Genomic DNA, 68011 nt, shown 5'->3' on the forward strand with positions numbered 1-68011 from the left:
AAGATGGTTTAGGTCCTACCTGTCCGATCGCTACCATTTTGTTTACTTAAATGGGGAGTCATCTCATTTATCATCAGTAAAATATGGAGTGCCACAAGGATCCGTCCTAGGTCCCCTTCTATTTTTCAATATACATGTTGCCCCTTGGTAATATTATTAGAAAATACGGAATTAGCTTCCACTGTTATGCTGATGATACTCAGCTATATATCTCAATGAGACCAGATGAAACTTCCCAATTATCTAAGCTAACAGAGTGTGTTAAAAATGTAAAAGATTGGATGACAAATAATTTTCTTATTTACGGAGATACTAATTATTGGACCAAAAAACACTACACAGAATCTTGTAGATTACAATCTGCAACTAGACAGATGTACTGTTACTTCCTCTACAGTCAGAAATCTGGGTGTTATATTAGACAGCAATTTGTCTTTTGAAAATCATATTTCCAATGTTACAAAAAACTGCATTCTTCCATCTTAGAAACATTGCCAAGCTACGAAACATGTTATCTGTTTCTGATGCAGAAAAGCTAGTTCATGCATTCATGACCTCTAGACTGGACAATTGTAATCCACTTCTAGGTGGTTGTCCTGCTTTGTCAATAAACAAGCTACAGGTAGTCCAAAATGCAGCAGCTAGAGTCCTTACGAGGTCAAGAAAATATGATCATATTACCCCAATTTTACAGTCTCTGCACTGGCTACCTATAAAGTTCCGTATCAGATACAAATTATCATTACTTACCTATAAGGCCCTAAATGGTTTAGCTCCTGCGTACCTAACTAGCCTTCTACCACGCTACAACCCATCACGCACCCTAAGGTCACAAAACGCTGGACTTTTGGTAGTTCCTAGGATAGCAAAGTCCACTAAAGGAGGTAGAACTTTCTCACATTTGGCTCCCAAACTCTGGAATAGCCTTCCTGATAATGTTCGGGGTTCAGACACACTCTCTCTGTTTAAATCTAGATTTAAAACACATCTCTTTCGCCAAGCATTCGAATAATGTATCTTTTAAATTGTGAGTGTAGTTGCATCTGATCAAAGGTGCATTTTTTATAGCATTTTATATTAAGCTAATGATGTCTGTATTTTGTTTCTATGTTTCGCCACGGGTTTTACATCCTGTGGTAACTAGGATTTACACAAGCTCCAGTCTGGATCCAGAACACCTGAGAAGAGATGATGCTGACCCTCAGAGGACCTCAGATGATGCTAACCCTGAATCAACAAACAGAACTAACAATTATTGCTAAATGTGTGACTGAATCATATAATAACTTAATTAATAATATTGATAGTTCACCGTCTAGCTGACTACGTCTTGTATTATTATTATTAATTTTATTTTTTCTAAAATCCTGTCAAATGTGCACAAACTACTAGCTACTACTAAATATTGTAGAAACATAATTTTCTGTAAAGTTGCTTTGTAACGATTTGTTTTGTAAAAATCGCTATACAAATAAACTTGAATTGAATTGAATTGAATTTAATTTAATTGAATGGAATTTGACTTGATGCACAGGACAGATTTGGTGTGATTACAAACAGTACCATATTCATATTGAAATGCATCTGGAAATGTAACTCACAATACTTGACCCCAATATGAATAAGTTCTACACCACATATTAACTGTTGTCTTTAAATTTATATTTAAATCAAGCAAAATTAGGCTAGTGACTCTAACATAAAAAGTCAGTTAATAACAATCTATCACAATAGTATACTGCAGCAGCTAATAAATGTTAACATTTAAAACATAAATCTAGAGAGTCTAGAGTCTCCTAAACATTATAACTTTTTATTTATTTCAGAAGTACAGTAAACTGACAAAGCAGTGTACTTACTGAGAAATCTTACAGTAATGTCTCGATAGGTCAAATAATTCTTCACTGTGGCTTGGATGTGTAACCTAAACTTAATAATACAAACAAGAGCTCTCACTGTGCTATATTTATGATTTGTCCATATATGAACATGCTGTTTATAACTTTGAGAGTCATTATATGACCATGAAATAAGATCCGTATGTGCAGTGATCACTGAGGTTTAATTGCCCAAGAAAAGCCTGCCAGATATATGTATATATTTATTTCTTTATTTTTTCATTTGAACGACTGTTACAGTCCATCTTTGGTAATTAAAGAGGAAATAATATAGATGCAAATGTCAAAAATAAATAGTTATTAATATGACAGTTGCCCAGAACAGAAGTCGTATATTACCAGTTTTCAAAAGTTAAAACTTTTAGTCATCAAATTGTGCCAGTCTTGCTTTCACCTCTAAAATTAAATAGTAATGACAGTTGACTGCTTCTTTGGATCTGAACCAAGTTGCTCCTCTTTGCCAAGATTGAAATAAGATACAACATTGAAATAAGACCTCAGTGACATCAAATTAAAGATTGTAAACAAACACATACACTCAGCATGAACGCCTACATTAAAAAGAAGAGACACAACATAAAACATGGACTGTTAAACTTTTATATCCTATAAGTGTAGTATCCAAATGTCTATGATTAATATGTTATTGCTTTAAAATTAAAACATATCAACATCATGAATTTAAGTATAGAAAGGCTGTTCAGTTGATCTAAACCATGAGAATAATTAAAATATCACATGTCCAACAAACCAATGAAACAAAAGAAGGACAACGTGTTGCTATTTTACACTAGGACTGAAATGCATCATCATAAACCATGTAGAATAACATTACCAAATCCAGCTGAACAGTTCAGCTGAGTCTTCAGTAAAGATACTATATAAATGACAACCTCTGATTGCAGCACAGTTGCCCATCAAAACTGGTGAGTCACTATCTATCTATCTATCTATCTATCTATCTATTTACCATAATTACATATATATAATATATATATATATATATTATATATATATATATATATATTATATTATATATATATATATATGTAATTGTTATTTTTCAGAATCCCGAACTTGACAGCTGCAATTTCCATCTGAGATTAATACAAGGTAAAGAACTTCCCACTGATGGTGACAATATGATATGTTTGGATGTTTCACAGGTTGGAATGTATTATTAGAGTTAAAGTTAGACAATGACAATCAAAAGTGAATCTAATGAAGTATATCAGCATGGTGATGTCAGTTGTACTCCACAGTAAAGTACAATCATGGGAGATGGTGAAATGGAGTGTTTCGGCCCGGCGGCCATTTACCTCCGGAAGCCAGAAAGAGAGCGACTCGAGGCTCAGACCGCCCCCTTTGATGCCAAAACAGCATTCTTCGTGACAGATGCTGCTGAGATGTACTTGAAAAGTACTCTTATTAGTATAGAGGGTGGCAAAGCTACCGTCAAAACTGACTGTGGAAAAGTAAGTATCATAGATTTAAAAAAAAATATTTTATATGTGACTGTGCTCGAGTCTTCAGAGGTTAAAGTTTGTCACTTTAATAGTGTAGAAATATGTGTACAAAAGTCTAAACAATGTTCATTACAGACTGTCACAGTAAAAGAAGATGAAATCTTCCCAATGAATCCTCCCAAGTTTGACAAAATGGAGGACATGGCCATGATGACCCACCTCAATGAGCCTTCTGTGCTGTTTAACCTCAAAGAGCGTTACGCAGCATGGATGATCTATGTAAGTTAATCATAATTTATTCCTGGAATAGGGCAGCAACATTGTAAAACTGGACGATCTCCATTTCAGACCTACTCTGGTTTGTTCTGTGCCACTGTCAATCCATACAAATGGCTCCCAGTGTACGACGCAGTTGTTGTGTCTGGATACAGAGGCAAAAAGAGGATTGAAGCCCCACCTCACATCTTCTCCATCTCTGACAACGCCTACCAGTTCATGCTACTGGTGAGTGGACTCCAGCAGTCTCGACAAATAACAGTTAAAAAGACAATGAAAAATACTTTTGATAAAAACTAAGCATGAAGTATTAGTATTAATTCATGGTCTATACATTTCTGTTTTGACAGAGTTCATAGAAAAGCTAAATTTACTCCAAATTCTTCATAACAACCATTATTTGTCTTCTATATGTACTTATATGATTAAAAACTGAAATGTTAACTTTGGATATAACCTATTATATATAATAATAAAAAGGAAAAAAAATAAATAAAAGATTCATAGCTTCAAATTAATACAGAGTGCTACCTATTTTATATACCCTGTTAATATTTCATGGTTTAATTTCAGATCGTGAGAACCAGTCTGTCCTGATTACGTGAGTAAATATTCTTCTTCTGACACAACCTGAAGCTTTCAATTATAATTGTAAATCAGTAAAAGATTTATGACTAAATGATGATATCATATAAATCTCCAGTGGAGAATCTGGAGCAGGAAAGACTGTGAACACAAAACGTGTCATTCAGTACTTTGCAACTGTTGCGATGGCTGGTCCAAAGAAGACAGACTCTGGCCCTGGAAAAATGCAGGTTAGTGAGTATCTATTCTAGACAGTGTTATTGAGGACAGTGTTTGTGATTCACCTCATGACTGCCCACTGTGCTACAATTACGTCTAGGGATCACTGGAGGACCAGATCATTGCAGCCAACCCTCTGCTGGAGGCTTATGGTAACGCCAAGACTATAAGGAACGACAACTCCTCTCGTTTTGTAAGTTGCACCTATGAATCATCATTAATAACATCATAAATTTTCAATCACAAACAGTTGAGCTTTTATCAATGATTTCAATCTAGGGTAAATTCATCAGGATTCACTTTTCGGGCACTGGTAAACTGGCAAAGCAGATATTGAAACTTGTGAGTCAACACTGTTTTTAGCCAAATATTTTATTTGGAGTCTAAGATGTGGGTTGCTCAATTGAAAACAATGTCTTTTTTTTTTTTTTTCTTGGAAAGATCTGCTAGAGAAGTCAAGGGTAACATTCCAGCTGTCTGCTGAAAGGAGTTACCACATCTTCTACCAGCTCATGACTGGACACAAGCCAGAGCTGCTCGGTGAGAAATCTACAGGATTGTGTGTTTTAGTTATTTCTATGTTTGAGAGCACTGGAAACATACTGCACTTCAATTCTTTACAGAGGCCCTGCTCATCACCACCAACCCTTACGACTATCCGATGATCAGCCAGGGTGAAATCACTGTCAAGAGCATCGATGATGTGGAGGAGTTCATTGCCACAGATGTATGTGGACAGCTGCAATATTATTATTAGTAGTAGTATTTTAGATTTTTGCAAATTTATGAGCAAACAAACATCAGAAAAACACCAGCTTGAACTGAATACTGCATGAAACGGTATAAAATACACCAATAAACAAATGATTTATTTTGTCTGTGTAAAAACAGACTGCCATTGACATTCTGGGCTTCAATGCTGATGAGAAGATCAGCATCTACAAGCTGACAGGTGCGGTGATGCATCATGGGGCCATGAAGTTCAAACAGAAGCAGAGAGAGGAGCAGGCAGAACCTGATGGCAATGAGGGTAAGATCAATTTTGAGCACAAATTAACATATAAACGGTCACTTAAATAGCAACAATAATGCATAAAACTCTGCTTCCCTAGCGGCTGATAAAATCGCCTACCTCATGGGCATCAACTCCGCTGACATGCTGAAAGCTCTGTGTTACCCCAGAGTGAAGGTCGGGAATGAGATGGTGACCAAAGGCCAGACCGTACCACAGGTGATGACTTCATCAACACATTTTACTTGTGGATATAGTGAGACATGTCTCAGACATAGTCATCATGAGAAGTAAGGGTACTAATATAATCTACAATGACCTTTGAATTTGTCAGGTGAACAATGCAGTCTCTGCACTCTGCAAGTCTGTCTATGAGAAAATGTTCTTGTGGATGGTCGTCCGTATCAATGAGATGTTGAACACGACGAATCCTAGAGAGTACTACATCGGTGTGCTGGACATCGCTGGATTTGAGATCTTTGATGTGAGTATCAGTCATTAATGTCTCTGAAAGAATCAAGACATAAGATAACAGTCAGTTGCAATAATTGCTTCTGTTGAATTATCAGTTCAACAGCTTGGAGCAGCTTTGCATTAACTTCACAAATGAGAAACTGCAACAGTTCTTCAACCACACCATGTTTGTTCTGGAGCAAGAGGAGTACAAGAAAGAAGGCATTGAATGGGCATTCATTGACTTTGGTATGGACTTGGCTACCTGCATTGAGCTCATTGAGAAGGTAAGAGGATATTCAGTAAATAAAATAACTATTCTCACTGTGCCTGTACTTGAGTGTGAATATTTCTTCAACAGCCAATGGGCATCTTCTCCATCCTTGAAGAAGAGTGCATGTTCCCAAAGGCTACAGACTCAAGCTTCAAAAACAAGCTGCATGACCAGCATTTGGGAAAATGTTCAGCTTTCGAGAAGCCCAAGCCTGGGAAAGGCAAAGCAGAGGCCCACTTCTCTCTGGTGCACTACGCCGGCACTGTGGACTACAACATTACTGGCTGGTTGGAGAAGAACAAGGATCCACTGAACGACTCTGTCGTGCCAACTTTACCAAAAGTCAGCACTCAAAGTGCTGGCCTTGCTGTATGTCGCTGTGCCAGAAGGTACAAACAACTTTGTTTCCAAATTTTTGTGTTTAAATTATATACAAGCCACCTTCTTTCAAAAAACTAAACAAGGAATGAGGTCATCAGAGTGCAACAAACTATGTGATCACAGATTTTGGAGTTTTAAAAACATGAAGTTTGTCTATGCAAGAGAATAGTTAGATTCAACAAGACGCAAATAGAGATTATTGAAGGGCTTACTGAACAGCAACACAATATTAACAAAAAAAACTCCTGTCATTGATATACAGCAGAGGGAGGTGCAAAGAAAGGAGGCAAGAAGAAGGGTGGTTCCTTCCAGACGGTGTCTGCAGTTTTTAGGGTAAACAGATTCTCTCTCTTTTTGAAGTTTGTGAATTTTTCACCATTGCGATTAGATTAATCACAAACTTTCCACAGGAGAACTTGGGTAAACTGATGTCTAACCTGAGGAGCACTCACCCTCACTTTGTGCGCTGCTTGATTCCTAATGAAACCAAGACTCCAGGTAACCTTGATCCTTGAAGACTCAAATAGATCACGGTTTTGAAAAAAATGTCTGGAACCTTAACGAAATTTGCATTCAGGTCTGATGGAGAACTTCCTGGTTATCCACCAGCTCAGGTGTAATGGTGTGCTGGAGGGCATCAGAATCTGCACGAAGGGTTTCCCCAGCAGAATCCACTACGGTGACTTCAAGCAGAGGTAATGACATCTTTTTTCAACTTCTTACTTAGAGATGATGTATTAACTAATCTTCACTTCATTACATATTCACAAGAACACTACTTTCCCCTAAATGTCCTCTAGATACAAAGTATTAAATGCTGCTGTCATCCCTGAGGACAGTTCATTGACAACAAAAAGGCTACAGAGAAACTCTTGGGCTCTATTGATATTGACCACAACCAATACAAATTTGGACACACCAAGGTGAGCTGTTCAGCAAAAACACCATGTGGACAAAACTATTTCAACTCTTTCCTTCTCATTTTTTACTCTGCTACAACACAATGATATTGTAGAGAATTCTGAAGCTTTTTGACTAGGAGTTTGAACGACACTGTCATGCCTCCTCAAACTGCTACATCAAAAAAGAAAGAACAGATACTCTCAAATGTCATTCTATTTTATAGTATTGAACTATATATAAGTTTATCAGCAACCACTGTAATTACTGGAACAGCCAATCTCATTATCATTAGGGCCATATCCCAGGCCACATCAATGCTGAAAATAACTTATTGGCTTCTTCAACACTACAGCACTAATTTATTACAAATGTTCTTGTAGGTGTTCTTTAAAGCTGGTCTGTTGGGTACTCTTGAGGAGATGAGAGATGAAAAACTATCAAGTCTGGTTACCATGACTCAGGCTTTGGCCCGAGGATATGTAATGAGGAAGGAGTATGTCAAAATGACGGAGAGGAGGTACTTACAATAATGTCTGGAACACAACTGTTTAGTTGCACAGTGTGATAAAGGCTGGTTTACTGATTACAATTTTCACAGGGAGGCAATTTATTCCATCCAATACAACATCCGCTCATTCATGAATGTAAAACATTGGCCATGGATGAAGGTGTACTTCAAGATCAAGCCTCTTCTGAAGAGTGCAGAGAGTGAAAAAGAAATGGCATCAATGAAGGAGAACTTTGATAAAATGAAAGAAGATTTAACAAAGGCATTAGCTAAAAAGAAGGAGCTTGAGGAGAAAATGGTGTCACTTGTTCAGGAGAAAAACGATCTTCTACTGCAAGTAACTTCTGTGAGTATTTCACCTACATTTATGAACATAAGTAGGGATGCACCGATATGAACATTTTGGCCGATACCCTAACAGATAATTTTAAATATGAAAGCCAAGAACTGATATGTTGGCCGATAAATCTCAATCCACCTTTCAAAGAATTTATGAGAGCTTGATTACCAAAAAGTCTCACCATTAAAAGGTATTAATATAGCATATATATATGCAGCCATGGACAGTAGTGTAGCAGAGTGTGTTGAAAGACGTTAATCATGTAAAGACTATAGCCAGAGATATTGTCAAAATCATTAAATATTATCATTATTAAGAGTACTTGGCATTTCCAATTAATGTAGGCCTGTTATTTTCTGTCTAGTAATATTATGTTACTTTTATTATCAAATTAATATTAGAATGAATTTGCTTCACAAAAATTTCATAGTGGATCACCTGCATAACTGACACGCTGTGACGCTGTGATAAAAGAAAATGGCTATAAGCATAGGCTACTCTTCACTGAAAATGTTTTAATAATGTCTTTTAAAACAGGTTTATTATAGCCTACAACAAGTCATAGCCCTACAGCTTGAATAAAATTTTACACCTCAGTAATACTTTATTAATGAAGCAAAAGAGCAGCTTTATTTCATGCACCGACTTTCAAAAACAACCTGTTCAACAAAAAATAAGTTTCTTTTCATTGTTTTCACTCTGTTCGGGCCCCAAGAGAAACATTTAAGAAATAAATTAAAACAGATACCATATATTAGAATATTTGTCTCTCTTCATTTCTGAGAGAATACGCACTGTTAATACGTTGTCAGATGCCGAAAGTGCAGACAGTTTTTACTTTAACTATCATGTTGAAAGACGTTCACCAGCATAAATTTGACTTGCACATAGTTTGCACGTTGCTTGTATGATATCCTGTGGCTCGCCTTCATGGTTTAAAACAGAAGTAGCCTATTTCCAATACTGCAATACACCTGCGCTACAGCTCGAATAGTCAGATGTGTCGTGGACACACTCTGAACGTCCTGAAACACGGCAAATAAACCCAAATAATTCACAACTTTCTTTATTACGGTAATATTCTCTTTATATTATTGTGTTTATGAGATTCCCAGTTATAGTTATTAATGTTGTACATTACTGTTCAAGCTGCGTGTGCTGAAGCTGAGGAGCTGAATGAACACCAGTAAACTGAAGTGCTGCTTCTTATTAAACACATGGAACGCATCAAATATTCAGATATTTCTACAACATAAATATCATATTACAACATATTTACAAAATATGCAATGCACACGTGACTTGAATAAGTTCTGTTCTAATCAGAATGTGTATTCTGTTATGCTCTTAAATATGGAAACCTAACCGAAAGAATATAACGTATTATAATATTTTTCTCATTATAATGCACATATATATATATATATATATATATATATATATATATATATATATATATATATAAAATCTCATTCATAGTTATTAATGTTGTAAACTGATGTTCGAGCTGCGTGCACTGAGCTAAAGATTATCACCAGCAAATTGAAGCGCTCTATCAAACCTCTATAGATTATAGCTTAAACAAATGCATTCTATATGAGAAAAATCTGATTTATATGCATAAAATAAACACAATACTACAACGTACAATTGAACAGAAGACTGTTAATTCACAAGCGAACTTAACTGTGCTAGTCACGTGTGTATCCGTTGTGAATGTGCTCTTCCCTTAAACAATGCACTAAAATCCAGGCGGACAAAGATTCTGTTACATTATTTTACAGTAGCTAATGATCTCAATATAATATTATAGACTTGCCATGCACATACTGCAGTTCACTGTATTTTCCATTTCGAAGTGATTCAAATAATATTTCAAGCCATTAAAAACCATCATGGTGAACAGTGCACATCTGGAGTGTCTCTGCAGGAAATAATGCATTATTTATCAGCTCTAAGATAATGGTCAAATTCTCTTACCGGTCCGATAAAAATAACAGAAAAATTCAAATTTATCAGCCAATACCGATATGGTGGCTGATATATTGTGAATCCCTAAGCATGAGTCATTAACTATATCCATTCCAATGAACAGGAATCTGAAAACCTCAATGATGCTGAGGAGAGATGTGAAGGGCTCATCAAAAGCAAGATCCAACTTGAGGGCAAACTCAAAGAGACAACAGAGAGACTAGAAGATGAGGAGGAAATCAATGCTGAACTGACTGCCAAGAAGAGGAAACTGGAGGATGAATGCTCTGAGCTGAAAAAAGACATTGATGACCTGGAGCTCACCTTGGCAAAAGTGGAGAAGGAGAAACATGCAACAGAGAATAAAGTCAGTATATATATATACATTCTACAATATGCTCAACCAATCGTAGTTTTCCTACTTGGAACCAAACTCTTCATATAAACTGCCGGTTATGATTCAGGCTCTTGGTAATGAAACCAGTAATTAATGTTTCTATTTAGGTCAAAAACCTGACAGAGGAGATGGCCTCTCAAGACGAGAGCATTGCCAAGCTGACCAAAGAGAAGAAAGCCCTCCAAGAGGCACACCAGCAGACTCTTGATGACCTTCAGGCAGAGGAAGACAAAGTCAACACTCTGACTAAAGCTAAGACAAAGCTTGAGCAGCAAGTGGACGATGTAAGATGTTTGGCATAGGAATAAGACCATGAATCAATGAGAACTAAAATTTATTGCTCTATACCAGATGTTAATGTTTCAGTTTCTGTAACAATAGCTTGAGGGCTCATTGGAGCAAGAGAAGAAACTTCGTATGGACCTTGAGAGAGTCAAGAGGAAGCTTGAGGGTGATCTGAAACTGGCCCAGGAGTCCATAATGGACCTGGAGAATGAAAAACAGCAATCAGATGAGAAGATCAAAAAGTGAGTGGCCATCAGATTTTGAACTTTACACAACTACACAAAATGAGTATTTGGCACATTTTACAAAACACTACTTTCAAAACAGGAAGGATTTTGAGATAAGTCAGTTTCTCAGCAAGATTGAGGATGAACAGTCTTTGGGAGCACAGCTTCAGAAGAAGATCAAAGAACTTCAGGTAACACTAGCTCTAATCTTTCTGATGTGAAATGGTGAAGTTAAATGCATAGCTGGAAAAATCCATATACAAATATCAATAAAGAAGCCATTTTTTATTTAGGCCCGTATCGAGGAGCTAGAAGAGGAAATTGAGGCAGAGCGATCTGCTCGTGCCAAAGTGGAGAAGCAGAGAGCCGATCTTTCTAGGGAACTTGAAGAGATCAGCGAGAGGCTTGAGGAAGCTGGTGGTGCCACTGCTGCTCAGATTGAGATGAACAAGAAGCGTGAAGCCGAATTCCAGAAGATGCGTCGTGATCTGGAAGAGTCTACCTTGCAGCATGAAGCTACAGCTGCAGCTCTCCGAAAGAAGCAGGCAGACAGTGTAGCTGAACTCGGAGAACAGATCGACAACCTCCAGCGGGTCAAGCAGAAGCTGGAGAAGGAGAAGAGTGAATACAAGATGGAGATTGATGATTTGTCAAGCAACATGGAGGCTGTGGCTAAAGCAAAGGTAATGTCACTAGATGATCATTAATAAGTAAAAAATCTTCTTTACAAACATATTCATATAATCTTTAATCTCTTTAGGGTAATTTAGAGAAGATGTGCCGCACCCTTGAAGACCAGCTGAGTGAAATCAAGGCCAAAAATGATGAAAATAGTCGCCAGTTGAATGACATGAATGCACAACGAGCAAGACTTCAGACTGAAAATGGTAAGAGAGTAAGCTACACTTAAAAACTCTTAAAACAAAATTGAGTTAAAATATTCTGTTATTATATTTAATGCTAATATCTAACTTGTTTCTAAGGTGAATTTAGCCGTCAGCTGGAAGAGAAAGAAGCACTTGTTTCACAGTTAACTAGAGGAAAACAGGCTTTTACTCAGCAAATTGAAGATCTCAAAAGACATGTTGAGGAAGAAGTCAAGGTAGAGTTGCAAATATTAGTGTTTTGATAATCAAATTATTTTTTATGTTTTTCTTTTTTAAATCCAAGCCATCGTGTAGATAGTAAAGTGTTTAATATCCCAAAATGTGCCGCCCTATAGGCCAAGAATGCTCTGGCCCATGCAGTTCAGTCTGCCCGCCATGACTGTGATTTGCTCAGAGAGCAGTACGAGGAGGAGCAGGAGGCCAAAGCTGAACTCCAGCGGGGAATGTCTAAGGCCAACAGTGAGGTGGCCCAGTGGAGAGCCAAATATGAGACTGATGCCATCCAACGCACTGAAGAGCTTGAGGAATCCAAGTAAATACAGCAAAGAAAAGTCTTGAGTACCCTACATTTAATTTCACAAATATTAGTAAGGTTTCATCATTTAATACCACTTTCTTTAGGAAAAAGCTGGCACAGCGTCTCCAGGATGCTGAAGAATCCATTGAGGCGGTGAACTCCAAGTGTGCCTCTCTGGAAAAGACCAAACAGAGGCTGCAGAGTGAAGTAGAGGACCTGATGATTGATGGGGAGAGGGCAAATGCACTGGCTGCCAACCTTGACAAGAAGCAGAGAAACTTTGATAAGGTAAGAAAGAATCTTCAAATCTAAACCTTGAACTATGGACTTGGCTAATTAACAATGATTACCTTTTTCCCCAGGTCCTAGCAGAGTGGAAACAGAAGTATGAGGAAAGCCAGGCTGAACTAGAAGCTGCTCAGAAAGAAGCTCGTTCTCTCAGCACTGAGCTTTTCAAAATGAAGAACTCCTATGAAGAAGCTCTTGACCACCTCGAGACCCTGAAGAGGGAGAACAAGAATCTGCAACGTAAATGCCACTTTTATTTTTACAGCAAGGATTTTAAAAAACAGAGATGTCTACAAAAACAGAAAATGATGTACAATTGATTTTTAAATACTTTCAGAGGAGATTTCTGACCTCTCTGAGCAGCTTGGAGAGACTGGAAAGAGCATTCATGAGATAGAGAAAGCCAAGAAGACAGTGGAGTCCGAGAAAGCAGAGATCCAGACTGCACTAGAAGAAGCTGAGGTGCCATTCCTTTGCTACAACACTAACATCACACCAGTGCTTTGAACAATAATAAAACATTGTATTTATAGTGGTTCAAAACCTTAAATGAATGTAATTATTTCCTTCTTAAACAATCACAAATATACCTGCCATAACTCCGGAGCCATATAGTATGATTTTACAAGTTTAAACAGTAAGTAAATTATTTCCTTTTTGCTTGCAGGGCACCCTGGAGCATGAAGAGTCCAAGATTCTCCGTGTGCAGCTGGAGCTGAACCAGGTGAAGAGCGAGATTGACAGGAAGCTGGCTGAGAAGGATGAGGAGATGGAACAGATCAAGAGGAACAGCCAAAGAGTGATTGATTCCATGCAGAGCACTCTGGATTCTGAGGTCAGGAGCAGAAATGATGCCCTGAGAGTCAAAAAGAAGATGGAGGGAGATCTGAATGAGATGGAGGTCCAGCTGAGTCATGCCAACCGCCAGGCTGCTGAGGCCCAGAAACAGCTCAGGAACGTCCAAGGACAACTCAAGGTATTTCTCTGTAGAATGAGGAGTTTAAGTGCTTGATCATAGGAATATGACACATGAATTAACTGAAGAATGACATGCAACTAACAAAGAAAGAACATTTCCACAGGATGCCCAACTGCACCTTGATGAAGCTGTCAGAGGACAGGAGGACATGAAGGAGCAGGTGGCCATGGTGGAGCGCAGGAATGGCCTGATGCAAGCAGAGATTGAGGAGCTGAGAGCTGGCCTGGAGCAAACAGAGAGAGGACGCAAAGTGGCTGAGCAGGAGCTGGTGGATGCCAGCGAGCGTGTGGGACTGCTGCACTCACAAGTACAAAAAGATTATTAAATACTAAGAGCAAATTCAGATCACATGACAAATTACTAGTTAAATATACACTAAACTACCTGCTTAAATCCTGCAGAATACGAGTCTTATTAACAGCAAGAAGAAGCTTGAGACTGATCTGGTCCAGGTTCAAGGTGAGGTGGACGATGCAGTCCAGGAGGCCAGAAATGCAGAGGAGAAGGCCAAGAAGGCCATCACTGATGTGCGTGTTTGCATGATGTTACTCTATGCTAATTTAAACAGTTATTTGACTTTGTTTAGTTGCATGTGGTAGCAAAGAGAACATTCATGGAAGCTAATTATATCTATATTAGTTAGCTCGTTTTAATTGACCTATATTTCAGGCTGCCATGATGGCTGAGGAGCTGAAGAAGGAGCAGGACACAAGTTCTCACCTGGAGAGGATGAAGAAGAACATGGAGGTGACTGTCAAAGACCTGCAGCACCGTCTTGATGAGGCTGAGAGTCTGGCCATGAAGGGTGGAAAGAAGCAGCTCCAGAAACTGGAGTCCAGGGTAAATCACTGGCTAAATACAGTCTTAGCTTGTACTCATTCTAGGAACGGGTGTCTTCTAATGAGCCAGAGTGTGATTATACAATGATTATGGAGTCAGATGACACTGATGGAGGAATTTGCAGCTATACTCACAAAGTATTAATAATGTTTATCAACAAGGTGAAAACCAGACCTGTTATTGATCTATATTATTCAATACTCAAATTAACTAAAAACTGCTACTTTTCAAGTAGTAATATATGTTTTTTGTATAAAATATGATAGTAATGCAGACACAGTTAGTAGCTGTCCAATGCTCCAGTGCATTTAGCAACCACACTACATACATGTGTATCACACCAGAGCCTAACTGAACCATGCTCTGGCTCACCTCTTCAAGTGAGGTACAGAGTGATCACACTAGTCAAAAGAAATTAACTTTGGGGGTGCTCGGGAATGGTTCAGATTGCCTAGTGTGAGTAAACCTTAGATGAACTGGCCATTGCAGAGATTTCACAGTTATAACAATAACTATGTACTGAAGGTGCATGAGTTGGAGGCTGAAGTTGAAGCTGAACAGAGACGTGGTGCAGACGCTGTGAAAGGAGTGCGCAAATATGAAAGGAGAGTGAAGGAGCTCACCTACCAGGTAAAACTACCCACAAATTAGATATCTAACACCTTTCATGATTGTATACATTGTTTAAACAAGACCATGAACAAATTTACACCCAAAGACTGAGGAAGACAAGAAGAATGTGGCTCGGCTGCAGGATCTGGTAGACAAGCTACAGCTGAAAGTGAAGGCCTACAAACGCCAAGCTGAAGAAGCTGTAAGTCTAATGTCACATGTCTTGAGTGTGTAGCTTTGACATTATCTATTCAATACACTCAGTGACAGGAGTGCAATGCTCTGAAAGGATTGGATATCTTGTGTAATCCTAACAGGAGGAACAGGCCAACACTCACCTGTCCAGGTACAGGAAGGTGCAGAATGAGCTGGAGGAGTCTCATGAGCGCGCTGACATCGCCGAGTCCCAGGTCAACAAGCTGAGAACCAAGAGCCGTGAAGCTGGAAAGGTAAAAACAGATGATGATTATACAGAGAAAAGTTACTTTTTATACATAAAATATATGAAATGTTTTAAACTAAATGTTTTCAATTAAATTTTTTATTTATCCATTTTTTGCTTTTTTTTAAGACTAAAGTTGAAGAATGAAGACAAGAAACTGCACATACAAGCAAGCATATGACTGACTTGTGCTGAGTTCTTCTGTGTCCATTAAATGGCAGAGTTTGACTTTGTTCTTCATTATTTTTCCACTTTCAAACTTCATTACATAAACTGTTTTAAAAGACAACTCATGAGGCATGATATGACAAAGAACATGAATGCAGAGTACTGAAACTGGGATAGTGACATAAAGAACCCAAAAATGAAAAGGGGGAAAAAAACTAAACCGAAAACAGCCTGAACTTCAAAACAAAAATGTGAACTTATCCTTGTATGAGACTTTGAATGAAAGTGTCTGCTAAGTGCATAAGTATAAATGTGTTGGGATTACCCAAAAGTCACTGGCAAATAAAAACACAAAATACTCAAGGAGACCAAAGAAAATGGGTATATTAATGTACTGTAAAAAAGGCATTACATGAAACCATGACAACAAAGGAAATACCAAAATACAAAGGGAAGGGGAAACATGAACATAAAAAAGCCAGCCATATCACCCTGTAGCCCAAGACTGGTTTCCCACTGAAGCTAAGCAAGATTGAGCTGGTCAGTACCTGGAAGGGAGACCTGGGAAAAATAGGTTGCTGCTGGAAGAGGAGTTAGTGAGGCCAACAGGGGGTGCTCACCCTGTGGGTCCTAGCACCTCAGTATAGTGACGGGGACACTATACCATTAAAAGCACCTTTCTTTGGATGAGATGTTAAACCAAGGCCTTGACTCTCTGTGGTCATTAAAAATCCCATAGCACTTTTCATAAACAGTAGGGGTGTAACCCCGGTGTCCGGGTCAAATTTTCTCCATTGGCCCTTGTCAGTCTTGGTCTCCTAATTATCCCATCTCTCTTCTCCACCTGTAGCTGGTGTGTGCCGAGCGCACTGGCGCCAATGTACTGTGGCTGCCGTCGCATCATCCAGGTGGATGCTGCACACTGGTGGTGTTTGAGGAGAAGACCCCCTCACATGACTGTAAAGCTGTCACGCTGTCAGTCTCTGTTTTCCTGGGTGTCCCCTAGTGAGCTCACTTCTCCTTAGGCACTTCACCATAGGCACTTTAATTCCGCTAGTCTGGTCATGTCTTCACAGTAATTGCACTCCAATTAAATTGCACAGGTGCTGACAATCCTTTGTCATTAGTCTCCCTATATAGAGCTGTCTTTCTCTGTTGTCTGTATGGAGTAAGGATGGTAAGGACCCTATGTGTGAATTGTGCTCGTCTCCCGAGTCTTCCCTTTACCTTCTTGCTTGCTCCGAGTTCCCGTTCCTTCAGGTTTCCTCTTTCATTTTTGGTTTTATTTGTCACTCATGACTGTTTATTTTGTATGTTACCTTTTTGTTACAATAAACCATACTTGCATTTGGATCCTGCCCTCACCTTGTGTTTTTCCCAAAACCCACCGTCACAGAAGGACTCCATCCACCAAGGGTCCAGCGGTATGTCTGCTGCCACTTTTTCCTCAGCCAGCAAGCGGGAGAAAAGTGGCTTTGAGGGCTCTCGCCTAGTGGTGTTCCGGAGGACGGTGCCCGATGCTGTCCCCGAGGTGGTGCCCGATGCAGTTCCCGAGGCCAAGGCGGTGCCCAAGTCCGTTCCTGAGGCAGTGCCCGAAGCAGAGGTGTCTCACGTCTCCACAGGCAGTCTTAAGTCAAGTCAGGTGCCCATTGACTGTTCAGAGTTGAGTCAGTTCCCGGTTGACCCTCCGGAGTCGAGTCAGGTGTTCGTGGACCCTCCAGAGTCAGGGTTAGTCACCGTCAACCTTCCAGAGCTAGGGCTAGTCACCGATGACCTTCCTGAATCAGGGCTAGTCACCGATAACCTTCCAGAGTCAGGGCTAGTCACAGATGGCCTTCCAGAGTCAGGGCTAGTAACCGATGGCCTTCCAGAGTCAGGGCTTGTCACTATTGACCTTTCAGAGTCGAGTCAGGTTCCCATGAACTCTCCAGAGACAAGGCTAGTCACCGGTGATCTTCAAGGACTGAGTCAAGTCACCAGTGATCTTCGTCCTCCCATTGGGCCGGCCACAAGAATGTGGTGGTCTTCCGCTCCGCCCTGGGGGACTCTGGCCTTGACTACGAGGATGTGGTGGTCTTCCGCTCCGCCCTGGGGGGGTTTCCGCCTTGACCACATGGGTGTGATGGCCCTCTGTTCCGCCCGGGTGGGCATCACCTAATGTCCTCCATGTACCCATATTTTTGTTTTCATTTGTTTTTCTTATCTCCTTCTTTGGACCTGGCCCTCCGTCCCTCCCCTTCATCCTCCGCCGGTCCACCACCCTCCTGGACTCCTTGTTTTGTGTTACACTTTCCTGCCTCTGCCTTTCCATTCCATCTGGTTGTTCCGTCTCTGTTTTTTCCATTTTACCTGGTTGTCCTGTATTTTGTCTTTCCATTCTACCTGGTTGTTTGTCCCTGTCTGTCCATGCTTCTGCTTCTCCTGTCCCTGTATTCTGACCCTCCTTCCCTCCCCCTAGTCCGCCGCCGCTTCACCTCCCTCCTACCTCTTTTTCCTGTTGGGTTTTCTGGGGTTTTCAGGTGGAGCATCTGGGAGCTGCTCAGTAGGGGAGGGGGCACAAAAGCACTTTGGGTGCACAGCTATACACAGTAAAGCACTACATAAATGCTGCATTCATTCATAACAAAAGTTAAAAATAAGTTTTCTTTCAAAATGATTCATTCCAAAGCATACCAAAATGTATGAACATTACATGCAGAGCCATTGAGAAAGTTACAACAAGTTTTGATCTTCCTGCCAAGTGGTTCACGAAGCTCTCAATAGTTACAAACAACTCTGTGCTGGCTATATGTTTGAATGGGTTTAATCGGGACAGACAGCAGTTTAACTATATTTGCAGCAATTTCTCGTACTTATGTGCATTGATAACTAGACTGACTTCACTTTACAAAACTATTTTATTCTTTGGAGTTATAAAAATACAGCAATGCAAAGTTCTCATAGCCCTTTGCAGCTATGTGACCAAACTTAGCCATGTGTCAACACCTTACCTGTAACTTTTAATCAATTAAATAATTTTACTGTATATTCATTCAGTTCTATTTAGTTATTGTTTCGAAAAGATTTTCGCAACTAAATGATACGTGCACCCATGAATGACCAAATAACATATAACATTCTCTAATTGGTTTATCATTTATATTATTATGTAGCATTTAGGGTAAAAATGGACAAAAATGTTTTTAAATTCAAGTGCAAAGAGAAAAATAATATTCATATGTGATGCCATGGTTCAACCACTAGATGCCCATATGTCCATTTAATAAATATAGTCTACATGTATTTAACACTAGTCTAGTTGCTCAAAAGAGTTTGCCAGGTCATAATTGCTTATTTATTTTTTAAGGTTTGTGCATAGACAATAATAAACACTTGATTTTACTTTCATTTTTTTATATATATTAAATTAACAAGGTTTACTTACTTACTTCTCAATTAATTACTTACTTCTCAGTGTTATTTTATAATATTCACATTACTATACAATGTAATATAATTCTACAAAAGGCAAGCATGCCCCCCCCCCCCAGGAAAAGGTTTAAAATAATGTTTGGAAAAAAAAACACAAAGCAACTAATTGCATTCAGCTCTGTATTGTATTCATTGAAACTTAGTCAACCTCCTATAGGGAGAGAAAGATTGCAGAATGGCTAAAAACAAAAAAATATGACAACTAGTATCTTGTTATGGTGTTTCTCATATCATCTAACTGCAATCATAATATAACTGTCTGTTATCTAATGATAAACGTTAATTAAAACATGCATCATAAAGTGCCGCTACTGGACAGATTTCCTAACTGACTGAGTGTGTCTACCTCCCGAACACTGTTAGGTAGTTTATTCCAGAGTTTGGGAGCTAAATGGAGTTAATTGGTATTAACTAAAGTTTGGGGCTGGGGCACGCCCAAAAATCACCTGACTTCTAAGAAAATCCATATATACCGGGCCACGTCACACCGCACTGCTAGTCTCGTTCTCTCGACGGACAGGTGTACTTGCCTGGTCTGAACGGCTCGCTGTTTGATTCAATGTCACTGACGACACTCAACGATCACCTCTCATCATTCCGATCACAGTCTCTTTCAGAAACGGTGGCATTCGATCGCCCACATTCTGGGTCTCGAGCGCCCACTCACAGGCTCATCTCAGGCGGATTCTGAGCCCAACCTCCTTGCTCTCAGTCAGTGAGATCCGCGGGCCGAGTTCGCCATCATTTGGGTGGTGAATGCAGAAACTGAATTCTCGCTCCCGTCTCGCCGCTCTTTCACGCTTCCTCAGCGCTCTCATTGCATTTCTTCTAGAATCCAGAGCCGAGGACAACTAAATCACGGGTCACCTTCAACACGCACTTAAATCCAAGGTACCCAATTCAATCGTGCAGATAACAAACAGTTATTTCAACTATATTTAGTTTCAATAAAACTTCTGTCATGACAAACTTTGAGCCCTTCAGCACTTCCGGCAACTCCACTCTCCATTACCATAGACAGTAAAAGAAATGGACACAGCGACCCCATTGGAACTCAATTGAAACAAGTGAAGCCCATTTTTAGCGTTTTTTAGCACTTCCGTTTCTGACGCGCAGACTCAAACGAAGCTTGACGATGTCAGCAACCTGTCTGACAGATGTAAATCTTCTAAGTGGCTGTGCGTGCAAACTGCCATCGTTAATCTTGCAGAGACGGCGAGCTTGAGCGGGGAGTTCTTTGTCGTGAGTGAGCAGGAGTAAGTATTCTGATTAATTATTTTGTATAGTATTTTAAAATGTAACGCCAGTACGCCATATTAAGTTAATTGCCTGTGAGCTTCTCCTCCTGTCTCTACGGTAATGCGACAGAGAGACGAGTGGTTATGACGCAATCGTTAGCCTATTTTTTACAAAAACTGTTTATATGGGGCCATAATGTAACATAGAAGGTAATGGAGCCCTTTATACATTGTCGTGTATCTTTAGAAATAAATAATGGACAAACGAAGTCTTTAAACGCCTCAGATGTAAAGTTATTTGCTGTCAAAGTGACGCCAAAATGAATGGGAGTCAATGGGAATGCTAATGCAAGTGAAGTTCTGCTAAAAGATGGCAGCCCCCACCCGACTTCAACTTCCGGTCAAGTTCCTTGCCCCCTGTCCATTACACGTGACGGTCATGGGAATTCTCTTCCACAGCATCAAACCACAGCGCCCACTAGCGGCAGGCAAGACGTAATTCCACCTGCACTCATTCAACCTGATCTCTCTTCTCTATGCTCACATTTCGTTCACAAAACTCTACTCACAAACATCCTTTCATCCCAACATCCATTCCTATACCCTTCCTTTCAGCTGATTACAGCAATACGGCTCACAGCCCAAAGACACGCAGGCTGGTCAAATTGAACAGTCTAAATTGTTCCCCCCTTGACTTGTATGTATTAAAGACTTGTGCACAGATTGATTTTATGTATTAACTGATTTTTGCCATGACATATAGCCTCATATGCTGGTATGGCTTATAAGTAAATAGACACAATTAGCAATACGGCTCCATGTTTTCTAATAATTCTCTACAGCTACTTCTAAATTCCAGATGCCCATTCACTGTCCCTCACACCTTTCAAAACTAAAGGAGTGACACATCTTGTGTATTCTTTAGTGTTTGCTCATGCAGACCAGACGGTTTCCCTTCAACCTCCAATTCTATTTAAATCTTCTTTTCATTCTCTACCTCCCAACCTCCCTCCCTCCCCGCATCTTGTAACACACCCCACTCACATACATCCTTTCATCCTGACATCCTTTTTTCCACCCTAAATTCAGCTGTTTACAGGAATATGGCTCTGCGTTTCTAATTATCTCTAACAAATCCGACATCCACCATTCTGCTCAAATAGCATTATTAAATCCGCAGCTATCACTACCACCACCATGGTGGTACCTCAGGTGGATGACCACATAGCTAACAACAGCACCACCATTACAGTGCCCAGCGGTCGAGCCTGCAGTTAACAACAGCACCACCAGCAGCGCCTCAGGTGAAACGATCATTCAGCTACAACAGCACCACCACCAGTGCCTCAGGTGAAATGATCACACAGCTACAACAGCACCGCCAGCAGCGCCTCAGTCAAAATGATCATGCAGCTACAACAGCACCGCCACCAGCGCCTCAGGTGAAACGATCATACAGCTATGAAAGCACCGCCACCAGCGCCTCAGGCAAAACGATCACACAGCTACAACAGCACCGCCAGCAGCGCCTCAGGTGAAATGATCATAGAGCTACAACAGCACAGCCATCAGCACCTCAGGAGAAATGATCATGCAGCTACAACAGCAGCCCACCAGCGCTTCAGGAGAAATGATCATACATCTACGACAGCACCGCCATCAACGCTTCAGGCGAATCAATTATACAGCTACAACAGCACCGCCAGTAGCGCCTCAGGTGAAACTATCATACAGCTACAACAGCACCGCCACCAGCGCTTCAGGCGAAACAATCATAAAGCTACAACAGCATCGCCACCAGCGCCTCAGGTGAAACGATCATACAGCTATTACAGCACCGCTAGCAGCGCCTCAGGTGAAACTATCATACAGCTACAACAGCACCGCCAGCAGCGCCTCAGGGGAAACGATCATACAGCTACAACAGCACCACCACCAGCGCCTCAGGTGAAACTATCATACAGCAACAGCAGCACCACCACAGCAGAGCCTCAGGCGAACAATCATACAGCTATTACAGCACCGCTAGCAGCGCCTCAGGTGAAACTATCATACAGCTACAACAGCACCACCACCAGCGCCTCAGGTGAAACTATCATACAGCAACAGCAGCACCCCCACAGCAGAGCCTCAGGCGAACAATCATGCAGTTAACAACCACCAAGGCAGCACCTCAGCGGAAGAGCCCGCAGCCAACCACACCATCACGGTGGTGCCTCATGCGGACATCCCGCAGATAACAACAGCACTGTTATCTTATTCAGGCTAGATCAGTCAGTGTGAACGCGCAGTCCTAAGTGCATGTCTAAGACTGCTGACTGTTTCAATAGCAACCGGGAAGCTTCTATTGGCAGCTGCAGTGACGCGCTGACTTACTGTTCGGTTCTTTCATTCAGAAGGTGGGGCTTCCTGCGATTAAGTGACGTATTGAGCATTGCATGTTCTATAGTGTTTGCTTACAAAGACCCTTCAACCTTCAATTCTATTCCCAAACCTCTTTCTGTTCTCCCCCTCTCTCCCTACTTCTTGCAACACACCCCACTTAAAAACATCCTTTCATCCTAACATCCCTCCTTCCACCCTTCCTCTCTCCCTACCTTCCCTACCTCCTCCCCCCTCCTATATCCTGTCATCCCAACATCCCTTCTTCCACCCTTCCTCTCTCCCTACCTTCTCCTACCTCCTCCCCCTCCTATATCCTCTCATCCCAACATCCCTTTTTCCACCCTTCCTCTCTCCCTACCTTCCCTTACCTCCTCCCCCTCCTATATCCTCTCATCCCAACATCCCTTCTTCCACCCTTCCTCTCTCCCTACCTTCCCCTACCTCCTCCCCCTCCTATATCCTCTCATCCTCAACCCCTCCTGCTCTCATAACACCAGCAGACTGACTTGCAAAGCACCTCCGCAGTCCTATCAAGAACCTGACATGGTCGACTGATCACTAGCAGAAGAGACTGAATCAAATCAACTTATCTTCTCTCAATGACACTCTCATTCCAACCATTAACTATTCTGAACAGCATCCAGAGTTCAGTTCCTACAATCCACAGTCGATCAGTCGCCACAGCATTATGAAACGTATCCCATAGTCATAACAGCCATCCTAGGGGTTTGAATAGCCCGCATCTGCTCAGACTATGCAGTAGAAATTGAAACCATAAAAAAGGGATGACTATGTTTGGTAGTTATGCAATTCATGCATAGGCCACTAATCTACTCAACAACAATTCCTCCTCCAAGCAATCCTATACCATGACTCCTTAATCTCGTAAACCGGCTCTTCGTCTCGTTTCCCATTTCAGAAGTTATACTTCGTTCTGAAATAAATGCATCTCTCGCCAGTCGCACCACAGACCAAACACCAAATAGGCTTTCCAAGAAGCTATTCTTAATTGTATGATCTCCACGATACCACTCCACCTGGAACTGTCTCAAAGCTTCCTTTCCCATCAACTGACCCACTGTCCATCTACAACTTAACATCTTACAGTCATTCCTTCTTCAGATCCCCACATACCTTTAATCCTATTCCTTCAAATAACCACTGTCTGTGATCGCCAGCTTCTCTCATTCTCACACTTTCTTACTTCTAAAGGCTTACGAAAACAAGAACCTGCGTTAACACCTGAACTAATCAGTCTCTGCGTCCTCACTGTATGATCGGGCATTACGAGCTCACACTTGACTCAGCTCTTCCCATCTTTGGGGGTCCTCATTGTCTGGCCTAAATATACGCTAGAGACGGTACCCCCACCCTGAGTCTCTCTGAGCCCTCAATTCAAGACGCCCTCATCAACCTGACCTTAATCCCATTCCCTCGACCGCTTCATCCTCTTTGTACTCTTCCCTAGTTCCTTAGTTTGTTTGTGGCGTGGTCCTAGCTTTTGAAATGGAGTTAATTGGTATTAACTAAAGTTTGGGGCTGGGGCACAACCAAACAATCACCTGACTTCTAAGAACATCCATATATACCGGGCCACGTCACACTGCACTGCTAGTCTCGTTCTCTCAAACCCACCCTTCCCTCCCTTCTCATCCATTTAGTCAACCTTCTCCCACATTTTATCTCTATCAGGTTGTATCAGGGGTGTCCTCATTGTCTGGCCTAAATATATGCTAGAGATGGTACCCTCACCCTGAGTTTCTCTGAGCCCTCAATTCAAGACGCCCTGATCAACCTGACCTTCATCCCATTCCCTCGACCCCTTCATCCTTTTTCTACTCTTCCCCAGTTCCTTAGTTTGTTTGTGGCATGGTCCTAGCTTGTGAAATATTAAAATGATATTCTAGGTATTATCAAATTGCCTGAGTTTTGATAACACTGGGAAGTAAGTAATTAACCTATACTAATTATATATATATATATATATATATATATATAAATGAAACTAAAATCAAGTGTTTAATGTTGTCTATGCACAAACCTAAAAAAAAAATAACATTTAACATTTAATCATTTAACAGACGCTTTTATCCAAAGCAACTTACAAATGAGAACAATAGAAGCAGTCAAGTCAACAAGAGAACAACAACAGTATACAAGTGCCATGACAAGTCTCAGTCTAGTACAGAACGTATAGCCAGGTTTTTTTTTTTTTAATAAATGAAAAGACAAGAAAAGAAGGAAAAGTTCTAGTATTAGTTGGTCAAGTGCTCCCTTACGAAAGGAAAATATATTTACCAATATATTTCTTAAAATATATTGTGATATATTGTAATATATTATTTTCCCTTTTTATTTTCTAATATTTTATATATTTGAATACATTTAATAATATATTGATGATACATATATTATATAATATATTGCAAAATATACAAATGATTGCCGCTTTCAATATATTGCAATATGTTGGAAAAAATAAATATATATAAGAATATATGCCTCATATATTACATGATATTTTCCAATATACTGCAACATATTTTTGTTTCATAAGGGCTGGCGAAAAAGATGAGTCTTTAGATTTTTCTTGAAAATAAGTAAAGACTCTGTTGTACGAATTGAGATTGGGAGGTCATTCCACCAGCTGGGCACAGTCCAGGAAAAGGTCCGTGAGAGTGATTTTGAACTTCTTTGGGAAGGCACCACAAGGTGTCATTCACTTGCAGAGCGAAAACTTCTGGAGGGCACATAAGATTTAACCAGCGAGTTTAGGTATATTGGTGCCATGCCAGTGGTCGTCTTGTAGGCAAGCATTAGTACCTTGAATTTGATGCAGGCAGCTACTGGTAGCCAGTAACCTGATGAGGAGAGGAGTAACATGAGCTTTTTTTTGGGCGCATTGAAGACAGTCCTCGCGGGTGCTTTCTGGATCAATCGCAGAGGCTTGACAGTACATGCAGGAAGAGCCAGGAGAGCATTACAATAGTCCAGTCTGGAGAGAACAAGAGCTTGGACAAGAAGTTGGGTGGCTTGCTCTGACAGAAAGGGTCTAATCTTCCTAATGTTGTATAAGGCAAATCTGCAGGACCGTGTCGTTGTAGCAATGTGATCCATCACAACTCCTAGGATTCTGGCTGTTCTCGAAGGAGTAATGGTTGACGAACCCAGCTGTATAGAGAAGTTGTGATAAAGCAATGGGTTAGCTGGAATCACCAGGAGTTCTGTCTTCGTAAGCTGAAGGTGATGGTCATTCATCCAGCTAGAAATGTCACTCAGACAGGCTGAAATGCGAGCAGCTACTGTTGGGTCATCTGGTTGGAATGAGAAGTAGAGTTGGGTGTCATCAGCGTAGCAGTGATAAGAAAAGCCATGCTTCTGAATGACAGATCCTAATGACGTCATGTAGATGGAGAAGAGAAGTGGTCCAAGTACTGAGCCTTGAGGAACCCCAGTAGCAAGGTGTTGTGACTTAGAAACATCACCCCTCCAAGACACACTGAAGGATCTGTCAGAGAGGTAGGACTTAACCCACAGGAGTGAGGTTCCAGAGATGCCCATCTTTCTAGCCGAGAGCAGAGCAGTCTCAGTTGAGTGGCCATTTTTGAAGCCAGATTGGTTGTTGTCCAGGAGGTTGTTCTGTACAAGGAACATAGAAAGCTGGTTAAATACAGCTCGCTCAAGTGTCTTTGCAAAGGAAGAAGGGATCCCGGTCTGTAGTTTTCAAGAAGCGCTGGATTTAGAGATGGTTTCTTGAGCAGTGGACTTACCCGAGCCTGCTTAAATGCTGAGGGAATAAGCAATTATGACCGGCCAAACTCTTTGGAGCAACTAGACTAGTGCTAAATACATGTAGACTATATTTATTAAATGGCCATATTGGCATCTAGTGGTTAAACCATGGCATCACATATGAATATTATTTTTCTCTTTGCACTGGAATTTAAAAATGTTTTTGTCAATTTTTACCCTAAATGCTACATAATAATATAAATGATAAACCAATTAGAGAATGTTATATTTTATTTGGTCATTCATGGGTGCACATATCATTCAGTTGCAAAAATCTTTTCAAAACAATAACTAAATAGAACTGAATGAAAATATAGTAAAATTATTTAATTGATTAAAAGTTACAGGTAAGGTGTTTGGTCACCTATAACTGCAAAGGGCTAATGGAACTTAGCAATGCTGTATTTTTATAACTTGAAAGAATTTAATAATTTTGTAAAGTGAAGTCAGTGTAGTTATCAATGCACATAAGTACGAGAAATTGCTGCAAATATAGTTAAACTGCTGTCTGTCCCGAATAAACACATTCAAACATATAAGCAGCACAGAGTTGTTTGTAACTATTGAGAGCTTCGTGAACCACTTGGCAGGCATGGCAGGAAAATCAAAATTTTTGTAACTTTCTCAATGGCTCTGCATGTAATGTTCATACATTTTGGTATGCTTTGGAATGGCTTTACTGTGTATACCTGTGCACCCAGCACTGCTTTACAGTCATGTGAGGGGGTCTTCTCCTCAAACACCACCAGTGTGCAGCATCCACCTGGATGATGCGACGGCAGCCACAGTACATTGGCGCCAGTGCGCTCACCACACACCAGCTACAGGTGGAGAAGAAAGAGAGATAGAGCCAATTCTGTGGATGGGATAATTACTTTAAAAAAAAAAAAACGGGGAAGTCGTGGCCTAATGGTTAGAGGGTTCGACTCCCAATCGAAGGGTTGTGAGTTCTAGTCTCGGGCCGGACGGAATTGTAGGTGGGTGTAGTGCATGAACAGCTCTCTCTCCACCTTCAATACCACGACTTAGGTGCCCTTGAGCAAGGCATCTAACCCCCAACTGCTCCCCGGGCGCCGCAGCATAAATGGCTGCCCACTGCTCCGGGTGTGTGCTCACAGTGTGTGTGTGTGTGTTCACTGCTCTGTGTGTGTGCATTTCGGATGGGTTAAATGCAGAGCACAAATTCTGAGTATGGGTCACCATACTTGGCTGAATGTCCCTTCACTTTCACTTTCACTTTAGGAGACCATGACTGACAAGGGCCAGTGGAGAAAATTTGACCCGGACACCGGGGTTACACCCCTACTCTTTATGAAAAATGTCATGGGATTTTTAATGACCACAGAGAGTCAAGGCCTTGGTTTAACATCTCATCCAAAGAAAGGTGCTTTTAATGGTATAGTGTCCCCGTCACTATACTGAGGTGCTAGGACCCACAGGGACCACAGGGTGAGCACCCCCTGTTGGCCTCACAAACTCCTCTTCCAGCAGCAACCTATTTTTCCCAGGTCTCCCTTCCAGGTACTGACCAGCTCAATCTTGCTTAGCTTCAGTGGGAAACCAGTCTTCGGCTACAGGGTGATATGGCTGGCTGTTTTATGTTCATGTTTCCCCTTCCCTTTGTATTTTGGTATTTCCTTTGTTGTCATGGTTTCATGTAATGCCTTTTTTACAGTACATTAATATACCCATTTTCTTTGGTCTCCTTGAGTATTTTGTGTTCTTATTTGCCAGTGACTTTTGGGTAATCCCAACACATTTACACTTATGCACTTAACAGACACTTTCATCCAAAGTCTCATATAAGGATAAGTTCACATTTTTGTTTTGAAGTTCAGGCTGTTTTCGGTTTAGTTTTTTTTCCCCTTCTTTTCATTTTTGGGTTCTTTATGTCACTATCCCAGTTTCAGTACTCTGCATTTGTGTTCTTTGTCATATCATGCCTCATGAGTTGTCTTTTAAAACAGTGATTGAGTATGTAATGAAGTTTGAAAGTGGAAAAATAATGAAGAACAAAGTCAAACTCTGCCATTTAATGGACACAGAAGAACTCAGCACAAGTCAGTCATATGCTTGCTTGTATGTGCAGTTTCTTGTCTTCATTCTTCAACTTTAGTCTTAAAAAAAGCAAAAAATTAATAAATGAATTAATTGAAAACATTTTGTTTAAAACATTTCTTAGATTTTATGTAAAAAAAATAACTTTTTTCTGTATAATCAGAGAAAAGTTGAAGAGTTCATCTGTTTTTACCTTCCCAGCTTCACGGCTCTTGGTTCTCAGCTTGTTGACCTGGGACTCGGCGATGTCAGCGCGCTCATGAGACTCCTCCAGCTCATTCTGCACCTTCCTGTACCTGGACAGGTGAGTGTTGGCCTGTTCCTCCTGTTAGGATTACACAAGATATCCAATCCTTTCAGAGCATTGCACTCATGTCACTGAGTGTATTGAATAGATAATGTCAAAGCTACAAACTCAAGACATGTGACATTAGACTTACAGCTTCTTCAGCTTGGCGTTTGTAGGCCTTCACTTTCAGCTGTAGCTTGTCTACCAGATCCTGCAGCCGAGCCACATTCTTCTTGTCTTCCTCAGTCTTTGGGTGTAAAATTGTTCATGGTCTTTTTTAAACAATGTATACAATCATGAAAGGTGTTAGATATCTAATTTGTGTGTAGTTTTACCTGGTAGGTGAGCTCCTTCACTCTCCTTTCATATTTGCGCACTCCTTTCACAGCGTCTGCACCACGTCTCTGTTCAGCTTCAACTTCAGCCTCCAACTCATGCACCTTCAGTACATAGTTATTGTTATAACTGTGAAATCTCTGCAATGGCCAGTTCATCTAAGGGTTACTCACACTAGGCGATCTGAACCATTCCCGAGCACCCCCAAAGTTAATTTCTTTTGACTAGTGTGATCACTCTGTACCTCACTTGAAGAGGTGAGCCAGAGCATTGTTCAGTTGGGCTCTGGTGTTATACCAATGTATATAGTGTGGTTGCTAACTGCACTGGAGCATGGGACAGCTACTGTGTGTGCACTACTATCATATTTTATACAAAAAAACATATATTACTACTTGAAAAGTAGCAGTTTTTATTTAATTTGAATATTGAATAATATAGGTCCATAACCGGTCTGGTTTTCACCTTGTTGATAAACATTATTAATACTTTGTGAGTATAGCTGCAAATTCCTCCATCAGTGTCATCTGATTCCATAATCATTGTATAATCGCACTCTGGCTCATTAGAAGACACCCGTTCCTAGTATGAGTACATGCTAAGACTGTATTTAGCCAGTGATTTACCCTGGACTCCAGTTTCTGGAGCTGCTTCTTTCCACCCTTCATGGCCAGACTCTCAGCCTCATCAAGACGGTGCTGCAGGTCTTTGACAGTCACCTCCATGTTCTTCTTCATTCTCTCCAGGTGAGAACTGGTGTCCTGCTCCTTCTTCAGCTCCTCAGCCATCATGGCAGCCTGAAATATAGGCCAATTAAAACAAGCTAACCAATATAGATAGAATTAGCTTCCATTAATGTTCTCTTTGCTACCACATGCAACTAAACAAAGTCAAATAACTGTTTAAATTAGCATAGAGTAACATAATGCAAACACGCACATCAGTGATGGCCTTCTTGGCCTTCTCCTCTGCATTTCTGGCCTCCTGGACTGCATCGTCCACCTCACCTTGAACCTGGACCAGATCAGTCTCAAGCTTCTTCTTGCTGTTAATAAGACTCGTATTCTGCAGGATTTAAGCAGGTAGTTTAGTGTATATTTAACTAATTATTTATCATGTAATCGGAATTTGCTCTTAGTATTTAATAATCTTTTTGTACTTGTGAGTGCAGCAGTCCCACACGCTCGCTGGCATCCACCAGCTCCTGCTCAGCCACTTTGCGTCCTCTCTCTGTTTGCTCCAGGCCAGCTCTCAGCTCCTCAATCTCTGCTTGCATCAGGCCATTCCTGCGCTCCACCATGGCCACCTGCTCCTTCATGTCCTCCTGTCCTCTGACAGCTTCATCGAGGTGCAGTTGGGCATCCTGTGGAAATGTTCTTTCTTTGTTAGTTGCATGTCATTCTTCAGTTAATTCATGTGTCATATTCCTATGATCAAGCACTTAAACTCCTCATTCTACTGAGAGATACCTTGAGTTGTCCTTGGACGTTCCTGAGCTGTTTCTGGGCCTCAGCAGCCTGGCGGTTGGCATGACTCAGCTGGACCTCCATCTCATTCAGATCTCCCTCCATCTTCTTTTTGACTCTCAGGGCATCATTTCTGCTCCTGACCTCAGAATCCAGAGTGCTCTGCATGGAATCAATCACTCTTTGGCTGTTCCTCTTGATCTGTTCCATCTCCTCATCCTTCTCAGCCAGCTTCCTGTCAATCTCGCTCTTCACCTGGTTCAGCTCCAGCTGCACACGGAGAATCTTGGACTCTTCATGCTCCAGGGTGCCCTGCAAGCAAAAAGGAAATAATTTACTTACTGTTTAAACTTGTAAAATCATACTATATGGCTCCGGAGTTATGGCAGGTATATTTGTGATTGTTTAAGAAGGAAATAATTACATTCATTTAAGGTTTTGAATCACTACATGTACAATGTTTTAATATTGTTCAAAGTACTGGTGTGATGTTAGTGTTGTAGTAAAGGAATGGCACCTCAGCTTCTTCTAGTGCAGTCTGGATCTCTGCTTTCTCGGACTCCACTGTCTTCTTGGCTTTCTCTATCTCATGAATGCTCTTTCCAGTCTCTCCAAGCTGCTCAGAGAGGTCAGAAATCTCCTCTGAAAGTATTTAAAAATCAATTGTACATCATTTTCTGTTTTTGTAGACATCTCTGTTTTTTAAAATCCTTGCTGTAAAAATAAAAGTGGCATTTACGTTGCAGATTCTTGTTCTCCCTCTTCAGGGTCTCGAGGTGGTCAAGAGCTTCTTCATAGGAGTTCTTCATTTTGAAAAGCTCAGTGCTGAGAGAACGAGCTTCTTTCTGAGCAGCTTCTAGTTCAGCCTGGCTTTCCTCATACTTCTGTTTCCACTCTGCTAGGACCTGGGGAAAAAGGTAATCATTGTTAATTAGCCAAGTCCATAGTTCAAGGTTTAGATTTGAAGATTCTTTCTTACCTTATCAAAGTTTCTCTGCTTCTTGTCAAGGTTGGCAGCCAGTGCATTTGCCCTCTCCCCATCAATCATCAGGTCCTCTACTTCACTCTGCAGCCTCTGTTTGGTCTTTTCCAGAGAGGCACACTTGGAGTTCACCGCCTCAATGGATTCTTCAGCATCCTGGAGACGCTGTGCCAGCTTTTTCCTAAAGAAAGTGGTATTAAATGATGAAACCTTACTAATATTTGTGAAATTAAATGTAGGGTACTCAAGACTTTTCTTTGCTGTATTTACTTGGATTCCTCAAGCTCTTCAGTGCGTTGGATGGCATCAGTCTCATATTTGGCTCTCCACTGGGCCACCTCACTGTTGGCCTTAGACATTCCCCGCTGGAGTTCAGCTTTGGCCTCCTGCTCCTCCTCGTACTGCTCTCTGAGCAAATCACAGTCATGGCGGGCAGACTGAACTGCATGGGCCAGAGCATTCTTGGCCTATAGGGCGGCACATTTTGGGATATTAAACACTTTACTATCTACACGATGGCTTGGATTTAAAAAAGAAAAACATAAAAAATAATTTGATTATCAAAACACTAATATTTGCAACTCTACCTTGACTTCTTCCTCAACATGTCTTTTGAGATCTTCAATTTGCTGAGTAAAAGCCTGTTTTCCTCTAGTTAACTGTGAAACAAGTGCTTCTTTCTCTTCCAGCTGACGGCTAAATTCACCTTAGAAACAAGTTAGATATTAGCATTAAATATAATAACAGAATATTTTAACTCAATTTTGTTTTAAGAGTTTTTAAGTGTAGCTTACTCTCTTACCATTTTCAGTCTGAAGTCTTGCTCGTTGTGCATTCATGTCATTCAACTGGCGACTATTTTCATCATTTTTGGCCTTGATTTCACTCAGCTGGTCTTCAAGGGTGCGGCACATCTTCTCTAAATTACCCTAAAGAGATTAAAGATTATATGAATATGTTTGTAAAGAAGATTTTTTACTTATTAATGATCATCTAGTGACATTACCTTTGCTTTAGCCACAGCCTCCATGTTGCTTGACAAATCATCAATCTCCATCTTGTATTCACTCTTCTCCTTCTCCAGCTTCTGCTTGACCCGCTGGAGGTTGTCGATCTGTTCTCCGAGTTCAGCTACACTGTCTGCCTGCTTCTTTCGGAGAGCTGCAGCTGTAGCTTCATGCTGCAAGGTAGACTCTTCCAGATCACGACGCATCTTCTGGAATTCGGCTTCACGCTTCTTGTTCATCTCAATCTGAGCAGCAGTGGCACCACCAGCTTCCTCAAGCCTCTCGCTGATCTCTTCAAGTTCCCTAGAAAGATCGGCTCTCTGCTTCTCCACTTTGGCACGAGCAGATCGCTCTGCCTCAATTTCCTCTTCTAGCTCCTCGATACGGGCCTAAATAAAAAATGGCTTCTTTATTGATATTTGTATATGGATTTTTCCAGCTATGCATCTAACTTCACCATTTCACATCAGAAAGATTAGAGCTAGTGTTACCTGAAGTTCTTTGATCTTCTTCTGAAGCTGTGCTCCCAAAGACTGTTCATCCTCAATCTTGCTGAGAAACTGACTTATCTCAAAATCCTTCCTGTTTTGAAAGTAGTGTTTTGTAAAATGTGCCAAATACTCATTTTGTGTAGTTGTGTAAAGTTCAAAATCTGATGGCCACTCACTTTTTGATCTTCTCATCTGATTGCTGTTTTTCATTCTCCAGGTCCATTATGGACTCCTGGGCCAGTTTCAGATCACCCTCAAGCTTCCTCTTGACTCTCTCAAGGTCCATACGAAGTTTCTTCTCTTGCTCCAATGAGCCCTCAAGCTATTGTTACAGAAACTGAAACATTAACATCTGGTATAGAGCAATACATTTTAGTTCTCATTGATTCATGGTCTTATTCCTATGCCAAACATCTTACATCGTCCACTTGCTGCTCAAGCTTTGTCTTAGCTTTAGTCAGAGTGTTGACTTTGTCTTCCTCTGCCTGAAGGTCATCAAGAGTCTGCTGGTGTGCCTCTTGGAGGGCTTTCTTCTCTTTGGTCAGCTTGGCAATGCTCTCGTCTTGAGAGGCCATCTCCTCTGTCAGGTTTTTGACCTAAATAGAAACATTAATTACTGGTTTCATTACCAAGAGCCTGAATCATAACCGGCAGTTTATATGAAGAGTTTGGTTCCAAGTAGGAAAACTACGATTGGTTGAGCATATTGTAGAATGTATATATATATACTGACTTTATTCTCTGTTGCATGTTTCTCCTTCTCCACTTTTGCCAAGGTGAGCTCCAGGTCATCAATGTCTTTTTTCAGCTCAGAGCATTCATCCTCCAGTTTCCTCTTCTTGGCAGTCAGTTCAGCATTGATTTCCTCCTCATCTTCTAGTCTCTCTGTTGTCTCTTTGAGTTTGCCCTCAAGTTGGATCTTGCTTTTGATGAGCCCTTCACATCTCTCCTCAGCATCATTGAGGTTTTCAGATTCCTGTTCATTGGAATGGATATAGTTAATGACTCATGCTTAGGGATTCACAATATATCAGCCACCATATCGGTATTGGCTGATAAATTTGAATTTTTCTGTTATTTTTATCGGACCGGTAAGAGAATTTGACCATTATCTTAGAGCTGATAAATAATGCATTATTTCCTGCAGAGACACTCCAGATGTGCACTGTTCACCATGATGGTTTTTAATTGCTTGAAATATTATTTGAATCACTTCGAAATGGAAAATACAGTGAACTGCAGTATGTGCATGGCAAGTCTATAATATTATATTGAGATCATTAGCTACTGTAAAATAATGTAACAGAATCTTTGTCCGCCTGGATTTTAGTGCATTGTTAAGGGAAGAGCACATTCACAACGGATACACACGTGACTAGCACAGTTAAGTTCGCTTGTGAATTAACAGTCTTCTGTTCAATTGTACGTTGTAGTATTGTGTTTATTTTATGCATATAAATCAGATTTTTCTCAGATAGAATGCATTTGTTTAAGCTCTAATCTATAGAGGTTTAATAGAGCGCTTCAATTTGCTGGTGATAATCTTTAGCTCAGTGCACGCAGCTCGAACATCAGTTTACAACATTAATAACTATGAATGAGATTTTATATATATATATATATATATATATATATATATATATATATATACACATGTTGTAATATTATATTTATGTTGTATAAATATCTGAATATTTAATGCGTTCCATGTGTTTAATAAGATGGCAGCACTTCAATTTACTGGTGTTTATTCAGCTCCTCAGCTTCAGCACACGCAGCTTGAACAGTAATGTACAACATTAATAACTATAATTGGGAATCTCATAAACACAATAATATAAAGAGAATATTACCGTAATAAAGAAAGTTGTGAATTATTTGGGTTTATTTGCCGTGTTTCAGGACGTTCAGAGTGTGTCCACGACACATCTGACTATTCGAGCTGTAGCGCAGGTGTATTGCAGTATTGGAAATAGGCTACTTCTGTTTTAAACCATGAAGGCGAGCCACAGGATATCATACAAGCAACGTGCAAACTTTGTGCAAGTCAAACTTATGCTGGTGAACGTCTTTCACCATGATACTTAAAGTAAAATCTGTTCACATTTTCGGAATCTGATGACGTATTAACAGTGCGTATTCTCTCAGAGATGAAGAGAGACAAATATTCTAATATGTGGTGTGTATAACTGTTTTAATTTATTTCTTTAATGTTTCTCTTGGGGCCCGAACAGAGTGAAAACAATGAAAAGAAACTTATTTTTTTTGAACAGGTTGTTTTTGAAAGTCGGTGCATAAAATAAAGCTGCTCTTTTGCTTCATTAATAAAGTGTTACTGAGGTGTAACAATTTTATTCAGGCTGTAGGGCTATGACTTGTTGTAGGCTATAATAAACCTGTTTTAAAAGACATTATTAAAACATTTTCAGTGAAGAGTAGCCTATGCTTATAGCCATTTTCTTTTATCACAGTGTCACAGCATGTCAGTTATGCAGTGATCCACTATGAAATTTTTGTGAAGCAAATTCATTCTAATATTAATTTAATAATAAAAGTAACATAACATTACTAGACAGAAAATAACAGGCCTACATTAATTGGAAATGCCAAGTACTCTTAATAATGATAATATTTAATGATTTTGACAATATCTCTGGCTATAGTCCTTACATGATTAACGTCTTTCAACACACTCTGCTACATTTCTTACCACTCTGTCTATATATGCTTTATTAATACCTTTTAATGGTGAGACTTTTTGGTAATCAGGCTCTCATAAATTCTGTGAAATGTGGATTGAGATTTATCGGCCAACATATCAGTTCTTGGCTTTCATATTTAAAGATTTATCGGTTATGGGTATCGGCCAAAATGTTCATATCGGTGCATCCCTACTTATGTTCATAAATGTAGGTGAAATACTCACAGAAGTTACTTGCAGTAGAAGATCGTTTTTCTCCTGAACAAGTGACACCATTTTCTCCTCAAGCTCCTTCTTTTTAGCTAATGCCTTTGTTAAATCTTCTTTCATTTTATCAAAGTTCTCTTTCATTGATGCCATTTCTTTTTCACTCTCTGCACTCTTCAGAAGAGGCTTGATCTTGAAGTACACCTTCATCCATGGCCAATGTTTGACATTCATGAATGAGCGGATGTTGTATTGGATGGAATAAATTGCCTCCCTGTGAAAATTGTAATCAGTAAACCAGCCTTTATCACACTGTGCAACTAAACAGTTGTGTTTCAGACATTATTGTAAGTACCTCCTCTCCGTCATTTTGACATACTCCTTCCTCATTACATATCCTCGGGCCAAAGCCTGAGTCATGGTAACCAGACTTGATAGTTTTTCATCTCTCATCTCCTCAAGAGTACCCAACAGACCAGCTTTAAAGAACACCTACAAGAACATTTGTAATATATTAGTGCTGTAGGGTTGAAGAAGCCAATAAGTGCTTTTCAGAGTAGATGTGGCCTGGGATATGGCCCTAATAATAACTGAGATTGGCTGTTCCAGTAATTCCAGTGGGGAAAAACATATATTATGGCCTATACTATAGTATAGAATGACATTTGGGAGAATTCTGTCCTTTCTTTTTTGATGTAACAGTTTGAGGAGGCATGACAGTGTCCGGTACACAAAGTGGAGTACAAAAATGTTTTGTGTAATCTTGTGTGGAATAAGGCTTGACCGACACAAAGCCTAGACTTGAACGCCTATTCAAAAGCTTCAGGCCTGCCTTCTTCATACTGATGCAGGGCAATTGGAAGGACTGAATTCTCTACAATGTCATTGTGTTGTAGCAGAGTAAAAAATGAGAAGGAAAGAGTTGAAATAATTTGTCCACGTGGTGTATTTGCTGAACAGCTCACCTTGGTGTGTCCAAATTTGTATTGGTTGTGGTCAATATCAATAGAGCCCAAGAGTTTCTCTGTAGCCTTTTTGTTGTCAATGAACTGTCCCTCAGGGATGACAGCAGCATTTAATACTTTGTATCTAGAGGACATTTACGGGAAGGTAGTAGTCTTGTGAAATACGTTAGGAGGTAAAGATTAGGTTATACATCATCTCTAAGTAAGAAGTTGCAAAAAGATGTCATTACCTCTGCTTGAAGTCACCGTAGTGGATTCTGCTGGGGAAACCCTTCGTGCAGATTCTGATGCCCTCCAGCACACCATTACACCTGAGCTGGTGGATAACCAGGAAGTTCTCCATCAGACCTGAGATGCAAATGTTCTTAAGGTTCAGGTTTTCTTTTTTTTTTTCAAAACCGTGATCTACTTGAGTCTTCAAGGATCAAGGTTACCTGGAGTCTTGGTTTCATTAGGAATCAAGCAGCGCACAAAGTGAGGGTGAGTGCTCCTCAGGTTAGACATCAGTTTCCCCAAGTTCTCCTGTGGAAAGTTTGTGATTAATCTAATCGCAATGGTGAAAAATTCACAAACTTCAATTAGAGAGAGAATCTGTTTACCCTAAAAACTGCAGACACCGTCTGGAAGGAACCACCCTTCTTCTTGCCTCCTTTCTTTGCACCTCCCTCTGCTTTATATCAGTGACAGGGTTTTTTTTTTGTTAATCATGTGTTGCTGTCCATCAAGCCCTTCAATAATCTCTATTTGCGTCTTGTTAATTCTAACTATTCTCTTGCATAGACAAACTTCGTTTTTTAAAACTCCAAAGTCTGTGATCACATAGTTTGTTGCACTCTGATGACCTCATTCTTTTTTCTTAGTTTTGTATAAGAAGGCGTCTTGTACATAATTCAAACACAAAGGAATTTAGGAAATGCAAATGTTTGTACCTTCTGGCACAGCGAGATACAGCAAGGCCAGCACTTTGAGTGCTGACTTTTGGTAAAGTTGCACGACAGAGTCGTTCAGTGGATCCTTGTTCTTCTCCAACCAGCCAGTAATGTTGTAGTCCACAGTGCCGGCGTAGTGCACCAGAGAGAAGTGGGCCTCTGCTTTGCCTTTCCCAGGCTTGGGCTTCTCGAAAGCTGAACATTTTCCCAGATGCTGGTCATGCAGCTTGTTTTTGAAGCTTGAGTCTGTAGCCTTTGGGAACATGCACTCTTCTTCAAGAATGGAGAAGATGCCCATTGGCTGTTGAAGAAATATTCCCACTCAAGTACAGGCACAGTGAGATTGTTATTTTAATTTACTGAATATCCTCTTACCTTCTCAATGAGCTCAATGCAGGTAGCCAAGTCCATACCAAAGTCAATGAATGCCCATTCAATGCCTTCTTTCTTGTACTCCTCTTGCTCCAGAACAAACATGGTGTGGTTGAAGAACTGTTGCAGTTTCTCATTTGTGAAGTTAATGCAAAGCTGCTCCAAGCTGTTATACTGATAATTCAACAGAAGCAATTATTGCAACTGACTGTTATCTTGTATGTCTTGATCCTTTCAGAGACATTAATGACTGATACTCACATCAAAGATCTCAAATCCAGCGATGTCCAGCACACCGATGTAGTACTCTCTAGGATTCGTCGTGTTCAACATCTCATTGATACGGACGACCATCCACAAGAACATTTTCTCATAGACAGACTTGCAGAGTGCAGAGACTGCATTGTTCACCTGACAAATTCAAAGGTCATTGTAGATTATATTAGTACCCTTACTTCTCATGATGACTATGTCTGAGACATGTCTCACTATATCCACAAGTAAAATGTGTTGATGAAGTCATCACCTGTGGTACGGTCTGGCCTTTGGTCACCATCTCATTCCCGACCTTCACTCTGGGGTAACACAGAGCTTTCAGCATGTCAGCGGAGTTGATGCCCATGAGGTAGGCGATTTTATCAGCCGCTAGGGAAGCAGAGTTTTATGCATTATTGTTGCTATTTAAGTGACCGTTTATATGTTAATTTGTGCTAAAATTTGATCTTACCCTCATTGCCATCAGGTTCTGCCTGCTCCTCTCTCTGCTTCTGTTTGAACTTCATGGCCCCATGATGCATCACCGCACCTGTCAGCTTGTAGATGCTGATCTTCTCATCAGCATTGAAGCCCAGAATGTCAATGGCACTCTGTTTTTACACAGACCAAATAAATCATAATGTTTATTGGAGTACTTTATACTGCGTCATGCAGTATTCAGTTAAAGCTTGTGTTTTTCTGATGTTTACTTGCTCATAAATTTAGCAAAAAGTCTAAAATACTTCTACTAATAATAATATTGCAGCTGTCCACATACATCTGTGGCAATGAACTCCTCCACATCATCGATGCTCTTGACAGTGATTTCACCCTGGCTGATCATCGGATAGTCGTAAGGGTTGGTGGTGATGAGCAGGGCCTCTGTAAAGAATTGATGTGCAGAATGTTTCCAGTGCTCTCAAACATAGAAATAACTGAAACACACAATCCTGTAGATTTCTCACCGAGCAGCTCTGGCTTGTGTCCAGTCATGAGCTGGTAGAAGATGTGGTAACTCCTCTCAGCAGACAGCTGGAATGTTACCCTTGACTTTTCTAGCAGATCTTTCCAAGAAGAGTGTGGTAAAAAAAAGACATTGTTTTCAATTGAGCAACCCACATCTTAGACTCCAAATAAAATATTTGGCTAAAAACAGTGTTGACTCACAAGTTTCAATATCTGCTTTGGCCAGTTTACCAGTGCCCGAAAAGTGAATCCTGATGAATTTACCCTAGATTGAAATCATTGATAAAAGGTCAACTGTTTGTGATCGACAATTTATGATGTTATTAATGATGATTCATAGGTGCAACTTACAAAACGAGAGGAGTTGTCGTTCCTTATAGTCTTGGCGTTACCATAAGCCTCCAGCAGAGGGTTGGCTGCAATGATCTGGTCCTCCAGTGATCCCTAGACGTAATTGTAGCACAGTGGGCAGTCATGAGGTGAATCACAAACACTGTCCTCATTAACACTGTCTAGAATAGATACTCACTAACCTGCATTTTTCCAGGGCCAGAGTCTGTCTTCTTTGGACCAGCCATCGCAACAGTTGCAAAGTACTGAATGACACGTTTTGTGTTCACAGTCTTTCCTGCTCCAGATTCTCCACTGGAGATTTATATGAGTTCATCATTTAGTCATAAATCTTTTACTGATTTACAATTATAACTAAAAAAGCTTCAGGTTTAGTTAGATTCAGCAGAAGAATATTTACTCACGTAATCAGGACAGACTGGTTCTCACGATCTGAAATTAAACCGTGAAATATTAACAGAATATATATTAGGTAGCACTCTATATTAACTTGAAGCTATTAAGTGTTTGTTGTTTGACAGTGTTATTAGATTAATAGGCTATATTCTAAAGTTAACATTTCAGTTATTTATTCATATAAGTACATATAGAAGATAAAATAATGCAAAATAATGGTTGTTATCAAACACTTACTAATTGAACATTCATTTGAAATGTACTACTCAGTTTCCTCAGCTTAAAAACCTCATTTAGGTACCGTTTATTAAGAAGTTGTTAACTAAGGATAAAAAAACATCAGTCACCTTTGATGGAAAGATACTATTTGGAGTTAATTCAGCTTTTCTATGAACTCTGTCACAACAGCAATTTATGGACAATGAATTATAGGCTCATACTTCATGCTAGTTATTATAAAGTGTATTTTTCATTGTCTCTTTAACTGTTATATGTTGAAACTGCTGGAATCCACTTACCAGTTAGCATGAACTGGTAGGCATTGTCAGAGATGGAGAAGATGTGAGGTGGGGCTTCAATCCTCTTTTTGCCTCTGTATCCAGACACAACAACTGCGTCGTACACTGGGAGCCATTTGTATGGATTGACAGTGGCACAGAACAAACCAGAGTAGGTCTGAAATGGAGATCGTCCAGTTTTACAATGTTGCTGCCCTATTCCAGGAATAAATTATGATTTACTTACATAGATCATCCATGCTGCGTAACGCTCTTTGAGGTTAAACAGCACAGAAGGCTCATTCAGGTGGGTCATCATGGCCATGTCCTCCATTTTGTCAAATTTGGGAGGATTCCTTGGGAAGATTTGATCTTCTTTTACGGTGACAGTCTGTAATTAACTTTTTTTAGACGTTTTGTACACATATTTCTACACTATTTCTACACTATTAAAACTTTATGCTTTGAAGACTCAAGCACAGTCACATATGAAATATTATTTTTTTATATTTGATACTTACTTTCCCACAGTCAGTTTTGACAGTAGCTTTGCCAGCCTCTATACTAAGAAGAGTACCTTTCAAGTACATCTCAGCTGGATCTGTCACGAAGAATGCTGTTTTGGCATCGAATTGAGCAGTCTGAGCCTCGAGTCTCTCTCTTTCTGGCTTCCGGAGGTAAATGGCCGCCGGGCCGAAACACTCCATTTCACCATCTCCCATGATTGTACTTTACTGTGGAGTACAACTGACATCACCATGCTGATATACTTCATTAGATTCACTTTTTGATTGTCATTGTATTACTTTCAACTCTAACTTTCCTAATAAATTCCAATCAGTTAAACCAAACAGCCAAACAAATCATATTGTCACCATCAGTTGGGAAGTTCTTTACCTTGTATTAATCTCAGATGGAAATTGCAGCTGTCAAGTTCAGGATTCTGAAAAATAACAATTATATACTATAGACTATATACTAATTAGTAATATATATATATATATATAGACAGACAGACATAGATAGATAGATAAATAGATAGACAGACTGATAGACATACATACATATTGATAGATAGATAGATAGATAGATAGATAGATAGATAGATAGATAGATAGATAGATAGATAGATAGATAGATAGATAGATAGATAGATAGATGGATAGATAGTGACTCACCAGTTTTGATGGGCAACTGTGCCTCAATCAGAGGTTGTAATTTATATAGTATCTTTACTGAAGACTCAGCTGAACTGTTCAGCTGGATTTGGTAATGTTATTCTACATGGTTTATGATGATGCATCTCAGTCCTAGTGGAAAATAGCAACACGTTGTCCTTCTTTTGTTTCGTTGGTTTGTTGGAGCATGTGATATTTTAATTATTCTCATGGTTTAGATCAACTGAACAGCCTTTCTATACTTAAATTCATGATGTTGATATGTTTTAATTTTAAAGCAATAACATATTAATCATAGACATTTGGATACTACACTTATAGGATATAAAAGTTTAACAGTCCATGTTTTTCTTATGTTTTGTCTCTTTTTAATGTAGGCCTTCTTGTTGAGTGTATGTTTGTTTACAATGTTTAATTTGATGTCACTGAGGTCTTATTTCAATGTTGCATCTTATTTCACTCTTGGCAAAGAGGAGCAACTTGGTTCAGATGTAAAGAAGCAGTCAGCTGTCACTTCTATTTAATTTTAGAGGTGAAAGCAAGACTGGCACAATTTGATGACTAAAAGTTTTTACTTTTGATAAATGGTAATATACGACTTATGTTCTGGGCAACTGTCATATTAATAACTATTTGTTTTTGAACATTTAGCATTCATATTATTTCCTCTTTAAAAACCAAAGATGGACTGTGACAGTTCCTCCAAATGAATAAATAAATATATACATATATCTGGCAGGCTTTTCTTGGGCAATTAAACCTCAGTAATCACTGCACATACGGATCTTATTTCATGGTCATATAACAACTCTCAAAGTTATAAACAGCATGTTCATATATGGACAAATTATAAATATAGCACAGTGAGAGCTCATGTTTGTATTAAGTTTAGCTTACACATCCAGGCCACGGTGAAGACTTATTTGACCTGTCATGACATTACTGTAAGATTTCTCAGTATGTGAACTGCTTTTTCAATTGACTGTACTTTTGAAATAAATAAACAAATAATTAAAAGTAATAATGTTTATGACTTGCTCTAAACTCTATATGTTAACATTCATTAGCTGCTGCAGTATACTATTGTAATATATTGTTCTTAACTGACTTTGTCTTAGAGTCACAAGCCTAAGAATTTTGCTTGATTTTAATATAAATTTACAGACAACAGTCACCATACTCAGAAGCCTTTGGCCCAAAGATGAATAAGTACTACACACTTATTCATCTTTGGGACAATTGTTTCTGAGTATGGTGAGTTGCATTTCCAGATGCATTTCTTTATGAATATGGTACTGTTTGTTATCATACCACATCAAGTCAAATAAGGAACGTCGAATCACAAAATCATTTACTTTTCTTGAATGTAGTTTTTTCATTGTTGATCCAGGATGTAGGGAAGTTTTTTAGTACAATTATAAGAGACAATCTTCATACAAGTAAAATCACATCAGAATACAAGCAGGCTATAAAAGTTGCAGAGCAGACAATAGTCTGGAGCAGTGTTCATTTTGACCAAATTTTGATTTTTTTTTTAGTCATATTTTAGTCATCTTAATTGTTTTTAGTGTCAGTATAGTTTTAGTTGACTAAATATCATAAAATCTTAGTCGACTAAATCAACCATGACTTTTGTCAGTGAAAATCGAATGGGTTTAGTTACGGTGCATTTATAAAGCATTTCTCTAAAACTTCCAAACATATTATGTACACTGTTAAAAATGTATTGTATTGTTACAGGAAACTCCTGGCAACTAATTGTCGTGAATTTACAGCAAACAATATACAAGAAATATACTGTATATTTAACACAATAAAATTCGGTGTTTATACAGCAGTGGTGCTGTGAATACAGTAGCATTAATACAATAAAATGTTGTATTTTCTATTGTTGTCGTTCAATCCTCAACAGTGGTGACAATCCCGAAAAAAAAATTGCAGCATTGCATGCTGGGAGCCATGAACATGTTTTGTATGCTGGCATGAAACATGTCACCATTGTTGTGTTTAATACTCCAAATGTTGATGTCTGTGAGTGTATAAATAATCTAAAACATGTTTTTAGCAAAAAGTTAGCATAAACCATATTTATTCCCTATTAAACATCAGCGTATGAATCACAACAGTGTTTCAAACTATTTATTTTTATATCAGTTGGGTCTTTTAAACCATTTTAGTGCAGTCAGTTGGTTGTTATTAAAACCAACTTGTTGATCTGCTTTATAATTGCAGAAATGTTTTCTGAAAACAAATGCAACTGCAGAAAAAAAGTATTGCAGCAAAAGTTGAGGGTTTAGAGCACAACTGAAGCAAACCTTGATCTCTAGGATGGTGATCTCAAAAAAACATTTTAATTAAGACATCAACATCTAAACCTCTGTGAATTATGAATAAGAACTTCTGTAGATGCATGACAGGAATAAAATCATTCTGGTTAGTATTACTACAAGTGAAGCTGGTAATGCTGTTTGTGGAGTTGTTTATTCAGATCTTGAGAGATTTAAAGTCTTGTATCTTCAGTTCACCTAAGACTGTGGCTGAAGAAAGTTGTAGTTTGTGTTCTTATTTCTCTTTCTTTCTTGCTTGATCACAGCAGGTGTTTGAATGACTGAGAGAATGTTGCAGGAACACATTTTACTAACCTTAAAATAACATTATACTAATATGGAAACTGGACCTTTTTATGTTCTTGGAATGTTACAAATCAACTTTCCTAGAATGTTGAATTTTTAAATCAAAATTAAGTTAAAAGAATGTTTGAGAAACATCATACCTTTTAAAAAGTTTATTTTAAGGTTAAGAAAACTGGACCTTTTATGTTAGAAAGAATTTGAAAGTACCAGTTTTAATGCTATCCCACAATGCTTTGTGGTGTCTGTAAAATAATGCTTCTACAGTGTAGTTACAATAATATTACAGGACTATCCATCAGTTTCCCATCATGCATTTGCATTTACAATAAAAACCATGAATACAGTGTATTGTTGTAAAATATATTGTAAAATTACATCAATTGCTAACAGTGTAGGTTTGATATTAAGGTTTTATCATGAACATTTCTTGTATTTGGCAGTTTGGTAGTTTAGACAATAGTTTCAATTTGGCTCAAGTAGATTCAATTAGGTTGATAACCTTCATTGCAAAAAAACAACAACAAAAAAACAAGAAAAGGATATATCATTACTTCTGATGAAATGATAACAACTGTGAACAAATACAATTTAAATCAACTTTACAAATTACAATTGTTCATTTATATTTTTAGCTTATTTTCTCTTCTTATGTAAGCATAACATTTATAACATTTTACGTGAACAGTTTAAGCAAACATATGAGATCTATGGCATTTTACTGCATTTATGAATACACGGAAGTTGTGCGTCATACACCTAATAATATAACATTTAAGTATAATAAAAATCACTGTTTTCCTTTATATTATACTGTGTATTATAATAATCAAACAACATGGATTCAAGTGACAATCAGTCCTTCTTATAATTGAAGAGATATTTCCATACCATCAGTGTCCCTGAGATGACCGACAGCTGATGCGTTTCCCGTTTTGTGCATCACTCACAATCTTTTAACCCTCCAGCATGCATCATCTTCATGCTGATACAGAAAGTGCTCATGCGTCTACTCTGCATTGTTATCTCACTGTTTTTATGCACTCTAGTTCTGCATGTTTCTTCGTTCTGTTTCTGGGACCATCCTAGGCTTTTTCGTGCTGATGGTCTGCACCCCAGCAGAGTTGAATTAGAACTCCTGTCGGACAACATCTCCAGGACGCTACGCTCAATATGACTAGAAAGCCAATTCTCAAATTGGTTTGTTGTTGACGGCTGTACTGCGTTTGAGCTCCGTCACTATATTCTTTTCATTGACTGTTTTTAACTTAAAAATCAATTTTATACATCATTGTTTCCGTTTATATAACGCGTGAATATATCCTCTATTGTATTCTACAACAAAAACAATCAGAGCGCCTCGCTATCACTAGTTTTATTTTGATCTCCCGGGTCCGCTATTAGCTTTTAGCCAGTTAGCATCAGCAAGCGTGGTTGCTGCTAACTGCGCTTATATTGCTAATACTCTATTCACACACATTACCACTGCTGTACTCCATGTTACTTGCTTTAATGGTAGATGAATGTCTCCACTCTGTGCAGCTCGAGCTCGAGGCCGTGGGGAAGCAGATTCGCGACCTGGAACAGAGGCAGGCCCAGCTGAGAGAGCGGAGAGCCGCGCTGAAATCATCCCGGGCTGACGCTCGTCCGACACGTAAGTGCTACGTTAGCCGAAGGTAAAGTGCACACTCATTGTTTGCCTGGTGCTCGTGTTCTCGATGTTTCTGCGCAGATACCCGCAATCCTGAAGGACGACGAGAGCCCCAGAGCGGTCGTGCTTCACGCCGGGGTTAACGACACCACGCTGCGGCAGACGGAGACGCTGAAGAGGGACTTCAGGAGCCTGATCGAGACGGTTCGCAGCACAACGCCCGTGGCGACGATCGTCGTGTCAGGACCACTGCCCACGTATCGACGAGGACATGAAAGGTTCAGTAGACTTTTTGCTTTAAATGAATGGTTGTTGTCATGGTGTAAAGAACAGAAACTGCTATTTGTTATTAACTGGAATCTTTTCTGGGAGCGTCCTAGACTGTTTCGCGCTGATGGATTACACCCCAGCAGAGTCGGAGCGGAGCTGCTCTCTGACAACATCTCCAGGACACTTCGCTCCATGTGACTAGTAAGACAATTCTCAAATAACCATTATGATGAGTTTTGTTCCACCCGCTTAAATTCTAAAAGTACTTGCGCTGTAAAACCTATTAAGACTGTGTCTGTTCCCCGAATAGTGAGGTCAAAATATAAATATAATGTAGGATCTAGAAAAAATCTTATCGTAATTAAACCAGAAAAATGTAAAGTAAATGAACAAAAACTATTTTTAAAGTTTGGGCTCATAAATATTAAATCACTCACACCAAAAGCAGTTATTGTAAATGAAATGATCACAGATAATAGTTTTGATTTACTCGGCTTGACTGAACCCTGGCTAAAACCAAATTATTATTTTGGTCTAAATGAGTCTACTCCACCAAACTACTGTTATAAGCATGAGCCCCGTCAGACTGGTCGTAGCGGGGGTGTTGCAACAATATATAGTGATATTCTCAATGTTACCCAGAAAACAGGATACAGGTTTAACTCTTTTGAAATACTTCTGCTAAATGTTACTCTGTCAGACATGCAAAAGAAATCTAATGTATCTCTTGCTCTGGCTACTGTGTATAGACCACCAGGGCCGTATACAGAATTCCTAAAAGAATTTGCAGATTTCCTCTCAGACCTTCTAGATACAGTTGATAAGGCGCTAATCATGGGAGATTTTAATATTCACGTTGATAATGCAAATGATACATTAGGACTTGCGTTTACTGACCTAATAAACTCCTTTGGAGTCAAGCAAAATGTCACCGGGCCCACTCATCATTTTAATCATACACTAGATTTAATTATATCGCATGGAATCGATCTTACTGCTATAGATATTGTACCTCAAAGTGATAATATTACAGACCATTTCCTTGTATCGTGCATGCTGCGTATAACTGATATTAACTATATGTCGCAGCGATACTGTCTGGGCAGAACTATTGCTCCAGCCACCAAAGAAAGATTCGCAAATCTGATCTATCTCAACTGCTATTTGTACCCAAAAATACACATGAATTAGACGAAATTACTGACAACATGGGCACTATTTTCTCTAATACATTAGAAGCTGTTGCCCCAATCAAATTGAAAAATGTTAGAGAAAAACGTACTGTACCATGGTATAACAGTAATACTCACTCTCTCAAGAAAGTAACTCGTAGTCTTGAACGCAAATGGAGAAAAACTAACTTAGAAGTTTTTAGAATTGCATGGAAAAACAGTATGTCCAGCTATAGACAGGCTCTAAAAACTGCTAGGGCAGAGCATATACACAAACTCATTGAAAATAACCAAAACAATCCAAGGTTTTTATTTAGCACAGTGGCTAAGTTAACAAATTACCAGACGCCACCTGATTCAAATATTCCACCAACGTTAAATAGTAATGACTTTATGAATTTCTTCACTGATAAAATAGATAACATTAGAAATACAATAGCGAATGTAGATTCTACAGCATCTAACACTTCAGTTTCATCCATCCAACCCAAAGATAAACTGCAGTGCTTTACAACCATAGGACAGGAAGAGCTAAATAAACTTATCACTGTATCTAAACCAACAACATGTTTATTAGATCCTGTACCCACTAAATTACTGAAAGAGCTGTTACCTGTAGCCGAAGAACCGCTTCTCAATATCATAAACTCGTCGTTATCTTTAGGACACGTCCCAAAACCATTCAAGCTGGCGGTTATCAAGCCTCTTATTAAGAAACCAAAACTAGATCCTAGTGTACTGGCAAATTATAGGCCTATTTCAAATCTTCCATTTATGTCTAAAATTTTAGAAAAAGTTGTGTCTGCTCAATTGAGCACCTTCCTGCATAAAAATGATCTGTATGAAGAATTTCAGTCAGGTTTTAGGCCCCACCATAGCACAGAAACTGCACTTGTTAAAATTACAAATGACCTGCTCCTTGCGTCAGACCAAGGCTGCATCTCATTTCTAGTCTTACTTGATCTTAGTGCTGCGTTCGACACCATAGATCATGACATACTCATAGATCGATTACAAAACTATACAGGTATTCAAGGGCAGGCTCTAAGATGGTTTAGATCCTACCTGTCCGATCGCTACCATTTTGTTTACTTAAATGGGGAGTCATCTCATTTATCATCAGTAAAATATGGAGTGCCACAAGGATCCGTCCTGTGTGTTAAAAATGTAAAAGATTGGATGACAAATAATTTTCTCCAATTAAATTCAGATAAGACAGAGATACTAATTATTGGACCAAAAAACACTACACAGAATCTTGTAGATTACAATCTGCAACTAGACGGATGTACTGTTACTTCCTCTACAGTCAGAAATCTGGGTGTTATATTAGACAGCAATTTGTCTTTTGAAAATCATATTTCCAATGTTACAAAAACTGCATTCTTCCATCTTAGAAACATTGCCAAGCTACGAAACATGTTATCTGTTTCTGATGCAGAAAAGCTTGTTTATGCATTCATGACCTCTAGACTGGACTATTGTAACGCACTTCTAGGTGGTTGTCCTGCTTCGTCAATAATCAAGCTACAGGTAGTCCAAAATGCAGCAGCTAGAGTCCTTACGAGGTCAAGAAAATATGATCATATTACCCCAATTTTACAGTCTCTGCACTGGCTACCTATTAAGTTCCGTATCAGTTACAAATTATCATTACTTACCTATAAGGCCCTAAATGGTTTAGCTCCAGCGTACCTAACTAGCCTTCTATCACGTTACAACCCATCACGCACCCTAAGGTCACAAAACGCTGGACTTTTGGTCGTTCCTAGGATAGCAAAGTCCACTAAAGGAGGTAGAGCTTTCTCACATTTGGCTCCCAAACTCTGGAATAGCCTTCCTGATAATGTTCGGGGTTCAGACACACTCTCTCTGTTTAAATCTAGATTAAAATCTCTTTCGCCAAGCATTCGAATAATGTATCTTTTTAATTTTAATTGTGAGTGTAGTTGCATCTGATCAAAGGTGCATTTTTATTCATTAGCTTGGGTTAAACTAATTTTACTTTGTTGGATCAGCAGCTATGCTAATGATGTCTGTATTTTGTTTCTATGTTTACCACAGGATTTACATCCCGTGGTAACTAGGATTTACACAAGCTCCAGTCTGGATCCAGAACACCTGAGAAGAGATGATGCTGACCCTCAGAGGACCTCAGATGATGCTAACCCTGAATCAACAAACAGAACTAACAATTATTGCTAAATTTGTGACTGAATCATATAATAACTTAATTAATAATATTGATAGTTCATCGTCTAGCTCACTACGTCTTGTATTATTATTATTATTATTTTTATTTTTTCTAAAATCCTGTCAAATGTGCACAAACTACTAGCTACTACTAAATATTGTAGAAACAAAATTTTCTGTAAAGTTGCTTTGTAACGATTTGTTTTGTAAAAAGCGCTATACAAATAAACTTGAATTGAATTGAAAATTGAAAAGCCAGACGGGGGTAAACACAACGACATGAAACAACGATCTCACAAACACAAGACGTGAGACAAGCCATTATATAGGAGATGAGTAATGAGTGGCAGCTGTTGCTGATATAATTAACGGAGATGCCCACAACTAATCAGTGCAGACGCAGAACACACAGAATTCACCACAAAGTGTAAACAACCCGAAATCACTGTTTACCAACCGTGACAGTACCCCCCCTCTAAGAACTCCTCCTGGAGTTCCCAGAAGGGCCTACCTGCTGATTGAATTCATCAATAAGGGAGTGATCCAATATGTCCCTAGCAGGTACCCAACTCCTCTCCTCCGGACCGTAACCTTCCCAGTCCACCAGATACTGGAATCCTCGTCCTCCATCTCGAGTCCAGCATACGATTAACCGAATATGTCGGTTCCCCATCTACGAGACCTGGCGGCGGGGGAACCAGAGTAGGTGGGTTAATACGTGCATAAAACACGGGTTTAATTTTGGACACATGAAAGGTGGGGTGTATCCTCTTGTACGCAGGAGGTAGTTTGAGGCGGACTGTCACCAGACTAATGATCTTGGTGATAGTGAACGGGCCGATAAATTTGGGAGCTAGTTTATTAGAAACGGATCGCAATGGAATGTTACTGGTAGAAAGCCACACTTTTTGACCCACGACGTAGACGGGAGGCTTTGACCAGTGGCGATCGGCCTTGGCCTTAGTGCGCTCCCTCACCCGGAGCAGAGTCTCACGGGCTCTGGTCCAGGTGCGGTGGCACCTCTGGACAAACGCGTGAGCGGAGGGGACCGCGACTTCAGATTCCAGACTGGGAAACGCTGGTGGCTGGTACCCTACACTACACTGAAACGGAGAGAGGCCCGTAGCTGACACTGGCAACGAATTGTGGGCGTACTCCACCATAGAGAGTTGTTGACTCCAGGAAGAAGGATTCTTGGAGACCAAACATCTCAATGTCCTTTCTAAATCTTGGTTGGCTCGCTCAGATTGTCCGTTGCTTTGGGGATGATAACCCGACGACAAGCTAACTGACGCTCCTAATAACTTGCAAAACTCTTTCCAAAATTTGGATATGAACTGGGATCCCCTGTCTGAAACCATGTCTACCGGGAGGCCATGGAGCCGAAAGACGTGATCTAAAACAGTAACCGCTGTCTCCTTGGCTGTCGGTAATTTGGGCAAGGGAATGAAATGTGCCGCCTTCGAGAACCGGTCCACTACAGTCAAAACGACTGTCATGCCATTAGAGGGCGGGAGGGCGGTAACAAAATGTAGAGCGATATGTGACCAGGGTCTCGAAGGGAGAGACAGCGGTTGAAGGAGCCCATCAGGAGGTCGGTTAGATGACTTACCACTGGCACAAACTGAACAAGCCAAAACAAAATCGCAGACGTCGCGAGCCATATGTGGCCACCAGAATCGTTGTCTAACCAACCCATTAGTTCTACTTATCCCTGGATGACAAGCCATGTTGGAACAATGACCCCACCGGACAACTTCGGACCTTAACTCCTCCTGCACAAATAAGTGGTTCGGTGGGCAACCGGACGGAGGCGTTACCCCTTCTAAGGCCGTCTTGACCTTCGACTCGACCTCCCATAGTGCTGAGACTAACAATCTCACAGTCAAAATATTCGGGAGTAACGGGACGGGCGGAGGGATCAAAAAGACGTGACAAAGAATCGGGTTTAACATTCTTGGAACCCGGGCGGTACGATAGGGTAAATTCAAAACGGCCGAAAAAAAGTGCCCACGGAGCCTGCCTGGAATTGAGTCTTTTAGCAGTTCTAATGAACTCTAAATTCTTATGATCGGTCCAAACAATAAAGGGAACCCCTGAACCCTCTAACCAGTGGCGAACTGCCGTGTGGGATCAGGGGCAACAACGATGGGAGCCGAAACAAAGCAGTTCTTCAGGTTAGAGAACGCAGTCTCAGCTGCGTCAGACCACCTGAACGGAGTACTGGGGGAGGTCAAGGCTGTCAGAGGTGAGGCTAGTTGGCTGTAATTACGAATAAAATGCCGATAGAAGTTGGCGAACCCCAGAAACTGCTGTAGGGCCTTACGGGAATCTGGAGATGGCCAATCTATCACAGCCTTTACCTTGTCAGGGTCCATTCGTATTCCCTCAGACGACACGATAAACCCTAGGAAGGGGACCGACTGTGCATGGAATATGCACTTCTCCGCCTTGACAAAAAGCCCATTCTCTAATAACCTCTGGAGCACTCGTCTGACATGTTGAACATGTTCCTGGAGAGATGAAGAAAAAATCAGTATGTCATCCAGGTAAACATATATAAACTGATCTACCATATCTCTCAACATGTCATTCATGAGTGCTTGAAAAACCCCGGGCAAGTTGGAGAGCCGAACGGCATAACCAAATATTCAAAGTGCCCTCTAGGGGTATTAAAGGCAGTTTTCCATTCATCCCCCTTCCTGATGCGGACCAAATGATAAGCGTTACGTAAATCCAAGAGTAAGAGTAGTTGTTATGATCAGAGCCTCCACAGTATAAACATAGTCCTTGGGACCTCCGCCGTTCCCTCTCCCTCCGGGACAGCCGAGCTCGACCCACCTGCATGGGCTCGTGATCGTCGACAGAACCGACCGTGTTCTCTCGACTCAAGCGCCCCTACTGGGAGAGAATGGAAGTCTGGAAGGACTGTGTTGGCGGCCCAGGCGATTAAACCTGGCCTCCACCCGCAACGCCAGGTCGATGAGTTTGTTGAGAGTAGGGGGCAGCTCGAGGAGGTAGATCTCCTGCTGAACACGGTCGGATAACCCATGCAGGAATCTATCCCACTGCGCCGCCTCATTCCACTGGCAAGCGGCCGCCAGGGTACGGAACTCGATGGAATATTCGGTGACAGATGAATGTCCTTGTCAGAGTTCCGTGAAGCGATGGGCGGCCTCCCTGCCGGTCGCGGCCCGGTCGAAAACTCTCTTCATCTCGTCAGATAGGAGGTGGAACGAGGCACAGCACGGATGTTGATTTTCCCACACCGCCGTTCCCCATAAGGCAGCCTTGCCCGATAAAAGGGTGAGCGTGAACGCTACCTTGGATTCTTCTGTGGCGAAAATGCGGGGCTGCAGGGCAAAATGCATAGAGCACTTGTTAAGGAATGTTCTGCAAAAAGTTGGCTCACCAGCGTAATTCTCTGGCGCCGGAAGTCGCGGCTCTGGCCGGAAGTGGTCCTGGGGAATCCCAGGGGGAACGGTCGGCACAGGCGGTGCGATGGGAGCAGTGGGAGACGTGAGCTGATGGATCTGCTGGGTGAGCTCGGACACCTGTGCCACCAGCGCTTGGACAGCGCGTCCGGTGTTCGAGATGCTCTCCTGCTGCTGATCCATTCTCTTGACGCTGTGGTGCATGAAATCGGTGAGGGTGTTGGTGCTCGCTGCTTCCATGTTGGTGAGATCGTTCTGTGACGGCTGGTAAAAGGACAGTCTGGAAACAATAGCGAGTTAACAAGGTTTAATGAGATGATGAGATATTGTACAAAGACACACAAAGACGATGATACGGGAACACTCCAGAGGGATGATTTAGGCGGTGATAAGTGCAGACGGTAATGGAGTGCAGGTGAGGAGTCCGGGTGTTGACGCCGTGAGGCAGCAGGAGAGAGTGGCACAGGAACTGCGGGGAACAGAGCCGAAGGTAAGTGTCCGTGGCTGAGTGATTGTGCGGAGAGTGGATGAGGTTCTGGGGAAACACAGACATCCAAACGCAAACTACACAGAAGCCAGACGGGGGTAAACAACCGTGACAATATCAAACCTACATAATATGTTTGGAACTTTTAGAGAAATGCTTTATAAATGCACTGTAACTAAACCCATTAGATTTTCACTGACTAAATCATGGTTGATTTAGTCGACTAAGATTTTATGATATTTAGTCAACTAAAACTATACTGACACTAAAAACAATTAAGATGACTAAAATATGACTAAAACAAAATCAAAATTTGGTCAAAATGAACACTGCTCCAGACTATTGTCTGCTCTGCAACTTTTATAGCCTGTTTGTATTCTGATGTGATTTTACTTGTATGAAGATTGTCTCTTATAATTGTACTAAAAAACTTCCCTACATCCTGGATCAACAATGAAAAACTACATTCAAGAAAAGTAAATGATTTTGTGATTCGACTTATTTGACTTGATGTTCAGTTCAGTTTCAGTTCAGTTTCAGTTTATTGTCCCCTAAGGGAAACTTGTCTTACAGCCAGGTAAACACACAGGTAGCAAAACAGGTAAACACCACATACACATACAAATAACAATACAAACTACTAATTAAAAACACTGTTACACTACTACTTGTCTAGATCAAGAATTATTCAATTTTAGCAACCGAATTGCACTTGGTATAAAAGAGTTCTTTGTCCTATTGGATTTAAAACGAGGGACTCTGAATCTCCGGCCTAAGGGGAGGACCTCAAAAGAACAATAAAGGGGTGATTTACACAGTCCAATATGGCTTCTTCTTTCTTCATAATCTGCCTCTCATAAATATTTGTCAAGGAAACCTGTGGGCAGACTATTGACTTACCAGCCACCTTTACAATATAGCTGAGGTTATTTTTCTCCCTCAGGCTGATGCCCCCATACCAGGCAATAAAAGCAAAAGTAAGGACAGATTCAATAAAAGATTTATAAAATAAAGACAGGATAACCTTATCAACATTAAAAGAGTTAAGCTTCCTTAGGAAGTACAATCGTTGTTGTCCCTTTTTACAGATCATCTCTGCATTTATGTTAAATTTAAGTTTATTGTCTATCACAGTGCCCAGATATTTGTACTGCTCTACCACCTCTATGCTGATTCCTTTTATATAGGTGGATGGAGGACAACCAGATTGTTTTCTCCTAAAATCTATCAGCATATCCTTGGTTTTAGAGGTGTTAAGATGGAGAAAAGACCTGTCACACCAACTTACAAACTCATCGACCACTGGCCCATGCTGAGATTCATGTTTCTGCAGTAAACTGACAATAACTGTATCATCCGCATATTTCAGAATGTGTCTATTACTATACTGACTCCTACAATCGTTAGTGTAGAGGATGTATAGTAAAGGTGAAAGTACACCACCCTGACGGGAGCCAGTGGAAGAGACACGCCTTCGAGAGAGACAACCCTTCACCTTAACTCGCTGTGTTCTGTTAGTTAAAAAGTCCATAATCCAGCACACAAGATTACTCTCAATGTTAAATTCTGATAATAATTTACTGACTAAAACATGTGGCTGGATAGTATTAAAAGCAGAAGAAAAATTCAAAAACAAGAGCCTGGCATGTGTACCAGGACCCTCTAAATGTCTATAGAGGAGATCTAAGAGTGTAATCTGGGCATCCTCTACCCCTCTGCTAGCCCTATATGCAAATTGCAAAGGGTCCAGGGCCCCACCCACACTGAACAGCAGAAGCCGCTTAACAATCCTTTCAAATGACTTCATGACCAGTGAGGTCAATGCCACTGGTCTGAAGTCATTTAGTGTGCTCACAGAGTTGCCCTTTGCCACTGTAACTATGATAGACTCCTTCCAAGCCATAGGAACCCTTCCCTATTCCCAGGATATCTCAAAGATGTCAGCAAACACCCCACAGAGCTGCTCTGAACAGCACTTCAACAATCTCCCAGTTATCCGGTCCGGTCCTGGACTCTTATTTACCTTATTTCTCTTAAATACAGACCTAACCTCCTCTTTTGCAATTGAGAAAGGAATAGATTTTACCTGAGCCTGTTCCTCCATTAATTTCTTTAGTTTGTCTGAAAAGTCATGATTATCAAAACGTGAAAAAAGGTGATCAATGCTTCAGATAACTCACTATCACTTGTATACATTGGCAATTGGACTGATTTTTTTGGTGTTTTTTGCAACCCTATCATTCTTTTCACCCCATCCCATGCTACCTTCAGGTTGCTACTGCCCAGTCTTTCCTCTATCTTATTTTTATATCGCAATTTAGCCTTCTTGATTTCTGCTCGGACCTCCTTCGTTGTCTCCCTAATTTCATGCTCATTCCCGTTATGAAAAGCACTATGCTTTTTCATTAATACTTGTTTCAATGAGCTAGTGACCCATGGCTTATTATTTGCATACACTTTGACATGTTTTTTGGGAATAATAGAATCCACACAAAAAGAAATATAGCAACATACAGCATCAACAACCTCATCAATATCCGAAGCAGAGTAAATGAAAACAGACCAATCGGTGCAGTCAAAACAACCTTGTAATTTCAGAACAGACTCTTCGTCCCAGATCTCAATCTCTCTAGTTTTATCTTCCCCCCTTTTGAGTATAGGTCTGTACACCGGGATGAGATTAATAGTACAGTGATCCGAAGATCCTATGGGAGCCAGAGGGGAGGCCTTGTATGCCTCCTTAATTGAACCATAGCATTTGTCCAAAGTTTTATTTTTTCTAGTTGGACATGTGACATATTGATAAAAATTTAGGGATTTACTCAGTTTGCAATTATAAAAATCCCCCATAGGCAGACATGGGGCATCCGGGGAAAGAGATTGAAGTCTTTGAGTCACTTTACGAATTATATCGGCAGCAGTTTGTGTATTTGCTTTGGGGTGAATATATATTACAGTCACAAATATCTGGGGAAATTCTCTCGGGAGACAGAACGGACGAATGGAGATGGAAAGCAGTTCGATGTCAGGAGTGCATATCTTTTCCCTGACGGTGATGTTGCTACACCACCGCTGGTTTATATATACACACACTCCACCACCCTGAGATTTGCCCATAACTTCAGAGTCTCTATCCATCCTAACAGGCGCCCCAAAGCCTCACTGAAGGCCATAATACAGGCGTTCCTGTATTCCTGTAGATAGTTTGAATTTGCTTGTAGCTCATCGATCTTATTTCTGAGTGACTCAGCATTTGCAAATATTATTGAAGGGAGCAGAATACGTCGTATTTTTTGTTGTTTTAACCGGAGTCGTACGCCACCTCGCTTTCCTCGCTTCCTCTCTTTACGAGAGTTTTTGCAACCATTTCCAGGAGACCTACGCCTAGAGATCTCGGCTAGAATATCTTCAGATACAAGCGGGTCCCAGTATATATTTCCCATAAGCGGATTGTGCCATCGCATCAAACATTCCCGAGAATATGTCCTTACCGGCTCACGTTGCTGGCTGTGTTCGCCTTGGACATAATAAATCCATAAAGTCCATAAGATGACAACGTAGTATATTTCCATGGCGACTGCTTAAATGAACAATCGTATCTAGTCCATTTCCATCAAACAACGTCAAAACAGAAAACTTTAGCACTTTTTGACAAACAAACGCAGACAACAACACACCTGCTGCTGGTCGCTACAAGAGCAGGGCCCCCCTTATTGTTCGTTAGACTGATGGACTGATGTTGTATGATAACAAACAGTACCATATTCATAGAGAAATGCATCTGGAAATACAACTCACCATACTCAGAAGCAATTGTCCCAAAGATGAATAAGTGTGTAGTACTTATTCATCTCTGGGCCAAAGGCTTCTGAGTATGGTGACTGTTGTCTGTAAATTTATATTAAAATCAAGCAAAATTCTTAGGCTTGTGACTCTAAGACAAAGTCAGTTAAGAACAATATATTACAATAGTATACTGCAGCAGCTAATGAATGTTAACATATAAGGTTAAGAGCAAGTCTTAAACATTATTACTTTTAATTATTTGTTTATTTATTTCAAAAGTACAGTCAATTAAAAAAGCAGTGCACGTACTGAGAAATCTTACAGTAATGTCATGATAGGTCAAATAAGTCTTCACCATGGCCTGGATGTGTAACCTAAACTTAATACAAACATGAGCTCTCACTGTGCTATATTTATAATTTGTCAATATATGAACATGCTGTTTATAACTTTGAGAGTTGTTATATGACCATGAAATAAGATCCGTATGTGCAGTGATTACTGAGGTTTAATTGCCCAAGAAAAGCCTGCCAGATATATGTATATATTTATTTATTCATTTGGAGGAACTGTCACAGTCCATCTTTGGTTTTTAAAGAGGAAATAATATGAATGCTAAATGTTCAAAAACAAATAGTTATTAATATGACAGTTGCCCAGAACATAAGTCGTATATTACCATTTATCAAAAGTAAAAACTTTTAGTCATCAAATTGTGCCAGTCTTGCTTTCACCTCTAAAATTAAATAGAAGTGACAGCTGACTGCTTCTTTACATCTGAACCAAGTTGCTCCTCTTTGCCAAGAGTGAAATAAGATGCAACATTGAAATAAGACCTCAGTGACATCAAATTAAACATTGTAAACAAACATACACTCAACAAGAAGGCCTACATTAAAAAGAGACAAAACATAAGAAAAACATGGACTGTTAAACTTTTATATCCTATAAGTGTAGTATCCAAATGTCTATGATTAATATGTTATTGCTTTAAAATTAAAACATATCAACATCATGAATTTAAGTATAGAAAGGCTGTTCAGTTGATCTAAACCATGAGAATAATTAAAATATCACATGCTCCAACAAACCAACGAAACAAAAGAAGGACAACGTGTTGCTATTTTCCACTAGGACTGAGATGCATCATCATAAACCATGTAGAATAACATTACCAAATCCAGCTGAACAGTTCAGCTGAGTCTTCAGTAAAGATACTATATAAATTACAACCTCTGATTGAGGCACAGTTGCCCATCAAAACTGGTGAGTCACTATCTATCCATCTATCTATCTATCTATCTATCTATCTATCTATCTATCTATCTATCTATCTATCTATCTATCTATCTATCTGTCTGTCTGTCTATCAGTCTATCTATCTATCTATCTATCTATCTATCTATCTATCTATCTATATGTATGTCTATCAGTCTATCTATCTATCTGGCTATCTATCTATCTATCTATCTATCTATCTATCTATCTATCTATCTATCTATCTGTCTATCTATCTATCTGTCTATCTATCTATCAATATGTATGTATGTCTATCAGTCTGTCTATCTATTTATCTATCTATCTATGTCTGTCTGTCTGTCTATATATATATATATATATATATATATTACTAATTAGTATATAGTCTATAGTATATAATTGTTATTTTTCAGAATCCTGAACTTGACAGCTGCAATTTCCATCTGAGATTAATACAAGGTAAAGAACTTCCCAACTGATGGTGACAATATGATTTGTTTGGCTGTTTGGTTTAACTGATTGGAATTTATTAGGAAAGTTAGAGTTGAAAGTAAGACAATGACAATCAAAAAGTGAATCTAATGAAGTATATCAGCATGGTGATGTCAGTTGTACTCCACAGTAAAGTACAATCATGGGAGATGGTGAAATGGAGTGTTTCGGCCCGGCGGCCATTTACCTCCGGAAGCCAGAAAGAGAGAGACTCGAGGCTCAGACTGCTCAATTCGATGCCAAAACAGCATTCTTCGTGACAGATCCAGCTGAGATGTACTTGAAAGGTACTCTTCTTAGTATAGAGGCTGGCAAAGCTACTGTCAAAACTGACTGTGGGAAAGTAAGTATCAAATATAAAAAAATAATATTTCATATGTGACTGTGCTTGAGTCTTCAAAGCTTAAAGTTTTAATAGTGTAGAAATAGTGTAGAAATATGTGTACAAAACGTCTAAAAAAAGTTAATTACAGACTGTCACCGTAAAAGAAGATCAAATCTTCCCAAGGAATCCTCCCAAATTTGACAAAATGGAGGACATGGCCATGATGACCCACCTGAATGAGCCTTCTGTGCTGTTTAACCTCAAAGAGCGTTACGCAGCATGGATGATCTATGTAAGTAAATCATAATTTATTCCTGGAATAGGGCAGCAACATTGTAAAACTGGACGATCTCCATTTCAGACCTACTCTGGTTTGTTCTGTGCCACTGTCAATCCATACAAATGGCTCCCAGTGTACGACGCAGTTGTTGTGTCTGGATACAGAGGCAAAAAGAGGATTGAAGCCCCACCTCACATCTTCTCCATCTCTGACAACGCCTACCAGTTCATGCTAACTGGTAAGTGGATTCCAGCAGTTTCAACATATAACAGTTAAAGAGACAATGAAAAATACACTTTATAATAACTAGCATGAAGTATTAGCCTATAATTCATTGTCTATAAATTGCTGTTGTGACAGAGTTCATAGAAAAGCTGAATTAACTCCAAATAGTATCTTTCCATCAAAGGTGACTGATGTTTTTTTATCCTTAGTTAACAACTTCTTAATAAACGGTACCTAAATGAGGTTTTTAAGCTGAGGAAACTGAGTAGTACATTGTTCAATTAGTAAGTGTTTGATAACAACCATTATTTTGCATTATTTTATCTTCTATATGTACTTATATGAATAAATAACTGAAATGTTAACTTTAGAATATAGCCTATTAATCTAATAACACTGTCAAAAAACAAACACTTAATAGCTTCAAGTTAATATAGAGTGCTACCTAATATATATTCTGTTAATATTTCACGGTTTAATTTCAGATCGTGAGAACCAGTCTGTCCTGATTACGTGAGTAAATATTCTTCTGCTGAATCTAACTAAACCTGAAGCTTTTTTAGTTATAATTGTAAATCAGTAAAAGATTTATGACTAAATGATGAACTCATATAAATCTCCAGTGGAGAATCTGGAGCAGGAAAGACTGTGAACACAAAACGTGTCATTCAGTACTTTGCAACTGTTGCGATGGCTGGTCCAAAGAAGACAGACTCTGGCCCTGGAAAAATGCAGGTTAGTGAGTATCTATTCTAGACAGTGTTAATGAGGACAGTGTTTGTGATTCACCTCATGACTGCCCACTGTGCTACAATTACGTCTAGGGATCACTGGAGGACCAGATCATTGCAGCCAACCCTCTGCTGGAGGCTTATGGTAACGCCAAGACTATAAGGAACGACAACTCCTCTCGTTTTGTAAGTTGCACCTATGAATCATCATTAATAACATCATAAATTGTCGATCACAAACAGTTGACCTTTTATCAATGATTTCAATCTAGGGTAAATTCATCAGGATTCACTTTTCGGGCACTGGTAAACTGGCCAAAGCAGATATTGAAACTTGTGAGTCAACACTGTTTTTAGCCAAATATTTTATTTGGAGTCTAAGATGTGGGTTGCTCAATTGAAAACAATGTCTTTTTTTTACCACACTCTTCTTGGAAAGATCTGCTAGAAAAGTCAAGGGTAACATTCCAGCTGTCTGCTGAGAGGAGTTACCACATCTTCTACCAGCTCATGACTGGACACAAGCCAGAGCTGCTCGGTGAGAAATCTACAGGATTGTGTGTTTCAGTTATTTCTATGTTTGAGAGCACTGGAAACATTCTGCACATCAATTCTTTAAAGAGGCCCTGCTCATCACCACCAACCCTTACGACTATCCGATGATCAGCCAGGGTGAAATCACTGTCAAGAGCATCGATGATGTGGAGGAGTTCATTGCCACAGATGTATGTGGACAGCTGCAATATTATTAGTAGTAGAAGTATTTTAGACTTTTTGCTAAATTTATGAGCAAGTAAACATCAGAAAAACACAAGCTTTAACTGAATACTGCATGACGCAGTATAAAGTACTCCAATAAACATTATGATTTATTTGGTCTGTGTAAAAACAGAGTGCCATTGACATTCTGGGCTTCAATGCTGATGAGAAGATCAGCATCTACAAGCTGACAGGTGCGGTGATGCATCATGGGGCCATGAAGTTCAAACAGAAGCAGAGAGAGGAGCAGGCAGAACCTGATGGCAATGAGGGTAAGATCAAATTTTAGCACAAATTAACATATAAACGGTCACTTAAATAGCAACAATAATGCATAAAACTCTGCTTCCCTAGCGGCTGATAAAATCGCCTACCTCATGGGCATCAACTCCGCTGACATGCTGAAAGCTCTGTGTTACCCCAGAGTGAAGGTCGGGAATGAGATGGTGACCAAAGGCCAGACCGTACCACAGGTGATGACTTCATCAACACATTTTACTTGTGGATATAGTGAGACATGTCTCAGACATAGTCATCATGAGAAGTAAGGGTACTAATATAATCTACAATGACCTTTGAATTTGTCAGGTGAACAATGCAGTCTCTGCACTCTGCAAGTCTGTCTATGAGAAAATGTTCTTGTGGATGGTCGTCCGTATCAATGAGATGTTGAACACGACGAATCCTAGAGAGTACTACATCGGTGTGCTGGACATCGCTGGATTTGAGATCTTTGATGTGAGTATCAGTCATTAATGTCTCTGAAAGGATCAAGACATACAAGATAACAGTCAGTTGCAATAATTGCTTCTGTTGAATTATCAGTATAACAGCTTGGAGCAGCTTTGCATTAACTTCACAAATGAGAAACTGCAACAGTTCTTCAACCACACCATGTTTGTTCTGGAGCAAGAGGAGTACAAGAAAGAAGGCATTGAATGGGCATTCATTGACTTTGGTATGGACTTGGCTACCTGCATTGAGCTCATTGAGAAGGTAAGAGGATATTCAGTAAATTAAAATAACAATCTCACTGTGCTTGTACTTGAGTGCGAATATTTCTTCAACAGCCAATGGGCATCTTCTCCATTCTTGAAGAAGAGTGCATGTTCCCAAAGGCTACAGACTCAAGCTTCAAAAACAAGCTGCATGACCAGCATCTGGGAAAATGTTCAGCTTTCGAGAAGCCCAAGCCTGGGAAAGGCAAAGCAGAGGCCCACTTCTCTCTGGTGCACTACGCCGGCACTGTGGACTACAACATTACTGGCTGGTTGGAGAAGAACAAGGATCCACTGAACGACTCTGTCGTGCAACTTTACCAAAAGTCAGCACTCAAAGTGCTGGCCTTGCTGTATCTCGCTGTGCCAGAAGGTACAAACATTTGCATTTCCTAAATTCCTTTGTGTTTGAATTATGTACAAGACGCCTTCTTATACAAAACTAAGAAAAAAGAATGAGGTCATCAGAGTGCAACAAACTATGTGATCACAGACTTTGGAGTTTTAAAAAACGAAGTTTGTCTATGCAAGAGAATAGTTAGAATAAACAAGACGCAAATAGAGATTATTGAAGGGCTTAATGGACAGCAACACATGATTAACAAACAAAAAAACCCTGTCACTGATATAAAGCAGAGGGAGGTGCAAAGAAAGGAGGCAAGAAGAAGGGTGGTTCCTTCCAGACGGTGTCTGCAGTTTTTAGGGTAAACAGATTCTCTCTCTAATTGAAGTTTGTGAATTTTTCACCATTGCGATTAGATTAATCACAAACTTTCCACAGGAGAACTTGGGTAAACTGATGTCTAACCTGAGGAGCACTCACCCTCACTTTGTGCGCTGCTTGATTCCTAATGAAACCAAGACTCCAGGTAACCTTGATCCTTGAAGACTCAAGTAGATCACGGTTTTGAAAAAAAAAAGAAAACCTGAACCTTAAGAACATTTGCATCTCAGGTCTGATGGAGAACTTCCTGGTTATCCACCAGCTCAGGTGTAATGGTGTGCTGGAGGGCATCAGAATCTGCACGAAGGGTTTCCCCAGCAGAATCCACTACGGTGACTTCAAGCAGAGGTAATGACATCTTTTTGCAACTTCTTACTTAGAGATGATGTATAACCTAATCTTCACCTCCTAACGTATTTCACTGCTACCTTCCCGTAAATGTCCTCTAGATACAAAGTATTAAATGCTGCTGTCATCCCTGAGGGACAGTTCATTGACAACAAAAAGGCTACAGAGAAACTCTTGGGCTCTATTGATATTGACCACAACCAATACAAATTTGGACACACCAAGGTGAGCTGTTCAGCAAATACACCACGTGGACAAATTATTTCAACTCTTTCCTTCTCATTTTTTACTCTGCTACAACACAATGACATTGTAGAGAATTCAGTCCTTCCAATTGCCCTGCATCAGTATGAAGAAGGCAGGCCTGAAGCTTTTGAATAGGCGTTCAAGTCTAGGCTTTGTGTCGGTCAAGCCTTATTCCACACAAGATTACACAAAACATTTTTGTACTCCACTTTGTGTACCGGACACTGTCATGCCTCCTCAAACTGTTACATCAAAAAAGAAAGGACAGAATTCTCCCAAATGTCATTCTATACTATAGTATAGGCCATAATATATGTTTTTCCCCACTGGAATTACTGGAACAGCCAATCTCAGTTATTATTAGGGCCATATCCCAGGCCACATCTACTCTGAAAAGCACTTATTGGCTTCTTCAACCCTACAGCACTAATATATTACAAATGTTCTTGTAGGTGTTCTTTAAAGCTGGTCTGTTGGGTACTCTTGAGGAGATGAGAGATGAAAAACTATCAAGTCTGGTTACCATGACTCAGGCTTTGGCCCGAGGATATGTAATGAGGAAGGAGTATGTCAAAATGACGGAGAGGAGGTACTTACAATAATGTCTGAAACACAACTGTTTAGTTGCACAGTGTGATAAAGGCTGGTTTACTGATTACAATTTTCACAGGGAGGCAATTTATTCCATCCAATACAACATCCGCTCATTCATGAATGTCAAACATTGGCCATGGATGAAGGTGTACTTCAAGATCAAGCCTCTTCTGAAGAGTGCAGAGAGTGAAAAAGAAATGGCATCAATGAAGGAGAACTTTGATAAAATGAAAGAAGATTTAACAAAGGCATTAGCTAAAAAGAAGGAGCTTGAGGAGAAAATGGTGTCACTTGTTCAGGAGAAAAACGATCTTCTACTGCAAGTAACTTCTGTGAGTATTTCACCTACATTTATGAACATAAGTAGGGATGCACCGATATGAAAATTTTGGCCGATACCCATAACCGATAAATCTTTAAATATGAAAGCCAAGAACTGATATGTTGGCCGATAAATCTCAATCCACATTTCACAGAATTTATGAGAGCCTGATTACCAAAAAGTCTCACCATTAAAAGGTATTAATAAAGCATATATAGACAGAGTGGACAGAAGTGTAGCAGAGTGTGTTGAAAGACGTTAATCATGTAAGGACTATAGCCAGAGATATTGTCAAAATCATTAAATATTATCATTATTAAGAGTACTTGGCATTTCCAATTAATGTAGGCCTGTTATTTTCTGTCTAGTAATGTTATGTTACTTTTATTATTAAATTAATATTAGAATGAATTTACTTCACAAAAATTTCATAGTGGATCACTGCATAACTGACATGCTGTGACACTGTGATAAAAGAAAATGGCTATAAGCATAGGCTACTCTTCACTGAAAATGTTTTAATAATGTCTTTTAAAACAGGTTTATTATAGCCTACAACAAGTCATAGCCCTACAGCCTGAATAAAATTGTTACACCTCAGTAATACTTTATTAATGAAGCAAAAGAGCAGCTTTATTTTATGCACCGACTTTCAAAAACAACCTGTTCAAAAAAAAATAAGTTTCTTTTCATTGTTTTCACTCTGTTCGGGCCCCAAGAGAAACATTAAAGAAATAAATTAAAACAGTTATACACACCACATATTAGAATATTTGTCTCTCTTCATCTCTGAGAGAATACGCACTGTTAATACGTCATCAGATTCCGAAAATGTGAACAGATTTTACTTTAAGTATCATGGTGAAAGACGTTCACCAGCATAAGTTTGACTTGCACAAAGTTTGCACGTTGCTTGTATGATATCCTGTGGCTCGCCTTCATGGTTTAAAACAGAAGTAGCCTATTTCCAATACTGCAATACACCTGCGCTACAGCTCGAATAGTCAGATGTGTCGTGGACACACTCTGAACGTCCTGAAACACGGCAAATAAACCCAAATAATTCACAACTTTCTTTATTACGGTAATATTCTCTTTATATTATTGTGTTTATGAGATTCCCAATTATAGTTATTAATGTTGTACATTACTGTTCAAGCTGCGTGTGCTGAAGCTGAGGAGCTGAATAAACACCAGTAAATTGAAGTGCTGCCATCTTATTAAACACATGGAACGCATTAAATATTCAGATATTTATACAACATAAATATATATTACAACATGTGTATATATATATATATATATATATATATATATATATATATATATATATAAAATCTCATTCATAGTTATTAATGTTGTAAACTGATGTTCGAGCTGCGTGCACTGAGCTAAAGATTATCACCAGCAAATTGAAGCGCTCTATTAAACCTCTATAGATTAGAGCTTAAACAAATGCATTCTATCTGAGAAAAATCTGATTTATATGCATAAAATAAACACAATACTACAACGTACAATTGAACAGAAGACTGTTAATTCACAAGCGAACTTAACTGTGCTAGTCACGTGTGTATCCGTTGTGAATGTGCTCTTCCCTTAACAATGCACTAAAATCCAGGCGGACAAAGATTCTGTTACATTATTTTACAGTAGCTAATGATCTCAATATAATATTATAGACTTGCCATGCACATACTGCAGTTCACTGTATTTTCCATTTCGAAGTGATTCAAATAATATTTCAAGCAATTAAAAACCATCATGGTGAACAGTGCACATCTGGAGTGTCTCTGCAGGAAATAATGCATTATTTATCAGCTCTAAGATAATGGTCAAATTCTCTTACCGGTCCGATAAAATAACAGAAAAAATTCAAATTTATCAGCCAATACCGATATGGTGGCTGATATATTGTGAATCCCTAAGCATGAGTCATTAACTATATCCATTCCAATGAACAGGAATCTGAAAACCTCAATGATGCTGAGGAGAGATGTGAAGGGCTCATCAAAAGCAAGATCCAACTTGAGGGCAAACTCAAAGAGACAACAGAGAGACTAGAAGATGAGGAGGAAATCAATGCTGAACTGACTGCCAAGAAGAGGAAACTGGAGGATGAATGCTCTGAGCTGAAAAAAGACATTGATGACCTGGAGCTCACCTTGGCAAAAGTGGAGAAGGAGAAACATGCAACAGAGAATAAAGTCAGTATATATATATATACATTCTACAATATGCTCAACCAATCGTAGTTTTCCTACTTGGAACCAAACTCTTCATATAAACTGCCGGTTATGATTCAGGCTCTTGGTAATGAAACCAGTAATTAATGTTTCTATTTAGGTCAAAACCTGACAGAGGAGATGGCCTCTCAAGACGAGAGCATTGCCAAGCTGACAAAAGAGAAGAAAGCACTCCAAGAGGCACAACCAGCAGACTCTTGATGACCTTCAGGCAGAGGAAGACAAAGTCAACACTCTGACTAAAGCTAAGACAAGCTTGAGCAGCAAGTGGACGATGTAAGATGTTGGCATAGGAATAAGACCATGAATCAATGAGAACTAAAATTATTGCTCTATACCAGATGTTAATGTTTCAGTTTCTGTAACAATAGCTTGAGGGCTCATTGGAGCAAGAGAAGAAACTTCGTATGGACCTTGAGAGAGTCAAGAGGAAGCTTGAGGGTGATCTGAAACTGGCCCAGGAGTCCATAATGGACCTGGAGAATGAAAAACAGCAATCAGATGAGAAGATCAAAAAGTGAGTGGCCATCAGATTTTGAACTTTACACAACTACACAAAATGAGTATTTGGCACATTT

General features: G+C 39.7%; 2 protein-coding genes, 1 long non-coding RNA gene and 1 pseudogene across 4 annotated transcripts; 3 read left to right on the top strand and 1 right to left on the bottom strand.

Moving 5' to 3' along the window:
* The first annotated feature begins 2960 nt into the window (after positions 1-2960).
* On the top strand, positions 2961-15988 carry LOC113079464 (myosin heavy chain, fast skeletal muscle-like; annotated as a pseudogene).
* Positions 15989-28832: 12844 nt separating this feature from the next.
* LOC113079463 (myosin heavy chain, fast skeletal muscle-like) lies at positions 28833-42328 on the bottom strand. 2 transcript variants are annotated; one of them, XM_026251727.1, is made up of 41 exons: positions 42261-42328; positions 41980-42025; positions 41604-41816; positions 41330-41473; positions 41104-41260; positions 40594-40621; positions 40372-40483; positions 40190-40282; positions 40040-40103; positions 39838-39936; positions 39651-39754; positions 39345-39483; positions 39144-39262; positions 38879-39028; positions 38621-38791; positions 38246-38546; positions 37916-37983; positions 37751-37838; positions 37547-37664; positions 37317-37440; positions 36707-36843; positions 36370-36625; positions 34177-34419; positions 33863-34039; positions 33620-33765; positions 33444-33534; positions 32952-33341; positions 32748-32874; positions 32533-32651; positions 32216-32412; positions 31943-32126; positions 31703-31868; positions 31481-31605; positions 30967-31275; positions 30657-30860; positions 30437-30562; positions 30124-30294; positions 29497-29601; positions 29313-29408; positions 29066-29197; positions 28833-28931 (listed from the first exon to the last, which is right to left on the bottom strand). In XM_026251727.1, the coding sequence occupies exons 3-41, from the start codon at positions 41802-41804 to the stop codon at positions 28914-28916; spliced, it is 5799 nt and encodes a 1932-aa protein (XP_026107512.1). In that variant the 5' UTR covers positions 41805-41816; positions 41980-42025; positions 42261-42328; the 3' UTR covers positions 28833-28913. The 2 variants fall into 2 exon arrangements, with proteins under 2 accessions (XP_026107512.1, XP_026107511.1); XM_026251726.1 differs by having other exon boundaries at positions 37916-37986.
* Positions 42329-59076: 16748 nt separating this feature from the next.
* Positions 59077-67442, top strand: LOC113079465 (myosin heavy chain, fast skeletal muscle-like). Its single transcript, XM_026251729.1, has 23 exons — positions 59077-59149; positions 59557-59602; positions 59766-59978; positions 60109-60252; positions 60322-60478; positions 60951-60978; positions 61089-61200; positions 61290-61382; positions 61469-61532; positions 61636-61734; positions 61818-61921; positions 62089-62227; positions 62310-62428; positions 62544-62693; positions 62781-62951; positions 63026-63326; positions 63587-63657; positions 63735-63822; positions 63908-64025; positions 64127-64250; positions 64724-64860; positions 64942-65197; positions 67152-67442. The coding sequence occupies exons 3-23, from the start codon at positions 59778-59780 to the stop codon at positions 67440-67442; spliced, it is 2967 nt and encodes a 988-aa protein (XP_026107514.1). The 5' UTR covers positions 59077-59149; positions 59557-59602; positions 59766-59777.
* Positions 67443-67597: 155 nt separating this feature from the next.
* On the top strand, positions 67598-67924 carry LOC113079461 (uncharacterized). The gene is made up of 2 exons (XR_003281714.1): positions 67598-67709; positions 67805-67924. It is a non-coding gene; the product is annotated as an uncharacterized LOC113079461 (long non-coding RNA).
* Positions 67925-68011: the final 87 nt, after the last annotated feature.

This window comes from Carassius auratus, unplaced genomic scaffold (genome assembly GCF_003368295.1).
Source record: "Carassius auratus strain Wakin unplaced genomic scaffold, ASM336829v1 scaf_tig00028147, whole genome shotgun sequence".
NCBI lineage: Eukaryota > Metazoa > Chordata > Actinopteri > Cypriniformes > Cyprinidae > Carassius > Carassius auratus.

Coding starts and splice junctions, on each gene's coding strand:
- LOC113079463 (XM_026251726.1), bottom strand. CDS start 41,804: ATGGGAGATGGTGAAATGGAGTGTTTCGGCCCGGCGGCCATTTACCTC. Junction 39,937..40,039: donor CAAAGCAGATATTGAAACTT/GTGAGTCAACAC, acceptor CTTCTTGGAAAG/ATCTGCTAGAAAAGTCAAGG. Junction 38,792..38,878: donor CTGGATTTGAGATCTTTGAT/GTGAGTATCAGT, acceptor TTGAATTATCAG/TATAACAGCTTGGAGCAGCT.
- LOC113079465 (XM_026251729.1), top strand. CDS start 59,778: ATGGGAGATGGTGAAATGGAGTGTTTCGGCCCGGCGGCCATTTACCTC. Junction 63,658..63,734: donor CGGTGTCTGCAGTTTTTAGG/GTAAACAGATTC, acceptor AACTTTCCACAG/GAGAACTTGGGTAAACTGAT. Junction 64,026..64,126: donor TACGGTGACTTCAAGCAGAG/GTAATGACATCT, acceptor AATGTCCTCTAG/ATACAAAGTATTAAATGCTG.